The sequence below is a fragment of the Thalassophryne amazonica genome, chromosome 3, assembly GCF_902500255.1.
Source record: "Thalassophryne amazonica chromosome 3, fThaAma1.1, whole genome shotgun sequence".
Lineage (NCBI taxonomy): Eukaryota > Metazoa > Chordata > Actinopteri > Batrachoidiformes > Batrachoididae > Thalassophryne > Thalassophryne amazonica.
In genome coordinates, this window is record NC_047105.1 from 85,446,242 (window position 1) to 85,513,786 (window position 67,545).

Consider the following 67,545-nt stretch of genomic DNA (forward strand, 5'->3'; position numbering starts at 1 on the left):
GAGGGCCTCATCTGATGCCATCAAAGTTTACTGCTTGGTTACAACATATAGTTTATACTACACAGCCTGTATTTCTGTATGAACCTGTGGTAATGCATATTCCTATTAGGCTGCCAACAGCCTGCGAAACGTTTATGGAACATGGACAATTTTTCAACATTCCCCAAACTTTGCAATAACCTGGTTTTGACTCACTTGCATTTCTGATGTAGATGATTACCTACAACACACAGCTTAGTTATTTGTGGTATGTTTGTCACAAATAAATGCGGGCTTTTTGTAGCATGTGAGAAAATGTTTAGGCTCTTGGATTGATGTGGACATGGAGAAGGTTTATATTACTTCCACCAACCACCAGAGGACGGTAGAGGTTATGAGTTTGCCACTGCCTACACGTTTGCCCAGTCACCTGAAGGAATTACATATTCTCTATTGATTTGATTTGAGTCTCTCCCAAGGATTTATCTGCTGTTTCTAGGGAATTTGTTTTCTTTAAAACTGATTACAACCAGGGCCCATTTTTGTATCTCACATATTTAATGAGCAAATTTGCATATTGCACATACCTTAACATATTTTATCTTTTTATACTGATTATTTCTTTTCAGGTGGACTCAATTCCACATATTCATTGTAAATTAAGTTGTCAAAAATATCATTTAAATGCCTTGTGAGTGATGTAAGATAATCTAATTTGCATATTCAAGATGGCCACCAACCACCAATAGAGTAATGAGAAAATTCTGAGTCTACTGTAGGAAAACGTTTCAGGCAGGCGTGTGTCTAGAATGACTTTTCTGAGTATTTTGATTTAATATTGAACACGCATTGGCTGATGCTGCCAAAATGTTGAGATGATGTCTCAAAGTAGTGATTAAATATTGGTTAGAATCAGGTGTTGGCTTTAAACATTGTCCATTAGTCTCTTTCTAGATTTTCCTTACATTGTGTATTGCTGAGCTGAAATGTTTGTGGCGTTAGTTCCTGTGATTGTTTTGTCTTTAGAACTTCTGCATGTCCACATAAATCTATGAGCCTGAACATTTTCTCACATTCTACGAAAAGTTGCCATTTATTTGGGATAAACATACCATAAATAATTGTGTATTGCAACCAGTCATCTACATTGGGATATTGAGGACATTTGTGTTATTTCATTTTTAAACTCATGTAAATCTATTATGCACTTAAGCTGACTGTAGAATCATATATTGTTTTTCCATTTTTCCAAAAAAAAAAAAAAAAGATCACTTTTATCAACACAATTATTTTAAAGCAGTTTTCCTTAGCATTTACAAAGCTTTGCAATTGGTACTCCTGGTATGGTGTCACGAAAGACACACATAGGAAAAATTTCTCCTTTTTCCACCAACAAAATCCTGTTCCAGCAGAATAATATGATTTCTGCACAGTCACTATTTTAATGCACTGAATATTTTAAACTATACAAAATAGGTTCAACTTTATATTTTGTATTTTAACTATAAAGAAAGACACAAAAGTCACAATTTTCAGAAGTTGTTATTCCTGTTTATTATTTTTTTTTTTGAGTTGGTTTTTAAAATAGCTTGGGCTTTTGCACATTTTCTTTTTAAATTGAAGATCCAAACAGTTAATCCTTCAAAGATGTGGCTCAGAATGAGATTAGCTGCATGACAATCAGCTTGTTCTTCTGTAAAGATCATTTTGATCATGGTTATTTCAAATGATTGTTATGTAATGATCAAGCCACAGCTGTTTGAATCGTTGTGGGTTACTCTGCCTACATTTTTGAGATGGACCCAGACTTGATTCCAAATTAGCTTGAAGCAGCCAGCTCATCCAGGGCATCCTGAAGCCTGCCAAGAACACAAACCAAAGATTTTAACATTAAAAAATGTTGATATTTTTCATCTGGAACTTACTTGTGAACTTCAGGATGTGAAAAACCACAAAACCCATCGTAATAATGACATACTTTCACCTCTCTGCTACTCTGTGCAATGCTTACTTGAAGTCTCCACCATCCAGGAGGCTTTTGTAGGTGGATATTTCTGCCTCAAGTTTGGTCTTCAAGTTGAGCAGTGTCTGGTATTCTTGGGCCTGCTGCTGAATGTTGGCACGCAAGTTAGTCAGCTCCTCCTCCAGATGGACAATAATGTTGTTGTACTTCTCCATTTCCATGTTGTTACGTAGCTGTGTGTTATGTAAGGTATCCTCCAAGGAGGCTTTCTGATAAAGGGTTAAAAGAGGCACAACAGTCAGCCGAGAAATTATCAGATAAGTTGCTTTCGGAATATGGAAGACGTTTAAGCCTTCGGCAGTTATTCATGACAGAATTATGTTATCATTGCTTACTAGGTTTTGTTGGGATGCAAGTTCAATTTCCAGGGTCTGTATCTGCCGAGCTAAGTCACTCAGCTCCACCTGGGCTCCCTGCAGAGCTTCTGTGTTTTGTGATACCTGCACCTGAACGTCTGCAATCTGATGATGACATGCAGAAATTCTGTTAGCATGGAAAATAACAAACAAACAAAAGAAAAACAAAACAAAAAATAAAAGGAGTCATATATGAGGGCAACAGAATTTTTTTAAGCCTGACCACGAAAAGTAGGGTGTGGTTCTCCATCTTTTGCATTTTGAGAAACCAGCAATTCTCAGTATTGCACCCACACAATTCTCAAGAAATGTTTGTTTCTCAGAATGCAAAAGATGGAGAACTACATCCTGCTTTTTCTGGGTCAGGCTCAAAACATCTCAGTCTCCCCTTGTACTTTGTTTAATTTAGTCATTACATTTTCAGTTAGCTTTATATTCATTTAGGTTCAGATTCTGATTTTTTTTTTTTTCTGGGCTGTTAACTTCAGTTTTTTAATGCCCAGTTAACTAGCTTTCCAGATAATTAGCTTTCACTTTGCTTTTTACCCAGTTAATTATATGTTAACTATATATTCATTTTAGCCTGACTTAGCTTACAGTTAACTTTATATTCTGTCAACTTTATGTTGTTATTTCTACAGTTGTTTCGCTTTCATTTCGTTTCAGTAAGCTTTACATTCAGTTATATTTCAGTAGGTTTTATAGATAGATTTTGTCTAGCTTTGTATTCTGTTAATTTAATGCAAAGCATTAGTTAGCTTTCAGGTAGCTTTCATTTGTGCAATGGTAAGAATATTTCAGTGAAGTTTCACGTTTTTTTTCATGCTCCCATGACGAAATGAGTCAAATTTTCGTGATTTTTTTTTTTTAAACTCACAATTCTGAATCCTACTCCTACCCCCAACCCTAACCTTAACCATAACCTAATCTTACTCTTTCCCTCGACCCTAACCATAACTACCCCGACTCCTCCCCGCTTCTCTTTTTATTTTGTGTAGCCATCACGGAATGAATTAGAATGAATTCGTGCTGCTGTGACGAAAAAGAGGCGCTTTTCATCACAATATCACCAACCAATACATTAATGTATATTTCGTGCTGCTGAATCATGACTTGCCGTGAGACTGGGTTGAATATTTCATGAGGTGAAAGATGAATTGTTACATTCAACGAGCCGTGAAAAAACATTATTTGTATAATAGCTTGTTTACATCCAAATAACTTTGTATTGTGTTTGTTTTATATTCAGGTAACTTTATAATCCATTAACTAGTTTTTAAAGCAATTTGCTTTACATTTACTGTGAAGTTAATTTAATATTCATCTTGGTGCAACAATAGTTAAGTCACTTGCCTCACAGCAGAAAGGTTGTGGGTTTGATTTCATGAAAGCCCAATTCCTTTCTTTGTGGAGTTGTGGAGTTTTGCTCAGTTTATGGGTTTTCCCCCCACAGTTCTAAAATGAGCAATGTCAGGCCTAAAATTTGTTTTATATCAAGAAAATTTCTGAGTCTGCAGTGATAGAATTGCCAGACCTGTCAGATGTTTAAATTTAAATTCCAACCATATTTGTAGTATTTGGCATTTGTGTATTTTGTGCAATATAAGATCTTTAATTGCAGTTCTACATCATATATTTCATCACACTTGCACTACCTGATTTTCATGCCATCGTTTCAGGTCCTCTGCATTCTTCATGGCAATTTTCTCATAGTTGGCCCTCACATCCTCTATGATCTGAGACAGATCCTGACCTTTGGGAGCATCAACATCCACCTGCACACCTGATTGGGCGATCTGGTTTCTCAGCTCCATCACTTCCTGCAGCATGTAATGAAATGCTCAGTAACCCATTTACAGTTCTGTTAAAATGAGTGAAGACATGATGAGTGTCTGGAAGTATTGTAACCTCACATTGTCATGGTTCTTCTTGAGGAACACTAGTTCTTCTCTAGCAGTTTCAACCTCATTCTCCATGTTTATCCTGTTCATGTTGGTGTCATCAATGACTTTCTTGAGTCCAGCGATGTCAGCCTCCACAGACTGGCGGATTGCCATCTCATTCTCATACCTGCAAAGAGTCAACAGAGGCCATTGCTGTTACAGATACAGTCAGTGTGTATTCACTGTGTAGTGTGTGAAAGGTGACAAAATGCAAAACAGCTTGAATAACACGCCACATGCAAAGGCTGAATATGTAAAGGAACACACATTACTCTGAAAACTACATACTTTACTTTGAAGTCATCAGCAGCGAGACGGGCGTTGTCGATCTGGAGGGCAAAACGAGCATTTTCTCCAATCTTGTCAAAAATCTGGACAGATGAAAGGGGATTCATGTTAACAACAACAACAAAAATTGACAGTTGTTATCTTTTGGTTCCAATAAAACTGAACTTTCAAATCTCATTTCCCTGTAATTTTTCCTGTTACAAAACCTGTAATTGTTGTAATCAGGTGTTTTTTTTTTAAATACTAAACACTAATCACTGTTCAGCTGAAATATAAGACTGGTCAGTTTTGCAGTGTTGTGCTATTTCTCCAGACCCACTGAGCACAACCGAGACCACAGCATGGCTGAATCCACAGTAATGCACTGAAACAAATGTTACCACAAAACTGCAGAACAAGAAAAGAGGATGTTTCAGTGCCAAAGCAGAATCTGTTTTCTTTTAGTGCTCTTGGAAACATGGGTTTCTTGTCTGAATCAGAGCACTTTTGTCTTTTTCTCTTCTTTCCACCCACTGTTATGCATTCTCTCTCTCTCTCTCTCTCTCTCTTTGAATGTGATTGTAGGATAAGATACTGTAGAATTTTACTGATCTGACAAGAGATTGATTGTGTAAGATTTATGATCTGAGGATCCACTTCAGTTCCAAATGCAGAAGGATGGAATGCAAAATATGTTTTAATATAACCAAGCTAATTTTTTAAATAAAAATCCAGAGGTCAGAAAACTGGATATAACTGTGTTTGGTCAAACATTGTTCATATTTAGACTCCAGTGCATTGTGTGCAAGATAACCCAAGAGAGAGACAGGAGCCAAATGCATAAACAATAAAATCCAGTGAAACACACATTATATTTTTTTGCCACCACAAGTGTGATGTGAAGCAATTGCAGTTTTATTTGTTGTTCAGTGAGGATTTGAATTAAATTTTCACATCTATCCTTTTTCCTCCGTGTTGGGACAAAGTCAGTATTCTGGAAAAGAATGTGACATTTGATTCCACTGACTGGAGCTGATTGTTGTACAGGCAATGCACGCGCACGTGCGTGTGCATGCGCACACACACACACACACACACACACACACACACGAGCCCTGCTGCAAGTGCAAGATCCTTTGTGAATGCTGCCACACATCTGGTTCATATTGCAGCCTTCCTACACAGAATCACCACTTCCTCACTGAAGTGTTTGGAAATGCCTGTTGAAGGTTGTTTGCATTCTTTTCAGTCTGGATCTCGTGATCATGATGATGATGCCCTTGTGTTGTTGATTCATTTGCGGAAGTTCTGTCTAGTTTGTGGTTGGAGTTGGAGTTTTGGTTGGGTGGGGTTAAGGCCCATGCCACCACACCCTTCATTCTTTTGGGTGAAATTTGATAACCAACAAAAGAAAAGCTGTCCCACTCGGATTCCTTTGTACCTCGTCGTTTGTCTGCTCCCTAGTTTTGCAACATGTTTAACATGTTCTGCCTCACTCTGCACTTCCACATTTCTGTTTGAATGAACATTTGATTCATTTTTTGATACTTGCCTGCTGGCGTAGGTCGTCTATGATGGGCTCATACTTGCTGTAGTCTCTCATGTCAGGACCTCCCTTCTCCAGGACTTCTCTGATCTTCAACTCCAGCTCCTTGTTGGCTTGTTCCAGGTTCCTCACCGTCTCAATGTAGTTGGCCAGGCGGTCATTCAGGTTTTGCATGGCTCCCTTCTCATTGCCCAGGATCCCACCGCCGGTTCCACTGCTACTCATAGATACTGTAGCACCTGCGTTACCACCACCAAACCTGGCACCCACACCTCCACCCACTGCACTGCTCAGCTTGAAGGCTGATGCTGACATGATTGGAGCACCATAACGCATACCGGCTGTAGAGATGGAGGAGACACGGGCGCCTTGTCCACCAGCACCTGCATAAGTGCTGAAAGCTCGGTGCACGGGTTGAGAGCGAGTGTACGAGATGCGTGTAGAAGATGTCTGCTGCCCGCTGGCTGGTCTGTAGCTCATTTTGGAGAAGACTCGGAGGCACGGCAGAAGATGAAGAGAAAAATGAGATGTGGAGGCTCACTGCTGGCTGGTCGAGAAAGTGACGCTGGCAGACGGAAGTGGGGAACTTATACTCCTCCTAAACCTCCCTCCATGAATAATCACAGCTGGTCTCTCAGACCCTGCCCACTTCATCACCCCACACTTCTCTTCCTGTTCTCATCTCTGCTCTCTCTCTCTCTCGTGTTCATTCACCCGCATGTTAAGTTCTGTTCTGCAGGGGTTGTCCAAACACAAATGAAGCACATTAGGTTGTACAAACACGGACATTTGATCAGCTGCAGCAGTAGCTTTATTTTACCAAGCAGAAATTACAGGAAGGATAGAGAAAAGACTAAGTCCACATGTACATTAGTATTTTCCACCTTTTATTAAAATAAATACAACCCCAATTCCACTGAAGTTGTGACTTTGTGTGAAATGTAAATTAAAAACAGAATATAATGATTTGCAAATCCTCTTCAACCTATATTCAATTGAATACACAACAAAGACAAGATATTTAATGTTCAAACTGATACTTTTTTGTTTTTGTATAAATGTCTGATCATTTTGAAATGGATGCCTGCAACACATTTCACAAAAGCTGGGACTGGGGCAACAAAAGACTGGGAAAGTTGATGAATTCTCAAAGAACACATGTTTGCAATGGCGGTCCTAGAGTGATTTACTCCCCGGGCGAAACCCCCTGTGTGCCCCCCCGCGCACACTAACATGGCCACCACCTCCGCCCCACCACCCATGAAAACACTAACTTCGTCCAGAACACCCACAATCCCACAAATTAACTCACAACAGCTATTTTCAAGAACAAATTTCCGGTTTTAATGACTACTGCAATAACAAACACAAAGAAATTGGCACAGTCTAATGTGTCATCATCCATGGACATATCTGCATTGATCATCTCAAAAGTTTGCAGGAGGGCATCATAATTGTTTGCCACAGTGCTCACTATCCGTGATGTGAAATTCCATAGAGTAGGAGCATTTCTGGGCAACCTTGAGCAGCCTGCAGACTCAAGAAAAGATTTTGAGAAAAATGTGGCAAACTCAGAGAGTGATGCAAAAAATATTCTGCACTCAGATAAGCATTTAGTCCCCTGAGACAGAACCAGATTCAGTCTGTGTGCATAGCAATGCACACATTGCACTGGGGGCTATTGCTTTAACTTTGGCCTGCAAACCATTGCGAGCTGAAGCCATGACAGCAGCCATGGCTTCTTCGTAAGGAAGACTATCAAATGGCTTCGCCAAAATCCGGTCCACAACATTCAAATTGTCTGCCATTATGTGCAGCTTGCTACCTAGCTAGCTCGCTAGCTGGGACTGGCGCGAGGCTAGTGTGAAGTGTGTCCGTCTGTGAGTGCTTTGTGACGGTGGAGGAGCTCAGCAGCACCCGCTGCTCGGTAGGGACAGAAACTGCGACAGAAGTCAGAAAGAGTGATAGAAGTCAGTCTCCAAACACAAGCAGCTACAAAAAAAAACAAAAAAAAAAAAACACCAGAAATAGAAGCTCGATTTGTCGCTAGTCGTTTTTAACAAAGAAAATGCCACTAAGAGGATTAGAAAAGTCTCCGGTTCAACTCAGAAAAGAATGAAAATGCTCCCACGGATGTTTACACCAAAAGATCGCTGATTCGCTCATTTCGCTGTCAATTAAAAAGGGATTCAGCCTCAGACAGATCATCCAATCATCATGTAGAAGCTGAGCGTCTGGGCCAGCCGAGGCCAGCCCACTGCCCCATAGACCCCCAGACATGCTGAGCGTCCGATGGGCGGGACAAAGCCCAGCATTTATCCAATGACTCGTCTCGTTTCGCTGCATGCTTTCTGTCGCTACACTGTTTAAAGCACTGTGAAGCTGCGGGAATGAGTGAGAGGGAAGCTGTGTCGTTATCAGTGATAAGAAGCTGATTCTGAACAAAAGTTGAGCGCGTTGTAACCACGAACCCCCCTGTCAGGACAACCCCCCCACCCCGGTTTTTTTTTTTTTTTTTTTTTTTTTGGACAGGTTTTTTTTTTTCCTGCACGGAAAATCTAATCTAATTTAATCTACTGGTTAGTGATATTATGACGAAAAGCGCCATATTTTTGTCAAGGCAGCACAAAATCATTCTAATACATTCCGTGATGGCTGCATGAAATTAAAGTGAAATGGGGGGGGGGAGGGAGGGGGAGGTTATGGTTAGGATTAGGGGAAGGAGTAGGGTTAGTAATAGTGAGTTAAAAAAAAAAAAAACCCGTCAGGAAAATTTGAATCATTTCGTGACAGGAGCACAAAAAAAAAAAAAAAAAAAAAAAAAAGGCGAGACTGGGCTGGTGATGCCACCATCAATGCTGAAAGGTACATCCAGGTTTTGGCTCAACACATGTTGCCATCCAAGCAACGTCTTTTTCAGGGACGTCCCTGCTTATTTCAGCAAGACAATGCCAAGCCACATTCTGCACGTGTTACAACAGCGTGGCTTCATAGTAAAAGAGTGCGGGTACTAGACTGGCCTGCCTGCAGTCCAGACCTGTCGCCCATTGAAAATGTGTGGTGCATTATGAAGTGCAAAATACGACAACAGAGACCCCAGAATGTTGAACAACTGAAGTCGTACATCAAACAAGATTGGGAAAGAATTCCACCTACAAAGCTTCAACAATTAGTGTCCTCAGTTCCCAAACGCTTATTGAGTGTTGTTAGAAGGAAAGGTGATGTAACACAGTGGTAAACATACCACTGTCCCAGCTTTTTTGAAACATGTTGCAGGCATCCATTTCAAAATGAGCAAATATTTGCACGGCATTAAATATCTTGTCTTTGTGGTGTATTCAACTGAATATAAGTTGAAGAAGATTTACAAATCATTGTATTTTGTTTTTATTTTTTCATTTTACACAACACCCCGACTTTGGGGTTGTAAATAAATAAATAAATAAATAAATGTGTCCACACAAGTACTGTCTTAAAAAATATCTCCATCTGCATGAAAACGCAAGTACTGCCAAAAGCATGCCAAAGCAACAGGTGGTGATGTAACTCTAACTGTATAGCCAGATTGGATTAGAAGCCTGAAAAAAGAAATAAACAGCTCACTTGTCCTTGTCTACATGTAAACACAGAAACAAGAGTCTCTGAAAAGCTTCCCCTGGAAGGAGTTTTGTAAAAGCCCAGTTTTCAGTGACCAAAAACATGCATGTGTGTGGAAGAAAGGCACAGAAAATGTATGTTTTCCAAAATATCCATGTACATGTGGAAAGGGCCTCAGTGATAAACATATGGCTGTATGCCTCATAGCCTTTATTTGGAATACAGTTAAAAGTGCAGCATATATATAAAATTAATGTTTACTTCCTTCCTTCCTTCAAAATTCATAAAACCTGGGCACAACTGTATCGGTAATGTCTGCATTTGCTGCATAGTTTCCCGGTATGTAGACAACCAGACCCCAATATAAACATATTTGGTTGAGTTTGATATCTAAGCTAAACAGAAAGAGTGATAGCAGCTGCAAAACTGCACAATAGTCCATTTTTGGGAACAGAATTTGCTACCCCCAACAACTGACAGAGAAGGACAGAGGTCCGTGATAACACTTGTCATTTTTGTTACGTGCTCAAAAACATGATAAAATTCTCTCAAGATATGAGGCAGTATTGTTGCAATCTATGCTGCACAGTCTACAGAGCATAAATGCATTTTGGGGTGCATCCATTGATATGTGTGATGATTCAGTCGGTGTGAGCACCTATGCACCATGCACATAAGATGCAGCTGGTTCAGCTAGCCTTTGAGACAGACCTCACACACAAATTCTTGAATGATTGGAAGGACAAGGTCCTTAGGCGTGTCCACACCGTGACATGTCATATGCAGCACTTTTAAAATTAAGATAAAAACTGTGCACTTTGACTCAAACTGAAAATTCTGTGTGTGCTCTGTTTGCTGTGAGCTGATAGTAACATCAAATAAGTGAGTTTTTAATTTGTTTGTTTAGGTCAGCAGTCTAGATTCTCATTTCAAACTGTGTTTAAAGTCCAGACCCCCTGTAAGAATTCCTTCCCTTCAGTCATCCACCTGATGTCCAGACAGTCTGTGCCAGCCAACTCAAGAAAACCAGGGTAAAAATATGGTACAAAACAGACTTATTAAAGTTTTGTATTTTTCCATGTAATTTGATTTCATTGTTCAGTTTTGTTTTTATTTCATTGCATTATGATCCACTAATACATAGTCTTCTGAATAGATGTCAGTAAGTAAGTAAATTTTATTTCTATAGCACCTTTCACAGATAAGACATCACAAAGTGCTTCTTGCTTTTGGCTGCTCCAATTTTTGTTCAGGATCGCCACAGTGGATACAGCCAGATCTGCATTGGTATTTGGCACAAGTTTTACATCGGATGCCCTTCCTGACGCAACTCCAGTTTTACCTGGAGAAACACACACACACAGCTTCTGGTGTTCTGAAGAGGTCTCCTATCCAAGTACTAACCAGATCCTGCACTGCTTAGCTTCTGAGATATGACAGGTTCAGGCTTACACGGAGTAGATCAGCTGCTCACAAAGCAAACAAGTAAAATACATAAAATACAGAGAAAAAATACACTTAAAATACATACATACATAAAAAATGTAATACACAAAAGTGTAATACATACATAAAATACATTTAAAACAATGATATTAAAACAGGAAAACACAATAAAAAGAATAAAACAATAAAAACACTTCTCTAACTAAAAGCCAGTTTAAAAAGAAAAGACTTTTAAATACATCAAGAGTGTCTGGACAGGGAAAGAAAGAGGTAGAGCGTTCTGCAGCCTAGGTGGTACTACTTCAAAACAGCAATCACCTCACATCTTAAAATGGGTTTATGGGATCACAAGTAACGTCTGACCTGCTGATCTCAGACTGCGGGTCATAACATGAAACTGCATGGAAGAAGTAGAAATTGGCCGAAAAAAATGCGAACAAAAGAATGAAATGTGGAACCGCGAAACATTCCACCTACTGTCGGGAGGGACACGTGGTCGAACAGGCACGCACGATACTACGGCAACAGTTTGATGCACACGTGCATGTGCAGGAACACAGTGCGAGCACCTGGAACGTGTGGCACCACATCGCGCCGCTGTTGTGGGGGAAAAAACCACACACGCCAAAAAAAACCCAAAACACCACAATTTCTAATATTTAATCCCTTTTATCGAGTGGACAATACAAATATTATCCTTCTGTTCCACTGTATATGAACCATGGTCATAGACATACATTCATGAAATGACATGAATGAAGCAGTGCGCTCTTATCATGTCCACATCTGCTGGCCCGGCATGTCCAGCGAGTGGCGCATGGAAGGACACCGCATCACGTGGGTGTCGTGAAATTCAGATTGCCACCTGACCTGGCACAGCCTGCCGATGTGCGCGCTGTGCGGTCACTACAACCCATTGCAAAGGCGATATATGTTTTTTTATGTATTTCCACGTGAGGACAACAACCACACTCATGCGCCTCACGGTGGAGAGTTGTAAGGCCATGTCCTTCATAACACGGTGCGTGTTCTCCAGCTGTGACTTGCAGGTCCACAGATCTCAACAGCTGCAGCTTGCATGGACACGCCCACCTTTTCGATCAGTGCACAGAACAAAGTTTCACTCTTTGTTTGTTCTGTGATTTTTTATTTTAGTTATTTGTTATTTAATTGTATATGTACTTATTGTAGTATTTATTTATATACTTGTTCTGGCTGTGTTCTCTGTGTTTTTAATTTAACATGTCACGTGTGCAGTATGCACTGAGCCGTCATTTCCAGCTGTCAGTGAGTGGCTGGCCGGTGATCATCTGAGAGGCGCCTTGCTGTGCTGTATGCACTCAGAGGTGGCTGGCTGGTCCCCATGTGATCTTGTTTGTACATAATTATAAGCATGTCATGCAAGTGTGCCCCGCATGCTGCACGTGTTGGGGGGGGAGCCCGACACACATGCACGCATATGTCGGGGGGAGCAGGAGAACGCAGCACAAACGCATGCCACATGTGTTGGGGGGCCGACACACTGGCACACCACATGTGTTGGGGAGCACACTTGCTTGACATACGTGTTGCTTGGTAATGCACACTCATGTGGCACTTAGAGAATTGTACCTGTGTTCTTCGTCCATAACAGACGCCTGCCCATACCATAACCCCACCGCCACCATGGGCCACTCGATCCACAACATTGACATCAGAAAACCGCTCACCCACACGACGCCACACACGCTGTCTGCCATCTGCCCTGAACAGTGTGAACCGGGATTCATCCGTGAAGAGAACACCTCTCCAACGTGCCAAACGCCAGCGAATGTGAGCATTTGCCCACTCAAGTCGGTTACGACGACGAACTGGAGTCAGGTCGAGACCCCGATGAGGACGACGAGCATGCAGATGAGCTTTCCTGAGACGGTTTCTGACAGTTTGTGCAGAAATTCTTTGGTTATGCAAACCGATTGTTTCAGCAGCTGTCCGAGTGGCTGGTCTCAGACGATCTTGGACGTGAACATGCTGGATGTGGAGGTCCTGGGCTGGTGTGGTTACACGTGGTCTGCGGTTGTGAGGCTGGTTGGATGTACTGACACCCTCTCTACTTTTAAGATTAGGCTTAAAACTTTCCTTTTTGCTAAAGCTTATAGTTAGGGCTGGATCAGGTGACCCTGAACCATCCCTTAGTTATGCTGCTATAGACTTAGACTGCTGGGGGGTTCCCATGATGCACTGAGTGTTTCTTTCTCTTTTTGCTCTGTATGCACCACTCTGTATTTAATCATTAGTGATTGATCTCTACTCCCCTCCACAGCATGTCTTTTTCCTGGTTCTCTCCCTCAGCCCCAACCAGTCCCAGCAGAAGACTGCCCCTCCCTGAGCCTGGTTCTGCTGGAGGTTTCTTCCTGTTAAAAGGGAGTTTTTCCTTCCCACTGTTGCCAAGTGCTTGCTCACAGGGGGTCGTTTTGACCGTTGGGGTTTTTCCGTAATTATTGTATGGCCTTGCCTTACAATATAAAGCGCCTTGGGGCAACTGTTTGGTGTGATTTGGCGCTATATAAATAAAATTGATTTGATTTGATGTACTGCCAGATTCTCTGAAATGCCTTTGGAGACGGCTTATGGTAGAGAAATGAACATTCAATACACGAGCAACAGCTCTGGTTGACATTCCTGCTGTCAGCATGCCAATTGCATGCTCCCTCAAATCTTGTGACATCTGTGGCATTGTGCTGTGTGATAAAACTGCACCTTTCAGAGTGGCCTTTTATTGTGGGCAGTCTAAGGCACACCTGTGCACTAATCATGGTGTCTAATCAGCATCTTGATATGGCACACCTGTGAGGTGGGATGGATTATCTCAGCAAAGGAGAAGTGCTCACTATCACAGATTTAGACTGGTTTGTGAACAATATTTGAGGGAAATGGTGATATTGTGTATGTGGAAAAAGTTTTAAACCAAAAGTGTTGCGTTTATATTTTTGTTGAGTGTATAATGCTAAAATACCCTCGGCTGTATGAGCATAAAAATAGGAAGCAGAATGTGACCTTTGACCTCTTAAAATAGGTCAGGGTTAGCCATCTTTGAACTTATCTAATGTCTGTGCCCCAAGAATGTTCCCTGTGAATTTGAAGACCCTGGCAGTAATAGGACTGGACTTGTGCTGTACACAGACAGATAGATGGACACAAAACCTTGCTAATACCCGATGGCCATATTTTTGTTACGGCTAACCCAATAAGTAATTTGGACCCAAAATCCTGGGAACAGAATGTGAAAACAAGAACAGTTTATTGAACGGAACAGCCAGAATATTGCAATAAATTTCCGGAGGAGGCACCACAGCAGGGAGGCACAAGCTGAACCAGAATGGGAGGATGGTGGCAGATCAGGACCAGTGGCCATGATGGAGATGAAGACAGACAGGATGCTAGAAGCAGAGAATACAGAATAATATCAGAGTTGTAGGAAAAACACAGAGGCAAAAACACTGAACAAAGAACCAGAGATAAACAGAGGCCAGGTACCACAAAGCTGAGCTGAGTTTGTGGCGGCACCGGATTATAAGTACTGAAGCAGGTGATTACAGGCAGGTGTGCCAAATCAACTCCGTGACACAATGCCTGGAGGAACAGGATGGGAGAGGAAAGAGAGCAGACTAAGGTGGCACAACAATTGTGGCCTTGGGTAATACGAGTGAAGCACCACGCAGCAGCACAAAGCTCACTCATGCTACAGGGATTCCCAAACAGGAAGAGCCAAATTTTGAGTCCACAGTGAAACAGGAAATGTCAAATGTCAAACACTTCCTGAATTGACAGACAAGATTCCATGGAATCTCATGGGAACTCAGTGGCAAGTTCACACTGAAACAGGAAGTGCCAAATTTTGAGTCCACAGTGAAACAGGAAATATCAAATGTTGAACAGTTCCTGGCATGGGTGGAACTAGAGCGGAGACCAGGGCTGCACTGGACTCCCCTGAAATCTGATTGGACACAGATGAATGACATGTCACGGCACCACACATCTGGTTGAAAAGAGCTGCATTTTGAAATCAGTGAGTCACATTGACTGCTAGGTTCCTCCTGTCCAGTAGTTGGTGCTGTGTACCACAAAAAGTTCTAATCCACCTTAGTAGATGAAGAAAAATGTTTGCCTCAGATTTGAACTGAACACGTTTGAACCATGGAGCAATAATGACACCAAAGTTATATTGGTGAGTAAATGACCGTATTTTATGCCAGAAATAAGGTCCAGGTTGTTAAAAGTGGCATTTCTCCTTTAATTCGGGTTGTCTTATATATACACACGTGTTTTTCCAGTGATCTTTAAACGAGCAGGCAGCTTTTGATTAAATAACCTCTTAATTTTGCTCCCTGAAGGACTTACAGTATTTTTAATCATTCATGTGATATATTTTTAAAAACCCCTAAAAAGCTAAAAGTCAACAACCAGAGCTTGATTGTTTCATTCCAACTCCATTGTGGTGGTGTACAGAGGCAAGATTACCAGATACTTATGGACCCGACCGTATGTACCATGCTTTCAGTTTTTTTGTTGGTTTCCAGGGTTATACAAAATATCACCATGCTTTCAAACAAACAAACATGAGTGTGACGACGACTCTGTCATGAGCTCTGAGTCATGTGGGTTAAACTGTTGTTCCTCTTATTTTAATGCTCTCTTTTGTCAGATATTTCTACACTGTGTGCTGATGTTCTCCCTTCATAATACATGTACAATGCAAATACACCGTGAACGGCAAGAAAAATGCGTGGTGAAGTGTGAGAAAATGACATCTGATCAGGTGTTAAGGTGCCATAGGATCAGAGAAGAATAGAATGAGGTTATATGGCAGTTGAGGAGGGTGATTCATTTGGTTTTGTTATCCAGTTCCCCCCTGAGGCTCACTATAACTATCTGCTCTGTTAACCCTAGATTACAAATAAACAATAAAAAATCCAAGTGTATGCTGCAGCAGTTTTATGTTGCAGCCACACAGACTTAAATAATGAAGTGAGCTTAATTCCATCATTTAATAAGTTAAAAAAAAAATCCTGATCATATGCTCTTTTTTGAATCACTGCTTCACCAAGGATCAATGAAAGAAGAGCACTTCTCATATTCAGAATATCTATAATCACGGTAGTAATCCTCTTCAAAGGCCTGACACAAAAGTCTTCAAAGGTCATTGTTTGAAATGCTGAATAGAGCTGATCTGTGCAGATACTCACCTGCAGTATAATGAGCGCAGCTTTTCTTTCTATTTGATTGTATTATTGTCTTATCAGGTTACCTTTGTTCTTTGCAGTTCATCTATTTGAGATCCTTTGGCTTTATTTGACATGTGATGCCTCAGGTTAATATAATCAGGCATTTTGCCTCTTAAAGCATAATTGTAATCTTGATTTTCAATTCAAGTATTTCAGCTTTGCTGGGAACATCTTTGTATTAGCATCATGACAACTTTTTCCCTATTTTATTCTGATTTTTACAATAAAAGCTGTTGTTATTTAATATGTATATGTCACAGATATGAATGAGCGAAGCTCTTCAGCATTTCACCATGTCACTAAGGTCCTTCAGACTGTTTTCTCAGCAAATGCTTCATGGCTAAAACCTTTTAGTTTCTGGGGAGGCAATTCTCTAAAACTTGATAATATCTGTAAATAATAGTTTTACTGCCAGTTTTCTTCAGACAAATCGGGATGGAAACATGAACATCTCCAAATCATTGAATATGTCTTGGACTTGGGCAGCACGGTGGCTTAGTGGTTAGCACTGTTGCCTCACAGCGAGAAGGTCATGGGTTCACTTCCCGTGGCCTTTCTGTGTGGAGTTTGCATGTTCTCCCCGTGTTTGCGTGGGTTTCCTCCGGGTGCTCCGGTTTCCTCCCACATCCAAAGACATGCGGGTTAGGTGGATTGGAATCTTTGAAAAATTGTCCTTAGGTGTGCGTGTGGGTGTGTCTGTGTTTGTTTGTCTATTTGTGGCCCTGCGACAGACTGGCGTCCTGTCCTGGGTGTACCCCGCCTCACACCCTATGACTGCTGGGATAGGCTCCAGCCCCCCGCGACCCTTAATTGGACTAAGTGGTAGAAGATGGATGTCTTGGACTTTATTTACATCAATTATGAAGAAATACAAAAGTTTCTTTCACCAAAACATCAAATCTGGGATTTCATCTCTTTCTGTCAAATTGTAGCTGAACTTTTCGGTCTTCTTTTTAAAGAAAAGCCTCCTCTACACCACTTCATCAGGAAGCTGGATTTTATATTTTTAATTAAGTTATATCAAGTTGTAGAAATCTGCTTTCAGTTTGAGTTTAAGGAAGATAACGTTATCTGAAGTTATGTCACTTGTGTGTCACTCAAACAGCAAAATTAAGAGGTTATTTAAGGAGCAGCCAGTCTGTTCTGTGTGAGCCTGATCCAGTCAGATCTCAGAAGCTAAAGCTGGGCAGACATTGTACAATATTTTCAATCGTTGTACTCGGCTCCAGCTCAAACTGTACGACAAAACCGCAGGGTGTAAAAGTTCAAAGTGCATGATTTATGTTCTCCCACTATACAGCCCGATGCTCTGACGCAATCTAACTGTTCACATTGTATGTTCAAAAACCACACATCCGACTCATGTTTCCAGAAGCAAAATGTAAACAGAAGCTTTTTTCTTTTTTTTTCAAACTTTATTTTCATTTCTTAATTTTACAAAAACTCTTGATGGGACACATCAAAAGTTTAACAAAACAACAACAACAACAAAAAAACCAATACAAGACTTTACATGAGTTGAAGAATAAGGGGGAAAAGAAACAGAAGGTGCTCTCCCAAAGAGATGATCACTGTTTATGCTCTCTCCAATTCCGCATTGGTGTTTGCACATGCGCAGTGTGAGAGGTTGGACACTTCAGCAGCGGGATACCCTCACAACGGCCGATCAGAATATTAAACAGGTTTGATTTTCATCCGACCATACGATTACCGATTGGGAGGTGGTTGTGAGATGTTAAATGCAGCTCGTTACTCCATGTATACTACACAATGCAGGACGCACTATTAAGCTGAAACTTGGTGCGATCCCAAAAAATTCTTGCATGAGTGAAAAATCGCAGTGTAAGCCCAGCTTAAGCAGTGTGGGGTCTGGTTAATACTTGGATAGGAGACCTCTTCTGGACACCAGGGGCTGTGTGCGACCCTCCAGGTAAAACTTGAGTTGCACCAGGAAGGGTGTAGAAATTGCGCCAAATACCAATGCGGATCTTGCTGTATCTGCTGTGGTGACCCCAAACAAAATGGGATCAGCCGAAAAAAGCACAACACGTGGATGTTTAAGGAACAAGAGCAATCCAAGCTTTCTGACGTCCGCCAAATCGGATCACATCAAAATTCGCTTGAGTCTTCCATGGCTTAAAATCTATCTGTGGTGCAAATTGGTGAAAATCAGTGAAGTAGTCTTGATGTAATCCTTCAAAGCTTATAAAAAGTGAAATTGTGCTCCAGAATCTGGATTCGGATCACCTCCAAAATTCAGTGGAGTCTCCCATGCCCTAATATCTATCTGTGGTGCAAATTTGGTGAGAATCTGTGAAGTAGTTTTGACGAATCTTTCAAAGCCTATAAAAAGTGAAATCTTATCTGGATCCGGATCTGGATCACCTCCAAAATTCAGTGGATTTTTCCATGGCTTCAAATCTGTGGTGCAAATTTGGCGATAATCCGTGAAGGTAGTGACGTAATCCTGCTAAAAGTCAGATAGACAGACAAATAAATAAATACCAATGATTTTATTGCATCCTTGGCGGACATAATTAAAGTGTTTTTTTTTTTTTTAAATACACAATTCTTCCATTTTCAGAAGCAATGCACAATTGGACAAGCAAAATATCAATATTATATGGAATGCAGCCAGTTTTCTTTAGAGCAGTCGAGATGCATTCATTAACATTTCCAACTCACTAGTTATGTCTTGTGCTTTATTCACATCAGCCATTAAGAAATACAAACTATATCAGACTAGGGATGGGTATTGATAAGATTTTATCGATATTGATGCCATTATCGATTTTGCTTGTCAATCCGATTGCTTATCGATTCCCTTATCGATACCTCTTGTGAATTTTGTAATAAAAGTAGACTTTACAGGTTTTCTATTATTTCATTGAGTCTTAAAGTAAATAAATATGAAATTGGTCACTGTATCCTTGATCTCTGGACATAAATAAAAATAAACAAAACAGTGTTTCGCTTTGAGGTTATTAATTCTGACTGGATTCTATCGTTCTAACTTGACTCGGCAGAGAGCCGCGCAGCGTTTGGAGCTGTGTGAATAGAATGGAGGACGATTCTCATTTCTTTCTCACAAGACAGGAGTCCCAGTTAGTGACTTTAATCCGCACAAAAGTGAATCACGATTTCACATATTCAGGGATGAAAGTGGTGAAAAACAAAAAAAGCTGAAACCCAAAATTACCAAACAAAGTGTCATTAAACTTAAATAAGACAAGGATGAAGTGGAGGTGTAAGAATCACTAGGTGTTCACAGGAAACACTTATTTATTTCTGTATGTATGTATGTATTTATTTATGTATGTATTATGTATGTTCATTTTTAGTTGGTTTTATATTTTCTGTTGTGTTTTTATTCAGGTTCTTTTTGTCTCTTTCTCTAAAATTGTATATAATCATTAGATTAGTTATTATTATTATTGTGCTTGCTATTATTATTAATATATAAACAAAATAAATTTAAAAAATATTACAATTTGTAATACATTTGACTCTTTTACGACAACAAACGCTTGACAGCTGCAACTCCTTAATGCTAACTTTAACATCGAAATTCCATAGGCATGCTAACGTGTTAGCATCTGTCCCATTTTTAAGTTATAAAATACATCTATCAACTGTTTCAGAAAACCATAACAGGTCGGTTTAACATAAAAAAAGGTAAATAATACTCACAGCCATATGCTCTTTAGAGTTTTAGTGGGGGAAAGCAAAAGAAAAAAAAATTAATCAACGAAGCAATGATCGAAGCACTGCTTCGATCTGCGAATCACTTCTTCGATTGGTTCAAGGTTCAAAGCAAAGCCACGCTGCAGAAAAGTTGAGCGGGTCTGTAATCACTGTGGAGAAATTATAATTTTCCTGACAAACACCCCCAAAACCAACGGCCACTCTGAAGGACCGATAAGGGAATTGTTAAGTAAAAGGTTATTGATGTCGGTGGATCGAATCATTTCTTAACGAAAGAACCGGTTCTTGATAACCATACTTTTATCAGACTGCATGGTGAGATTGTCTGGAGTAGTTCTCAAAAAATAAGTGACTGTGCAAGAAGGAGACTCATGAGGGAAGCCAACAAGACATGCATGACAACTTTAAAGGAGTTAATGGCTTCTGTGCCTGAAGAAACTGTGCAAAGTGGAACTTTTGTTTGTCATATCAACCAATTTCAGTGATGTGGAAATGTTCATGTATCATCCCTTGACTTGTTTAAAGACAACTCTCAGTAAAAACCGATTATTTGTATTATATTTAGGGTTGTTCAGTTACTCATGAACTCTAAAAATGGAGGTACTGTGCATAAAAATGTCTGAAATTGCTACATGGACAATGCAATTTTTTTTTCATCCCTTGAAATAATGTTGAAAAGTCTACACCACAAGTACATCTTGATTGTTTCATTTCAACTCCATTGTGATGTGTGTACTGGAGAGAAAACTATAAAATTGTGTGAATTGTAACTTGCGTTTGTTTCTTTTTTTCCTGCATGCACTCAGTAATTGTACACCTCTTCCTCACACGTGGCAGGACAAAAAGCAGAAATGTGTTTCAGCATAAAGTCTGTGAGTCACAGTAACACACAGCAGGAATGTGCAGTTTATGTGCTTCACATATCCGGCACAGCTGTTAGAAAACTAAAACTCTCAACATGATTCGGCCTTGAATGAACTATTTTCCTTTCCTCTTTCTCTGTGCCTTTTTCCCCATTCAGCCTGAACGTCACTGACAGTTCTGTTGCTCTCACAGTTACGGTCAAATATATACTTACATAGATGGACATGACGTTGTGTGGCATAGATACAGTGCATCTGCACTCTAAAGAAGGAACAGCTGGTGTCAAGGAGAAAAACTGATGTAACAATTTGAAGAGATTTTTAAAAAGATATTTCAACTTAGTTATTCAACTTTCAACTAGTTAATGCTACAAGAGTTCTCTAGTTAACTTTAAATGACTTTAGTTAAGTTGACAAAACTTTGAGACAGCGGTTCATTCTTTAGAGTGTGTAGTAGAGAAGCTTGAATCTTCGACTGGACTGGGTTGCTTGATGCAAGGATGTTTCGCTTCAAATCACAGAAGCTTTCTCAGCTAAATTCTTGCTCTGGTAGTCTGACTTCTGTGTTGACTCTTGTAGAGAAGATAACAAAAGCCAGCAAAGGCTAGAGTTTTAAATCTAACCAGAACCCCCTCGTACCGAGAGGCAGACTGCAAATTGGCTAGTGACTAACAATAGCTCTAATTAGAACCTATTGTGCTCTAGTAGCACCCTCCTAATGACAGGGGCAGCTGTCCCTCCTAACGATGGGACTGACGCCTCTCCTGACGACTCTCCAGATGACGTGAATGACTCATTGCCATGAACAAAAGACTGAAACTGCTTTGACCTGAGTACCCCATTATAACAGGGGACAAAGCATGTCTCAGACCCCCTCCCTGGTTAAGGCTGGGTTTCAACTGTTTTCACATACAATGCTTCCTTCACTCCCCTCTCAAACCATTTCTTTTCTCTGGCTAAGATTTTAACTTCCTTGTCCTCAAACGTGTGGTTAGTGTCTTTAAGGTGGTGATGAACTGCAGACTGAGGTCCACCGGTGCCCTCTCTGTGGTGCTGGTATAGTCTTTTGTGCAACAGCTGCTTAGTCTCACCTATTTAGTGTTCGTTACAGTTTTCCTGACGTGATAGAATGCACTACATTGCTCTGTTTGTAACTAGGGATCCTGTCCTTAGGGCAAACTAATTTCTGTCTCAAGGTGTTAAGTTTAAAGTAAACTGGGATTTTGTGCTGTATGAAGATCCTCTGTAGTTTTTTCCCCTGCTCCTGCTAAATAAGGGAGAGACACTCCTCTTCTTCTTGGCTCCGTTTCCTGTCTGTCTGGTCTCTTTGTTCTTTGGGACTTCTGCACTTTGTCCAGGGACCATCATGGGTACCCACATACTGTGAGGGCTTTCCGTACATGTTGTTGTTCTTTAGCCCTTCCCTCTGTAGTTGTGGGCACCTGTAGGGCTCTGTGTTGAAGAGTCCTGATCACCTCGAGCTTGTGTTCAAGGGGGTGGTTTGAGCCAAAGAGCAGATATTGGTCAGTGTGAGTGGGTTTTCTGTAAACTCCTGTCTGGAGCTGCCTGTTCTCTCCAATCATAACATCACATCCAAGAAGGCTAAATGGTTGTTTCTGGCATCCTCAAGTGTGAACTTGATATTGGAGTCCATTGAATTGATGTGCTCTGTAAAGGCCTCCACTTCCTGTTTCTTGATTTTAACCCATGTGTCATTGACATATCTGAACCAGTGACTGGGACAGATGCCTGTGAATGATGCCAAGGCTCTCTTCTCCACTAGCTCCATGTACAGATTGGCCACAATGGGGGATACGGGAGACTCCATCGCACAACCATGGATCTGCCTGTAGTAATTCCCCCTAAACAGGAAATACGTGGCATTAAGACAGATCTCCAAGAGTTGGCAGATGTGGTCTGGTGTAAGTATGATCCTTTCAATTAGAGACGCGTCCTCCTTTAGAGTGTGGAAAGTATTCACAGTGCTGCACATTTTTTTTTTAAATGTTACAGCCTTATTCCAAAATGGAATGAAATTCCATGTTTTTTCCCTCAGAATTCTACACACAGTACCCATAATGACAATGTGAATAGATTTTTGCATATCTATTAAAAACAAACAAACAAAGAAATCTCATGTACATAAGTATTCACAGCCTTTGCCAGGATGCTCAAAACTGAGATCAGGTGCATCCTGTTTCCACTGTTCATCCTTGAGATGTTTCTACAGCTTAATTGGGGTCCACTTGGAGTAAATTCAGTTGATTGAACATGATTTGGAAAGGCACACACCTGTCTACACATAAGGTCCCACAGTTGACAGTGCATGTCAGAGTACCAACCAAGCATGAAGTTAAAGGAATTATCTTTAGATCTCTGAGACAGGATTGTCTGGAGGCTCAACTCTGGGGAAAGGTACAGAAACATGTCTGCTGCTTTCAATCAATCAATCAATCAATTTTTTTTATATAGCGCCAAATCACAACAAACAGTTGCCCCAAGGCGCTTATATTGTAAGGCAAGGCCATACAATAATTATGTAAAACCCCAACGGCCAAAACGACCCCTGTGAGCAAGCACTTGGCTACAGTGGGAAGGAAAAACTCCCTTTTAACAGGAAGAAACCTCCAGCAGAACCAGGCTCAGGGAGGGGCCTTTGAAGGTCCCAATGAGCACAGTAGCCTCCATCATCTGTAAATGGAAGAAGTTTTCTTCTAGAGCTGGCCTGCCCATCTAAACTGAGCGATGGGGAGAAGGGCCATAGTCAGGGAGGTGACCGAGAACCCGATGAGGAGAACATTCCAGAAGGACAACCATCTCTGCAGCAATCCGCCAATCGGGACCTGTATGGTAGAGTGGCCAGATGGAAGACACTCCTTAGTAAAAGGCACATGGCAGCCCACCTGCCAACCTGGAGTTCGCCAAAAGGCACTGGAAGAACTCTCAGACCATGAGAAACAAAATTCTCTGGTCTGATGAGACAAATTGAACTCTTTGGCATGAATACCAGGTGTGATGTTTGGAGGAAACCAGGCACTGCTCATCACCTAGCCAATACCATCCCTACAGTGAAGCATGGTGGTGGGCAGCATCATGCTGTGGGGATGTTTTCAGTAGCAGGAACTGGGAGACTAGTCAAGATTGAGGGAACGTGAATGCAGCAATGTACAGAGAGACCCTGGATGAAAACCTGCTCCAGAGCACTCTTGACCTCAGACTGGGGTGACGGTTCATCTTTCAGCAGGACAATGACCCTAACACACAACAAGATATCAAAGGAGTGGATTCAGGACACTCTGTGAATGTCCTTGAGTGGCCCAGCCAGAGCTCAGACCTGAATCCTATTGAACATCTCTGGAGAGATCTGAAAATGGCTGTGCACTGACACTCCCCATCCAACCTGATGGAGCTTGAGAGGTGCTGCAGAGGAATGGACAAAACTGCCCAAAGATAAGTGCACCAAGCTTGTGACATCATATTCAAGAAGACTTGAGGCTGTAATTGCTGCCAAAGATGCATCAACAAAGTATTGAGCATGTGGTTTCTTTCATTTTCTTTTATTATGTTTTTTTTTTTTAGTAGAATTTTCTGAAATAAGCTGTAACATAACAAAATGGTGAAAAGTGAAGCGCTGTGATACTTTCTGGGTGCACCTTAGATGACCAATGTTTGTATGTTCAGCAGTGTGGAAGTGTCTTCAGCACTGTAGTCTTTGTGTATAAATGGAGTCATATTTTTTCTTGATTACTAAAGACTAAAATTGAAATGTCCAGGTGTTATTAACAGGCGCATTCCCTTTCAGTGGCCACCAGACCAAGGCTTTGCAACTAAAAGAAAATGACAACAAGCTCATTTCAAGCTACTTGTAACTTCAAACCATATGCTGAGAGAGACAGAAATCTGCTTTGGCTAAATTAGTACAAAACTGGATTGCATGGGCTTGTGAACATGTTTGAGTTGTAGAATGTAAAAGCTGTAAAACAATCAGAAAATATATGTTTATTTCTCTAATTTCATACATTTCTGCCTCTTTCAATCAGAATTCACTAACCATCCAACAGGGGGCAGACACATCTAAGGGAACTAGTTGCTGTTTTGATTGATCTGCTGGATTTAAGATCACCAGATGTGAAAAGGCTTGTCCTCGTTATATGGACTTTTAATTTTGCAGCCCGCTCGGCTTTGGTGCCTGATCCTGCTCAGAATCTAAGCAGCGTAGGACCTGATTACTATGTGGATGGGAGACCTCTTATAAGAACACCAGCAGCTGTGTGTGTTTAATCCAGTAAATCTGGAGTTGCGACACTTAGGGCATCCAGTGTAAACTTGGTGCCAAATCCTAAGATGGATCTTTACTGGCTCTGTTGCAGTGATGCTGAGCAAAAAGCAGAGGCAGCCGAAAGACAAACAACAACATATGGGCTTTTTGATGAGTTGCAGGGGTCTCATTTATCCGTTCACTCTGTATTTTACAGCGTGCATGCCTCAGCTTTTCCAAAGCCTATCAGTCATAATACTGACATAAAAATTGATCTAAAATGCTGGTGGATTTTTTTTTTTAAATTTAATTAGTCAAACAGTGCCACCTTGCTGGATCAGAGTTTGGTTACCAAGATATAGACCAACGGTTGATTCCTGGTGCTTCAGGCTTCCTGTTCATCTACATCGTCCCACTTCACCCAGCTGTAAATGGGCACTGGACTGGACTGAACTGAACCTGTGATGGACTGGTGTCACGGGGAGTTCTCAGCTCTTATCTGCTTCACATTACAGTATCTGTGAATAAGAACCAGCCTTGCCCTCACTAACCCCTTGACCTAATTAATAAGCCAGTCAGGTCACTGCTAATATGGTGATCAACCCCACAAAATGTGCCAAATTTGGTTAGTTTAGGTCCAAGGCAAAACATTTAAACATATGGTGCTCTTGACTATATCCCTACTGATACTTTGTTTGTGGGATAAAACAAAAGTCCCTTTTCTCCATGACTGCAAAAAATTTGATCAGCACTTTGTTAACCCTATGCTTACCTCTCCACCAAATTTGATTAAAATGAGTTTCAATAATTTTGAGATATCCTGCTGACAAACAAACAAGAAGCCTTCAGGTGGTATATCCCCTCCTCAGCTCTTTTACCCAGCTGTGGGTAAAATTCTGCATGGGATGAACTCATGACCTAAACTGTAAGGTTAAGACAGGAAGCCTTGGAGTCAGCTCTAGGTTGTGTCAAACATTTGTGTGCTTAGCTCAATTCATGTAATATATGAGCTAAAATATGATTTTATGTTCATGTTCAGTTCTGGTCTCGAGTTAATTTGGTTTTGTGATTACCTTCCACCTATTATTATTATTACGTGTTGCCCGTGGGGATCAATGGGCTCTAGATTGGGTAGTGTTTTTATATAGGTAGCTGACATTTTTCAAGTGTGGTAATAAATTATACAAAGTTTCTATAATGATTTGGAATGGTGTGTGAGTCCAGAATGTAAGTATCAATGTCCATTATAAACTGTTGTTATGTAATATCCATAATTTCTCTAAAATTATTAGTCCTATCAATGTTCCATTTTGGCAGCGTTGGTCCTTGACCCAAAATACATAAGCATACCAAATGGCAAATGTTTCCCAATTTCTCCATGTTTGAAGGTACACACACACACACTCATGCACGCACATATGCACGTATACACATACACAGAAGCCACTTCGCTTTTAATCTATAGATGATTTACTGTCCCCTGTTGGAATGACATGTGAGACCAGAATTTAATTATCAATGTTCATTGTTCACTGTTGTTACCTGATATCCATAATTTCTCCAAAAATATTAGTCCTATTGACTTTCCGTTTATGCAGTGGTTATCATTGACCAAAATTAATAAGCATACCAAACAGCAAATATCAGCGCTCCCCAGTTTCTCCATTTTCAAAGCTACATACACGCACACAGACATGCACAGAGGCCACTTGGCTTTTAATATAGACTCACACACACACTCATCTTCAGCCGCTTAGTCCATTTAAGAGCTGCGGGGGCTGGAGCCAATCCCAGCAGTCATAGCTTAACTAGAGACGTCTTGTGGCATTAACTCAGTTGAAAGTTGAAATAACTAAAAAAAAAAAAAAAAAAAGGCAGCAGTTCCTTTTTTGGAGTGTATGAGTGCTTACTGTGCTTTCAACTTCTGGTTTTATTTGTGGACAACCATTCTGCTGCTTCCTGTCAGAACATTGTTGCTGGTTGGACTGATGTCTCATGTTCCACCAGATCTCTGTATGAGTAAGTGACCTGTTGTCTGACAAAACTAAGGACTGCCAAAGTTTGTGGACAGTTTTTGAGTGCTTTGACGCTCCCTACTGGAACTGTTGCAATAAAAACGTTTTACCTCCCACTGTTGTGGTTCTCTACATTGGGTCATATGTCTGTACCATTACAGATACATACCATATACACAGTAGCAGTTTTTAGTACGGCCATAGAGGCTGCTGCTGGGGTGCCATTTTTGGCGGGGCGGCACTGTGGGCACAAGCACTGAACAAAAAACAAAATAATAATATAATCTCCACCGCAAATAGTTTTCTTGTCAGTGTGTGTGGAAATGGCAAATTGTCGCCCCCCTACCGTGCTTGCTGTCAGAGTTCACAAAACAGTGAGAAGGTGAAAGAAATGGGGAGGGGTGCACGGTGGACATAAAGGCAGGGGGGGCTAAAGTCACTTACACCTTGACTTTCTTCCAAATAACACACATCTCATTGATGATAATATAAAAACAGGTCTATAATTCCTGCACGTTTTTCTGAATTGTGTGAAATGTTCTGCAGCACACGGAGAGGATTCGGCTGCATCCGGAGCAAGAACTTAGTTGTAAGAACGGGTTTGAATGTCACCGGAGAGAACAAACTGCCCACTTGTGGAAAAAAGTTTGCAAAAAGGACAGCCTGCCTATTTGTAAAGGGCTTAGAACTTATGCTGTGTTCACATTACGAACTGAAGTGACTGAATCTCACCCTTTTTTGTGCCAGCAAGAGTGTGTGTTTTTACAAAAATTTTCCAGCAGCTGGCAACTCTTTTTGTTGTCATGTACACTGAAAAATAGTAACAATAACAATAATAATAACAATGTTTAAAATGGGGCTTATCTTCATAACTAACTGGTTTATTTGAGGGAGAAAAAAAAACATTTGATTTTATTGGCATGGGAATGCTAGTAACATTTCAGTTGAGAATTTCTTTTGACCTACAAATGAAGAGCAAAAATTAGGGAGAAAAAAAGGCAAAAGTGACATTATCAAATTTCTGTCAAACCTAAAACTTTAGCAGGTTAGTTCATGCTACGTATTTACACATTTAGCCTAATATTTACAAACATCAAGCTAAATATTTGGCTAAATGTTGAGATGAATGTGCACCTTAATAAAAGAGCTAATTGTTCCTCCCTGAAAGACAGATTTAAATAAATCGTCTAATGACAGACATTTAGCATGTAAAGGTGTGTTTATTCAAATTTGCAACCCATGGATGTTTTGAGCTGTTTTGTAGCCTGCAGCCTTTTGATATTAATTTCAATTGAAGGGGCACTTGTAAAATAATAATAAAATAATAATTTTCAAAAATGGCTGTTTGTGCAATATTTTGTGGTGGGGGGGGGGGGGCTTGGAGGGAGTCTTGCCTGGGGAGTTTCAGTGTAGAACCGCCACTGCATATACAGACATTTTATAACATGTAAAACGAGCAGTTTAGACAGACAGTAAATTCATTCTTAATGTAACCAGCATAGCATAAACCCTCTTTCAGTTCTCTCATGAAATTTCATTTTTGTAAAACTGATCATCGCCATGTAGATTTTATAGTAAACTGTACAACACACAATAATGTCTACCCTCAGAAATCCAGCGGTGTCTCCACCATTCATCAGTCCATCTGCCCAATCTGTGACTCTGGAGTGATTCCTAGAATGTGGGCTGCCGCCCCCTGGTGGGCTGTGAAGGTACTGCTTATGGACTGTGAGAAGTCCATCCATCTAATCCCAGTGTTTGCCAATTCTGGTCCTCAGGACCTAAAATATTGCACATTTTCCATTTGACCCTGAACTAATCAGAGTAGATCAGCTCAGTTAGGAGTATCCTGTTGCTCAGCCACCTGTTGATTAGCTGAACACATCTGACTGACCTCATCTGATGAGTTGAGGGACAAATGGAAAATGTGCAGAATGTCAGGTCCTGGGCATCAGGATGGGGAAACAAGCATCTTTCCATTTTCCAAACCCACTTATTCCAAATAAGGGACCCCGGGGGTGGGGGGTTGCTGGAGGCAATCCCAATCCCAGTGGTCATTGGGCAAAAGGCATGGTCCATGGTCAAACTCTCACTTACACCTTACACCTTATTACATTTTCCATTTAACTGACAAGGTTCAAAACATCAACTCTGGCACCAGGATATAAGTGGTGGATAAGGGCAGACCTTGACAAACAGCCAAGGTTCAGCACAGCCATCACCAACACAACACTGTGCTGGGGTCAGCAACCGAAAAATGTGTCTTCATAGTCGAGTTGGGAAGAGGACCTCCAGGGAGCACATGAAAGGAAAAAGCTGCATGTTGCTGATCTTGTGGCTGAGTGCCAAGAGAAAAGCAACAAATCCAGGCTGTCAAACAAACATTTCATGAGAGACTTTGGCAAAGTCTCAAAAGCCTTAAAAGATTTTCTTATAGAAGGAAAAAAGGAGGTCTGTGGTTATGGCTGCTTAGAAAAGACAAAAGCTGTGGAAACCAAGAAGACCTGCAATGGAATCAACAATCTCAAGCTGCAGGGATGGGCAAGAACATACAACTGACCACTGCCTCTCTGCAGTTGTCCTAGCTGAAGACCCTGCTAATATCAAGGTGCCGGTGGAAGTGCGACATGCAGAAACACCCTGTGGGTGTTAACATCAGCCTGGTATTAATCTCAGGCATGTCCAACCTCATTTCACAACATACTGATTGCAAGGATTAAACTGTAACTTTTCAGTAAGTTAGTATCAGTCACCAGAGGCTTCAGGGATGAGGGATTGAAACCAAAATTGACTTGTTTGTGCATTTGATTTCAGTAGTGCAATTTGGAAGCATTACACCAAATAAATCTCAGCTCCTCCAGCCGAACAGTAACATCCTGGAGCCTATCCCAGCAGTTATAGGGTGTGAGTCCGCGTAAAGGCTGGATAGGACAGTAGTATATCACAGAGCCACAAATAAGCACACAAACACACTTACACACACCTACGTTCAATTCTGAGCCACCAGTTCATCTAACCTGCATGTCTGTGGAAGTGGGAGGGGAGCAGCTGTAACTTCATGGCAGAGTTGAAGGGTATGAGTCATTTCAAGATATGGAGTGGTAACAGCAAGAGCAAGCCAGAAATTCTTAATATAGCCCTGTTGACTGCAGATATCTAGGAAATGTGCTTTTCTGAGTATAGTGATGTCACTTCATGATGTTTTAGTTCTGTTATCATGACATCAGTTACAGCATGTAATGACACTATCAGTATAACCTTGGATCACCTTTGTACTCCAACTGGATGTGATATATATCCTGTAAAATGTCTGGGCAATTATGGTGTAATTTCATGATGTCTTAGCACAGGGGTGGGCAATCATGTGCCATGAAGGGCCAAGACACTGCAGGTTTCCCTTTCTACAAATCATCTCAGCAGGTGAACATCATTCATGATCAGATGTTTATGTTCAAGGAAGAAGATCATCAGCAAGCTCACTTGCTGAGGTGATTGGTTGCAAGGAAAACTGCCACTAACTTGGCCCTCGTTGACTACCCCAGTCTTAGTAACATCTTCATGAGGTGATTACCTTAATGCCGTGTGCTGACAAGTGATTCAATGATAAAATACAGTGCACCCGGAAAGTATTCACAGTGCTTCACTTTTTTTTTACATTTTATTATGTTACAGCCTTATTCCAAAATGGAGTAAATTAATTTTTCCCCTCAAAATTCTACTCACAACACCCCATAATGACAACATGAAAAACATTTTTTTTGCAAATTTATTAAAAATAAAAAACTAAAAAATCACATGTACGAGGTCTGTTAGAAAAGTATCCGACCTTTTTATTTTTGCAAAAACTATATGGATTTGAATCACGTGTGATTGCATCAGCCAAGCTTGAACTTTCGTGCGCATGCGTGAGTTTTTTCACGCCTGTCGGTTGCGTCATTCGCCTGTGAGCACGCTTTGTGGGAGGAGTGGTCCAGCCCCCTCGGCAGATTTTTATTGTCAGGAAAATGGCTGAGCGACTGCCGCTTTGCTGCATCAAACTTTTTTCAGAAACTGTGAGAGACAGACAGGTGGAAACCATTCGGAAAATTCAGATGGCTTTCAGTGAAGATCTTATGGGCATCACACAGATTAAAGAGCATTACAACCGGATTAAAGACGGCCCACAGCGGCTGAGGGCACACCACGCTTCGAGCGGCCATCGACAGGCTGAAATGACCAGATCATTTCCAAAGTGAAGGCTGTGTTGATCCGGGACGTCGTACGACTACCAGAGAAATGGCAAGAGAGGTGGACATAGCACTTTTTCGGCACATTACACTGTTACAGGACATTTTGTAATGAAAGACGTGCGGCGGAATTCGCGCATCAGGATGGAGCCGCGTAATGGCACAGAACAAAAAGCACCTCCGTGTTGGAAGTCTCACGGGACATGCCCAGCTCTTCCACCATTCGGAAGATTCAGACGGCTTTGGGTAGCTTTTCAGTCGAGTGAGTATCCAAGAAATTGTCGAAGATCTGGGCATGTCACATGTCCTGTGAGACCAACACGGAGGTGCTTTCGTTCAAAAACATATTCATGTTATGAGTTTATAAAAAAAAAAAACTTATTCTATAAATAGTTCCTTTACTACTGTGATCAAAAACATATTCATGTTCTGAGAAAAAAAATGAGGTGGGCTTCATAGATAATTGGCAAAGCTTCTGGGGAAAACCTGGTCTTGTTAGGAGAGACGGCACCCATCCCACTTTGGATGGAGCAGCTCTCATTTCTAGAAATCTGGCCAATTTTCTTAAATCCTCCAAACCGTGACTATCCAGGGTTGGGACCAGGAAGCAGAGTTGTAGTCTTACACACCTCTCTGCAGCTTCTCTCCCCCTGTCATCCCTCATTACCCCATCCCCGTAGAGACGGTGCCTGCTCCCAGACTACCAATAACCAGCAAAAATCTATTTAAGCATAAAAATTCAAAAAGAAAAAATAATATAGCACCTTCAACTGCACCACAGACTAAAACAGTTAAATGTGGTCTATTAAACATTAGGTCTCTCTCTTCTAAGTCCCTGTTGGTAAATGATATAATAATTGATCAACATATTGATTTATTCTGCCTTACAGAAACCTGGTTACAGCAGGATGAATATGTTAGTTTAAATTAGTCAACACCCCCGAGTCACACTAACTGTCAGAATGCTCGTAGCACGGGCCGAGGCGGAGGATTAGCAGCAATCTTCCATTCCATCTTATTAATTAATCAAAAACCCAGACAGAGCTTTAATTCATTTGAAAGCTTGACTCTTAGTCTTGTCCATCCAAATTGGAAGTCCCAAAAAACAGTTTTATTTGTTATTATCTATCGTCCACCTGGTCGTTACTGTGAGTTTCTCTGTGAATTTTCAGACCTTTTGTCTGACTTAGTGCTTAGCTCAGATAAGATAATTATAGTGGGCGATTTTAACATCCACACAGATGCTGAGAATGACAGCCTCAACACTGCATTTAATCTATTATTAGACTCTATTGGCTTTGCTCAAAAAGTAAATGAGTCCACCCACCACTTTAATCATATCTTAGATCTTGTTCTGACTTATGGTATGGAAATAGAAGACTTAACAGTATTCCCTGAAAACTCCCTTCTGTCTGATAATTTCTTAATAACATTTACATTTACTCTGATGGACTACCCAGCAGTGGGGAATAAGTTTCATTACACTAGACGTCTTTCAGAAAGCGCTGTAACTAGGTTTAAGGATATGATTCCTTCTTTATGTTCTCTAATGCCATATACCAACACAGTGCAGAGTAGCTACCTAAACTCTGTAAGTGAGATAGAGTATCTCGTCAATAGTTTTACATCCTCATTGAAGACAACTTTGGATGCTGTAGCTCCTCTAAAAAAGAGAGCTTTAAATCAGAAGTGCCTGACTCCGTGGTATAACTCACAACTCGTAGCTTAAAGCAGATAACCCGTAAGTTGGAGAGGAAATGGCGTCTCACTAACTTAGAAGATCTTCACTTAGCCTGGAAAAAGAGTCTGTTGCTCTATAAAAAAGCCCTCCGTAAAGCTAGGACATCTTACTACTCATCACTAATTGAAGAAAATAAGAACAACCCCAGGTTTCTTTTCAGCACTGTAGCCAGGCTGACAAAGAGTCAGAGCTCTATTGAGCTGAGTATTCCATTAACTTTAACTAGTAATGACTTCATGACTTTCTTTGCTAACAAAATTTTAACTATTAGAGAAAAAATTACTCATAACCATCCCAAAGACGTATCGTTATCTTTGGCTGCTTTCAGTGATGCCGGTATTTGGTTAGACTCTTTCTCTCCGATTGTTCTGTCTGAGTTATTTTCATTAGTTACTTCATCCAAACCATCAACATGTTTATTAGACCCCATTCCTACCAGGCTGCTCAAGGAAGCCCTACCATTATTTAATGCTTCGATCTTAAATATGATCAATCTATCTTTGTTAGTTGGCTATGTACCACAGGCTTTTAAGGTGGCAGTAATTAAACCATTACTTAAAAAGCCATCACTTGACCCAGCTATCTTAGCTAATTATAGGCCAATCTCCAACCTTCCTTTTCTCTCAAAAATTCTTGAAAGGGTAGTTTAAAACAGCTAACTGATCATCTGCAGAGGAATGGTCTATTTGAAGAGTTTCAGTCAGGTTTTAGAATTCATCATAGTACAGAAACAGCATTAGTGAAGGTTACAAATGATCTTCTTATGGCCTCGGACAGTGGACTCATCTCTGTGCTTGTTCTGTTAGACCTCAGTGCTGCTTTTGATACTGTTGACCATAAAATTTTATTACAGAGATTAGAGCATGCCATAGGTATTAAAGGCACTGCGCTGCGGTGGTTTGAATCATATTTGTCTAATAGATTACAATTTGTTCATGTAAATGGGGAATCTTCTTCACAGACTAAAGTTAATTATGGAGTTCCACAAGGTTCTGTGCTAGGACCAATTTTATTCGCTTTATACATGCTTCCCTTAGGCAGTATTATTAGACGGTATTGCTTAAATTTTCATTGTTACGCAGATGATACCCAGCTTTATCTATCCATGAAGCCAGAGGACACACACCAATTAGCTAAACTGCAGGATTGTCTTACAGACATAAAGACATGGATGACCTCTAATTTCCTGCTTTTAAACTCAGATAAAACTGAAGTTATTGTACTTGGCCCCACAAATCTTAGAAACATGGTGTCTAACCAGATCCTTACTGTGGATGGCATTACCCTGACCTCTAGTAATACTGTGAGAAATCTTGGAGTCATTTTTGATCAGGATACGTCATTCAAAGCGCATATTAAACAAATATGTAGGACTGCTTTTTTGCATTTACGCAATATCTCTAAAATCAGAAAGGTCTTGTCTCAGAGTGATGCTGAAAAACTAGGGAGTACCTCGTAGTACCATATCACCCCAATAGAGCGCTTCGCTCTCAGACTGCAGGCTTACTTGTAGTTCCTAGGGTTTGTAAGAGTAGAATGGGAGGCAGAGCCTTCAGCTTTCAGGCTCCTCTCCTGTGGAACCAGCTCCCAATTCAGATCAGGGAGACAGACACCCTCTCTACTTTTAAGATTAGGCTTAAAACTTTCCTTTTTGCTAAAGCTTATAGTTAGGGCTGGATCAGGTGACCCTGAACCATCCCTTAGTTATGCTGCTATAGACGTAGACTGCTGGGGGGTTCCCATGATGCACTGTTTCTTTCTCTTTTTGCTCTGTATGCACCACTCTGCATTTAATCATTAGTGATCGATCTCTGCTCCCCTCCACAGCATGTCTTTTTCCTGGTTCTCTCCCTCAGCCCCAACCAGTCCCAGCAGAAGACTGCCCCTCCCTGAGCCTGGTTCTGCTGGAGGTTTCTTCCTGTTAAAAGGGAGTTTTTCCTTCCCACTGTAGCCAAGTGCTTGCTCACAGGGGGTCGTTTTGACCGTTGGGGTTTTACATAATTATTGTTTGGCCTTGCCTTACAATATAAAGCGCCTTGGGGCAACTGTTTGTTGTGATTTGGCGCTATATAAAAAAATTGATTGAATTGAATTGAGTTTATAAAAAAAAAACTTATTCTATAAATAGTTCCTTTACTATTGTGATTAAAAAAAACATTGAATCTCAGTTCTCAGGCTGTTCTGTAACTATTCATTCATAAACTTAAGAATATTCATGTTCTGAGTTAATAAAAACTTGTTCTGTAAATAGTTCTCTTACTTTTGTGATCAAAAACATTGATTTGAATCTCAATCTGTAAATCTCTTCTGTAAATAGTTTTCAAATAAACAATAAATATAGCAACTTCTGATCAATCCATATCAATTTCAGACTTGAAATAATGTACTGATTTAAGCCCCAGCCAGTTCGGGTTAAGCCACGCCCACTTCCGGTTTAGGCCAAGCCCACTACGAGTACAGATACAGATACAGATAATTTAGATGGTTGAACAGATACAGATACAGATAGTGGTGTACTCGCTCATCCCTTGTCTCTACAGAATCTGACTGTTTTATTGAAGCAGGGAGATCATTCCACAGAACAGGGGCACTATAAGAGAAAGCTCTGTGACCCGCAGACTTTTTACAACCCCTGGCAAAAATTATGGAATCACCGGCCTCGGAGGATGTTCATTCAGTTGTTTAATTTTGTAGAAAAAAAGCAGATCACAGGCATGACACAAAACTAAAGTCATTTCAAATGGCAACTTTCTGGCTTTAAGAAACACTATACGAAATCAAGAAAAAAAATGTGTGGCAGTCAGTAACGGTTACTTTTTAGACCAAGCAGAGGGAAAAAAATATGGACTCACTCAATTCTGAGGAATAAATTATGGAATCACCCTGTAAATTTTCATCCCCAAAACTAACACCTGCATCAAATCAGATCTGCTCATTAGTCTGCACCTAAAAAGGAGTGATCACACCTTGGAGAGCTGTTGCACCAAGTGGACTGACATGAATCATGGCTCCAACACGAGAGATGTCAGTTGAAACAAAGGAGAGGATGATCAAACTCTTAAAAGAGGGTAAATCATCACGCAATGTTGCAAAAGATGTTGGTTGTTCACAGTCAGCTGTGTCTAAACTCTGGACCAAATACAAACAACATGGGAAGGTTGTTAAAGGCAAACATACTGGTAGACCAAGGAAGCCATCAAAGCGTCAAGACAGAAAACTTAAAGCAATATGTCTCAAAAATCGAAAATGCACAACAAAACAAATGAGGAACAAATGAGAGGAAACTGGAGTCAATGTCTGTGACCGAACTGTAAGAAACCGCTTAAAGGAAATGGGATTTACATACAGAAAAGCTAAATGAAAGCCATCATTAACACCTAAACAGAAACAAACAAGGTTACAATGGGCTAAGGAAAAGCAATCGTGGACTGTGGATGACTGGATGAAAGTCATATTCAGTGATGAATCTCGAATCTGCATTGGGCAAGGTGATGATGCTGGAACTTTTGTTTGGTGCCGTTCCAATGAGATTTATAAAGATGACTGCCTGAAGAGAACATGTACATTTCCACAGTCATTGATGATATGGGGCTGCATGTCAGGTAAAGGCACTGGGAAGATGGCTGTCATTACATGACAAGTGACAAAGTTTTTTATTTGGCACACAAAATATTCAAATAGAAAAAAATGAACAATTCCACAAACAAACACAGACAAAACTAGTGAGTCCGAAAGGGTGTGGGCTGAAGCAAAGCTTATTAGCGCCCACCCCTGCCAGTACAAGTCCAACAATTCTAATCAGTCATATTTACATAAATACAAATTCACTACTACATGTCGTCACACAGACATACACATCAATATACTATTCACTTATAATTATATTTATATAGTACCAGATCACAAGAAAGTCGAATCAAGGCACTTTACGCCAGTAAGGACTAACCTTACCAACCCCCAGAGCAAGCACTAGGCAACTGTGGTGAGGAAAAACTCCCTATAAGGAAGAAACCTCAAGCAGACCAGGCTCTTGGGGGTGACCCTCTGCTTGGGCTGTGCCATATATACCTATATACATACGTATATACTTTACAAACATAAATATATACATATATATACATACATATACACAGTCACTTATATACATATACATATACACCTACCCATATCTATATATCTACATACGCATATACATACCCACACATTCAAATATACAATAAGTCCCACTTATAAATTGAACATTCCATATAAATCAAATTATATTTGCTTCTTTATGATACTTAGACATGATGGTCTTTTTGAGTAGTTTCTTAAATCTTACTAAGGTACTACTCATTCTAACCTCTGTTGAACATTTGTTCCATTTCCTCACCCCAACCACAGACACACAAAAACCCTTTACATTTGTTCTTACTGGTGGTTTCATAAAAATTGCACAACCTCTTAAACTATATCTGGATTCCCTCAATCGGAACAGACTCTGGACATGTCTCGGTAAGGCTTGGTTTTTCGCTCGAAATAAAGTTTGAATTGTAATGTAATCGATCAAATCTATGAATTTTAATAAATTTAAAGACACAAATAGAGAATGAGTTGGTTCACGATAATGTTTATTGCAGATGATTCGTATGGCTCATTTTTGCAAAAGGAATATTGGATTGGTATTTGATTTGTAAGTGTTTCCCCATGACTCAACACAATATGTCATATATGGTACCATCAGAGAATGATATAAAGTAAGTAACCCTTCTTGCGGCAGTAGGTCTTTGGCTTTATACAAAATGGCTATAGTTTTTGACAATTTTGATTTCACATAATTTATATGTGGTTTCCAGCTAAGTTTATTATCAATTATAACACCTAAAAATTTATTCTCTGTTACTAACTCAATTTCCTTATTGTTTATAGTTAAATTTTTATATTTGGGTGCCTTTTTATTTCCAAATATAATACATTTAGTTTTCCCAAGGTTGAGTGACAACTTATTAGCATCAAACCAAACCTTAAATTTTTCCAGTTCTTTCTCCACTATGTCCAGAAGCTGTTCAAGATTTTCACCGCTACAGAACACAGTTGTATCATCCGCAAAAAGGACACATCTCAGTGAACTCAACACCCAACTTATATCATTTATATAGATTATAAACAACAAAGGACCCAGCACTGAGCCCTGCAGCACCCCACATGTGACATCCCTGAGTTCAGAATTTGTATTATTGAATTGAACATACTGAAATCTGCCTTGTAAATAACTAGCTATCCATTCGTATGCCAGACCTCTGATTCCATATTTCTTCAGTTTAATTAATAGTATTCCATGGTTAATTGTGTCAAACGCTTTCTGTAAAAAAAACAAAAAAAAAAAACACCTATTGTGTATTGTTTATTGTCAATTGCAGTTGCTATACTTTCCACAAAGTCCATCAAAGCATGTGATGTAGTTCGAGACCTTCTGAATCCATATTGTTCTTCACAAATGATGTTATGCTTCAGTAAATAATCATTTAATCTTTTAGCAAATATTTTTTCCAAAATTTTGGAAAATTGTGGCAGGAGTGATATAGGTCTATAATTAGAAAATGTGTGTTTGTCACCAGTTTTAAACAGAGGAATTACTTTGACTATTTTCATTTGAGAAGGAAATTTACCAGTACTTAGTGACATATTGCAAATATAATTGAACGGTTTTACTATACAATCAATAACTTTTTTAATAAAGCCATATCCAAATTATTAAAATCAGTCGATTTCTTACTTTTTGAACCATGAACCAGATCAAGTATTTCCCTTTCATGAGTACCACCAATGAACATTGAAACATTTGTTAAACGTTGAATTATTTACCCAGAAGTTATTAGTTGATGAGTCAATTTTACTGGCAAGATTTTTACCCACATTAACGAAGTATTCATTAAAGTGTTCAGCAATAGACTTGTCGTTATCAATCGTGATGTAGTTGTTACTCTGAAAAAATGAAGGATAATCTGTAGTTACTCTATTCTTTTTTACTATTTCATTTAATATGTTCCATGTGTTTTTGATGTTATTTCTATTTTTGACAAGTAACTCATTATAATATATTTTTTTTACTGAGTCTCATGATATTGATTAACTTATTCTTATATGTTTTATACTTACTTTCAGCTTCCTTAGTTCGTAGTTTTATGAATTGTTTATATAGTACGTTTTTCTTTTTACATGCCCTCTGAAGTCCCTTAGTTATCCATGGTTTGTTGCTATATTGATTTCTATATATTTTGTCAACAAATGGACAGTGTTTATTATACAAACTGGAAAAAATGGAAATGAAAGCATCATATGACCTGTCAACATCATCAACAAAAACATCTGACCAATTCTGACTTGATAAATCCTCCCTTAAATTATCAGTTGTTTCAGGTGTTACTTTTCTACTCATGAATTTGATATTGCTTCGATACTTACAACAACCCTCCAATGCAAAGACTGAGAAAACTGGCAAGTGATCACTGATATCACTGACCAGTAGTCCCCCACTAAGATTACCGGATATAACGTTAGTTAAAATATTGTAAATGAGAGTTGTTGTATCCATAGTTATTCTGCTAGGATGAATGATGGTTGGAAACAGTCCTAAACAGTACAAGGTGTTTATAAATGAGGTAATTTGTGGATGATTGTGAGGGTTTAAAAAATCTATATTGAAATCTCCACAGACAAATAAATGCTTATTTCTGTTGATTTTGTTGTACATTCCTAAGATAATGTCTTCAAAGGTGTCAATATTTGTCCCAGGAGCTCTGTAAATGCAACTAACAACTATGTTTTTGGAGTTTATAGATGTCATTTCTATGGTAACACATTCCATGATGTTGTCCACTGTAAATGACATGTTGTTAATGAGTTTACAGTTATAATCTGACCTTACAAACAATGCAACGCCTCCGCCCCTTCTCGTCTGCCTATTAACCAGGAACAATTCATAACCATCAAGATATACCAAATCTTTATTATCCTCATTTAACCATGTTTCTGAAATTGCAATAACTGAAAAACGTTTTTTGGATGTTTTCAAACAATCATTAATAGTGGACAGATTACGAGAAAGACTTCTGCTGTTGAAATGTATAATTGAAAAATCTTCATCACTGATTTTATAATTTTTGAATTGTTCTTCTGTAAAATATTTGCACTGTCTCACAATATTCTCACTGAAAAAGGTATCAGGATCATTTTCAGATTCGAAGGGGTGGTTAGCAGAGTTATTATAATTAAATGTATCTAGACAGAGCTCCTGGGCAGAAATAAACGGATCATTATCCTTAGTCATTATGTCTCTCTTGTCTCCGTGTGTAGATGATGTGGATGAGTGGGTTGCTCCAGTCTGCATCATGGTGCTGTGATGTGTTTGAGTCCTCATACCTATTGTTCATATTTGTCCAGCTCCTCGATGTTCCTTATTGCCATGACTTTTGCTTGTTCTGGTGATCCGTTCAGTTTGATGAATATTTTACAGTTTGAAGTCCATGTGTGCTGGATTTTTCCCTGTTTCTTCAAGAAGCGTGCTTTCCTGGCGATGTCGGCGTTCCGTTTGGTGAGATGTTCATTGATGAATACGTTTGTCCCTTTCAGCTTTCTTCCTTGTTTTAACAGTGCTGTTTTGTGTTTTCTGTTGATGAATCTCATGATGACGGTTCGTTTATCACCGTCATTTCTCCGGGGCAGAGGGTGGCATGCTTCAATGTTATTTAAATCCATTTCTATACCTTTAGATAGGAGGAAATCAGCAACCTGTTTTTCCACAGAGCTGACCTCCTGTTCACTGGGCTCCCCTCCGCTCTCATCTGTTACCACCCGTGCGTAGGACCGTGGTTTGATATGAAGACCTGTGATGATGACGTCGTTGATTCTGGTGTACTGCTCCAATTCAGCCACTCTATTTTCCAGCTGCACCAGATGCCGGTCTTTCTCGGCGTTCTGGAGCCGTAATGCCTTCACCTCCTCCACCAGATCCATGATTGATTTCTGTTTCTGCTTCACAACAGAAATCTCCTCTGATAGAAAGTCCAGAGATTTTTTAATATCGTCACCTTCCTCCGCTGTCAGAACCTTCTTAGGCCCCATGGTCGGCTTATGGGCAGCTTGACGATTGCCGATGTTAACAGCCTGCGTTGTTTGTCACCGGGATGGATCTGCACTGCGCTGGTGCCGCGCGGCCTCGGTGTTTCCGCGCTGATGGATCCGCGGTGGCTGCACGAGGCCTCGGGGAAGCGGCACTCGTGACGCGCGGCTTTAATGACGCAGCGCGCGGCCTCAGTGAATTCACCACGTTGGGCCTCTGACGTTGTTGCTGTCCAGTCGCGGGGCTAAGTTGCCGGTTGAGGTGGTATTCCCACTGTCCGGGTTGGCAAACACCGGCGTGGCAGATGGCAACTACAAACACCACCTCTGAAAACTCAGGTACAAACTTTTTGCAGCTCGCTCTGACGACACGCAGCGCTCTCCCTGCTGAATGTGACCTTTGATACTAATCACAAAGGTATTATTTTTTATTTTTTGACATCATCATATTTTTTGTACATCATCAATAAATGCACTAGTTCACGTTGATATTTTGGACACTTTTCTTATCAATTGGAAGGATGTTTGGGGATGATGAAATCGTTTTTCAAGATGATAATGCATCTTGCCATAGAGCAAAAACTGTGAAAACATTCCTTGCAAAAACACACATAGGGTCAATGTCATGGCCTGCAAATAGTCCGGATCTTAATCCAATTGAAAATCTTTGGTGGAAGTTGAAGAAAATGGTCCATGACAAGGTTCCAACCTGCAAAGCTGATCTGGCAACAGCAATCAGAGAAAGTTGGAGCCAGATTGATGAAGAGTACTGTTTGTCATTCATTAAGTCCATGCAAGGGCGTAGGTTTGGTCTCAGCTTTGGTAGGGACAATACCACCACCTACCACCCCCCCGGCCCCCCTGCCCACCACCACCACCCCCTAACCCACTCATACCATTAGACGCACAAGTACAGCATAGTACATAACATATGACAACATAATGCTGAATAATTTAACACTTTATTTACATTATTAAGTGTGTAGGCAAACAAACAAATAGCTTAAATAACAAAATTGCACCCAAAATCACTAATCTATTCTATAGGCCTACACCTGAGAGAACAACACAACAAAAAAAAATACTTGTGGAGCTAACAAAAAAAAAAAAAAAAAAGTTTTTGCAACCAAGATGTATAATCTATTCTCTTCATCAATAATGCAGTTGTAGGTATCTGGCAACCTAATTTGCAAAAAAAAAAAGGCCTTTCCAATGATATATGGTGTATTACGGTAAACGTAAGCCTGTGATGTCATAACGCAGAGGAAAAACACAGAAGTTTCACACTAGTGCGCCGCTGATTCTCATTACCGTACGTTCTCATGTAAGCCCTCACTCTGAAAAATTTCAACACTGACAGCAAGCCAAGAACCCGTGCTTTCCAACAGTGTGCTATATGTTGCATATATTACGGTAAAGTGCTTTCGGTGACTTTTGAAACGAGGGAAAAGTATGAAAAAGAGCGCAAAAGTGACAGAAAAGTACAGAGACAGACAGCAAACATAAATGTAGTAATTTCTGAGGAAAAGGCAGGGTGTTAGTGTCATTTGTGAAGGTGTGTGTGCGTGTTTGTGTGGGTGTGCAGTTTATTTTAAGTGTGGCGCACAGCATTGTTCGCAAGCCCCCCCCACCCTTCTTGTTTTTCTGTACCAGAGCCACCCATCCTCTGCGCTCCGGGACCTCCCACTTTACAAATTAAGCACTGCCTGCCACCACGAGATGCGCTTTGTTTACGTCCATGTAAAACCCTGTCACTCTGGCACGTCGAAAACACAAAACGTGACGACTAAAATTATAGTATCGAGTTCGCAAAAAAATAGTGAATGATTTTGTTATATAAAAAAATGCTAAATATTGGTAGGGACTATTTTGCCATCCCAAAATATTGGTTGTGACTTGTCCCTATGGTCCATATGCAAACCTACGCCCCTGAGTCCATGCCTCAGAGACTGCAAGCTGTTATAAAAGCCAGAGGTGGTGCAACAAAATACTAGTGATGTGTTGGAGCGTTCTTTTGTTTTTCATGATTCCATAATTTTTTCCTCAGAATTGAGTGAGTCCATATTTTTTTCCCTCTGCTTGGTCTAAAAAAGTAACTGTTACTGACTGCCACAATTTTTTTCCTGATTTCTTATAGTGTTTCTTAAAGCCAGAAAGTTGCCATTTGAAATGACTTTAGTTTTGTGTCATGTCTGTGATCTGCTTTTTTTTTTACTACAGAATTAAATAACTGAATGAACATCCTCCGAGGCCGGTGATTCCATCATTTTTGCCAGGGGTTGTATTCACCCAGGGGGACAAAGTAGTCCTGCACCCTGGACCGGTACGTAGGGTTTAATTAGGTCAGCTAGGTAGGGAGGTGCCAGTCCGTGAACATTTTTGTAAGCTAGTAGCAGAACCTTAAAATCTGATGTCACAGGGACAGGAAGCCAGTGAAGAGATGCCAAAATGGGTGTAATGTGGTCAAATTTTCTGCTTCATATAAAAGTCTGGCAACAGCATTTTGGACCATTTGGAGACCCGTAATGCTGGACTGCAGTAAACCAGAAAATAGAACAGAACAGAATCATGTATTGTGTGTAGACATTTAAGGGAAAAATGAATTTCATCCATTTTGGAATAAGGTTTTAACATAAAAAAAATGTGGAAAAGGTGCTGTGAATACTTTGTGGATGCACTTTAAGCTTTGGATCACTACTTTAGCCCTATTGGTTGTGGAGATAGCTTCAAAAATGTGGGAGTTTTTTTTAAACTATATTTTTTATGGATTTGACCTTGACCTTTGAAAGTTAATCATTACAAGACAGTCAACAATGAATTCTTCTCTCAAATTTTGTGAAAATCTCTCACGTGTTTCCAAGTTACAGAGCCAGACAGACAGACAGACAGACACAAACATTACAATACCAACTGCACACTAATTATCTGATATGAATAAAGGATCATTATGCTACTTCATTCATCTCTGTCTCTCTCCCTCTCTCTCTCAAGCATGAATTTCCATGATGTAGCCACGAGAGGGCACAAGTGTCAACGTAAGCAAACCTGCTGTCAAGCTGAGTGGTGTTTCTCCTCCTGACCTGTTAAAGGGACCTACATTATGTGCACATTAAAAGTGTTGGAAATGCTCCATGTATCTGCACAGACACGTCTCTGTGGGCTCTTTGTTTGACCAGGAGGGAAGTATTTAGTGACTTGTTTCTGTGTAGGCTCTCAGTTGTCCAGGTGGTTTCCATAGTAGAGAAGCTTGAATCTTTGACTGGACTGGGTTGCTTGATGTGAGGACGTTTCGCTTCAAATCACAGAAACTTCCTCAGCCAAAATTCTTGCTCTGGTAGTCTGACTTCTGTCTTGACTCTTGTAGAGAAGAATAAACCAGAAGCCAACAAAAGCTGGAGTTTTTAACCTAACCAGACCTCTCCTACTGAGAGGCTGACTGCTATAGGCTAGTGACTAAACAATAGCTCTAATTAGCACCTATTGCGCACTCTCCTAATGATGGGATGGAAGCCTCCCCTGATGGCTCCCTTGACGACTCTCCTGATGACGTGAATAACTCATTACCATGAACAAAAGACTGAAACTGCTTTGACCTGAGTACCCCATTGTAAACAGGGGACAAAGCGTGTCTGAGACCCGCCCCCCGGTTAAGGCTGGGTTTCAACTGTTTTACAAAGAATGCTTCCTTGACACCTCTCTCAAACCATTTCTTCTCGCTGGCTAAGATTTTAACTTCCTTGTCCTCAAACGTGTGGTTAGTGTCTTTCAGGTGGAGATGAACTGCAGACTGAGGTCCACTGGCGACCTCTCTGCGGTGCTGGTATAGCCTCTTGTTTAAAGGTTGCTTAGTCTCACCTATGTAGTGTTCATTACAGTTTTCCTGACATCTGATATAATACACTACATTGCTCTGTTTGTAACTAGGGATCCTGTCCTTAGGGTGAACTAATTTCTGTCTCAAGGTGTTAACCGGTTTAAAGTAAACTAGGATTTTGTGCTGTCTGAAGATCCTCCCAGTTTACTTTAAACCGGTTAACACCTTGAGACAGAAATTAGTTCACCCTAAGGACAGGATCCCTAGTTACAAACAGAGCAATGTAGTGTATTATATCAGATGTCAGGAAAACTGTAATGAACACTATCAATCAATCAATCAATTTTTTTTTTATATAGCGCCAAATCACAACAAACAGTTGCCCCAAGGCGCTTTATATTGTAAGGCAAGGCCATACAATAATTATGTAAAACCCCAACGGTCAAAATGACCCCCTGTGAGCAAGCACTTGACTACAGTGGGAAGGAAAAACTCCATTTTAACAGGAAGAAACCTCCAGCAGAACCAGGCTCAGGGAGGGGCAGTCTTCTGCTGGGACTGGTTGGGGCTGAGGGAGAGAACCAGGAAAAAAAAACATGCTGTGGAGGGGAGCAGAGATCGATCACTAATGATTAAATGCAGAGTGGTGCATACAGAGCAAAAAGAGAAAGAAACAGTGCATCATGGGAACCCCCCAGCAGTCTACATCTATAGCAGCATAACTAAGGGATGGTTCAGGGTCACCTGATCCAGCCCTAACTATAAGCTTTAGCAAAAAGGAAAGTTTTAAGCCTAATCTTAAAAGTAGAGAGGGTGTCTGTCTCCCTGATCTGAATTGGGAGCTGGTTCCACAGGAGAGGAGCCTGAAAGCTGAAGGCTCTGCCTCCCATTCTACTCTTACAAACCCTAGGAACTACAAGTAAGCCTGCAGTCTGAGAGCGAAGCGCTCTATTGGGGTGATATGGTACTACAAGGTCCCTAAGATAAGATGGGACCTGATTATTCAAAACCTTATAAGTAAGAAGAAGAATTTTAAATTCTATTCTAGAATTAACAGGAAGCCAATGAAGAGAGGCCAATATGGGTGAGATATGCTCTCTCCTTCTAGTCCCCGTTAGTACTCTAGCTGCAGCATTTTGAATTAACTGAAGGCTTTTTAGGGAACTTTTAGGACAACCTGATAATAATGAATTACAATAGTCCAGCCTAGAGGAAATAAATGCATGAATTAGTTTTTCAGCATCACTCTGAGACAAGACCTTTCTAATTTTAGAGATATTGCGTAAATGCAAAAAAGCAGTCCTACATATTTGTTTAATATGCGCTTTGAATGACATATCCTGATCAAAAATGACTCCAAGATTTCTCACAGTATTACTAGAGGTCAGGGTAATGCCATCCAGAGTAAGGATCTGGTTAGACACCATGTTTCTAAGATTTGTGGGGCCAAGTACAATAACTTCAGTTTTATCTGAGTTTAAAAGCAGGAAATTAGAGGTCATCCATGTCTTTATGTCTGTAAGACAATCCTGCAGTTTAGCTAATTGGTGTGTGTCCTCTGGCTTCATGGATAGATAAAGCTGGGTATCATCTGCGTAACAATGAAAATTTAAGCAATACCGTCTAATAATACTGCCTAAGGGAAGCATGTATAAAGTGAATAAAATTGGTCCTAGCACAGAACCTTGTGAAACTCCATAATTAACTTTAGTCTGTGAAGAAGATTCCCCATTTACATGAACAAATTGTAATCTATTAGACAAATATGATTCAAACCACTGCAGCGCAGTGCCTTTAATACCTATGGCATGCTCTAATCTCTGTAATAAAATTTTATGGTCAACAGTATCAAAAGCAGCACTGAGGTCTAACAGAACAACGACAGATGAGTCCACTGTCCGAGGCCATAAGAAGATCATTTGTAACCTTCACTAATGCTGTTTCTGTACTATGATGAATTCTAAAACCTGACTGAAACTCTTCAAATAGACCATTCCTCTGCAGATGATCAGTTAGCTGTTTTACCACTACCCTTTCAAGAATTTTTGAGAAAAAAGGAAGGTTGGAGATTGGCCTATAATTAGCTAAGATAGCTGGGTCAAGTGATGGCTTTTTAAGTAATGGTTTAATTACTGCCACCTTAAAAGCCTGTGGTACATAGCCAACTAACAAAGATAGATTGATCATATTTAAGATCGAAGCATTAAATACTACATAGGTGAGACTAAGCAACCTTTAAACAAGAGGCTATACCAGCACCGCAGAGAGGTCGCCAGTGGACCTCAGTCTGCAGTTCATCTTCACCTGAAAGACACTAACTGTTATGTGTCGACGCGGGTTGAGGAGCGGACCTGCGTCTGACGGAACCCAGCGCCAAAACAACCAGAAAGCGGTTCCAATAACAAAACAATTTATTTTCCCCCTTCTGTGCAATACAAAGTGTACAAACGTAAATGCGTCTGTCTGGCGGAGTGAAGGACGGCGCGCTCTCCAGCGCCCAAAAGGATCGAAGCCCGGTGCTTCTGGACCCACGTTCACCGCCAAACACCCCCCAGGTGGACACGACAAACCGACTCTGCGAAGGATAGAAAAGGTGAGGTAAGTCAGCAGCTACAACTAATATCCTTCAAAGGCACACACTATCAGCAACACATTCAGGTCTGAATTTAAGCTTTATGTAAATGAGCAGCTTCTCACAACAGGTGGAGGATCATCTGTCCGCACACCACGGCAGTGAGAAGCAAGCTGCACAACTCTCATCAATATTCACATATACTGCGTAACAAAATACCAAATTACTGTTAACAATTATTCAGATAATCAAATCACCTCTGATGTGTGCTGACAGCATGTGTCCCTCACCCGTCCTCCTTCACAGGCACGATGTATCAAACCCAGGCGCGGTCCTCAGCGTCTCACAAACGAACATCACAAGGTCGAGTTCCCGGCAATTCTGCTTGAATCACACATGGCTTAAATGCAGAACGCCATCTCATTATCTGCTTCAGCTGAAAGTCTTTAAGGTTGCACGTGAGCACCATCCACAGGTGCTGCACATTACGTTGATGAGGGTGAAGGACTCTTCTGCCAGCACCTTCTCCACAGACAATAAATCAGTTTGCATACCACCTGGAGAGCAAAGAAAAGAAAAGAACACCCAAATGTCCAGCCAAACCCCCCAACACACAACACTAACCACACGTTTGAGGACAAGGAAGTTAAAATCTTAGCCAGCGAGAAGAAATGGTTTGAGAGAGGTATCAAGGAAGCATTCTTTGTAAAACAGTTGAAACCCAGCCTTAACCGGGGGGCGGGTCTCAGACACGCTTTGTCCCCTGTTTACAATGGGGTACTCAGGTCAAAGCAGTTTCAGTCTTTTGTTCATGGTAATGAGTCGTTCACGTCATCAGGAGAGTCGTCAAGGGAGCCATCAGGGGAGGCTTCCATCCCATCATTAGGAGAGTGTACAATAGGTGCTAATTAGAGCTATTGTTTAGTCACTAGCCTATAGCAGTCAGCCTCTCGGTAGGAGGGGTCTGGTTAGGTTAAAAACTGCAGCTTTTGTTGGCTTCTGGTTTATTCTTCTCTACAAGAGTCAAGACAGAAGTCAGACTACCAGAGCAAGAATTTTAGCTGAGGAAGCTTCTGTGATTTGAAGCGAAACGTCCTCACGTCAAACAACCCATTCTAGTCGAAGATTCAAGCTTCTCTACTATTTAGTGACTTGTATAACTGATGTCAATGATAACCTTGAAGGCAAAGTAGCAGGACCCTCCTACAAACTCCCAAAGTCCACAGTCCAGACCAAAGGTGCTCCAGTGTCACATCACAGTTAAGACATGGTGGTGCATTTGTTTTTATAATCATGTCTTGTCAATACATTGTTTCATTTTTTTAATCAAAATTTGAGTGAAAATCATGCTGTATTTTTTCATTATGCATATTGTTCATAGGCCGGTTGTCTTTTTTTGAAGTTCAGTATTGCACTGTGGCTCACAGCTGAGCTTTGTGCCCGTTTGCTTGTCTGTCGTGAGCAAATCACGAGGCTGTCAGTCCTGAAATATTTAATCTGGTCATTGCTAATTGATTTAGCGTGTCATACAGGAGCACATCTTCTTGACAACCCCTCCTTTTTTGACTTGTAGCGAGTAGGTGTCTCTCTCAGCACATTCCAGACTTAATGTGTCAATTGCCAACTTTGTGCAAAATGAAGCGTCACCAGAGGCTTAAAGGTTTTCAGGCCAGAGGCGTTGCAATCGTAAATTACTTTTTTCATGCAAATGGATAACATATTAACATCCAGAAAAATGAGGAAAACAGGATTACTCATGGTTCAGCCATCAAAGGGGGCCAATAAATACAAATACCCTTCTGTTGATGTGAGGATATATGACAAAGTGCTAGAACTGCACACATGTAGTTGCTGCCAGTTAGCACAGTAGCTCTATTGTGAAGAGTAAAAGGTCTCTGTTTGGGGATAGCCAAACAACACATGTAAAATTTGATTGGTCCAAAACCTTAAAATCTCTTTTAATAGGTTACAGTGTTCTTTCCATAACAGTTGGCCCATTGCTTTTTCACACTAGTCCTCACACAGCAGAATAACTTGAGATTTGCATCTTTTCATTGGCTGGAAAAAGGGTGGTGTATTCAAACCCATATAAAACCTTAAAAGCACAAGGAAACTGGGGTGTGGTAGAAATGATGGCTGAGGAGTGAGGGGGTTATTCTGGTACAAATTAGGCAACAGCTATCAAACCTCCGAGAAAAGCTCATGAGTCATAAATCTGGAGAGTGACAAATGAATCATGATTTCCACAGTGTGTGAGAAAGGTTGAGGTTCCTGTTTTAAATAAAATTGTCATGAACTGATAAAGCTTTACCAGAGATGTTTGGGCTTTGATATGTGTAGCCATGGAAATATACAAATCGATCTACTTGCTGCCTCCAGCTACTGTAGCTAGCAACTTGCTAGCTAGCTAACACCTGACTCCTGAATTGTGTTCAGTTTTACTGTATCATCTGTGTGTGTTTGTCCCCCTCCTGTCCAAAGAGCACCCCAGAATTGAGCCAAACATGGCACACATAATTTTTAACATACAGGGAGTGCCAGAAGCTATTGAGCACTTTAGTAGTACTAATAGTAGCAGTTAAGGGGAGAGACACCTTTGTGCTGCATCATCAGCAAGTGTGCTAAAAGTGTGCTCTCTTTTTTCCTTTGAACTGTTTACCTCTTCATTTTTGCAAGTAACAGTAGCAGTAACAGAGTAGTTGTAGCAGTAGTAGTACTAGTAGTAGTAGCAGTAGTAGTAATAGCAGCTGTCTCTTCTTGAGGCACCTTTAGTTGGACCCTGACAGTTCTCTGGAATCCGGCATAGGTGAGAGGTGATAGTTTTGCTGGTGAAGATGAAGTTTTCATTTCAGTCTCTGAATCAAACCCACCCTGGTGCAGGTAATTGGCTAGTTTATGATACGATGGTTTAAGACCAAATTGGGGCTCAGAAAATTCAAATAGGTGAAGAGAAACTCTTTACTTTTCACCTGCCTGATATGGAATGAATTTTGCATCTGTAATCTGATCTGCGTACTTGTAGATGGGTCACAGATTTTAAGGAAAACCAACATAAAGTGTCTTGATTTTATTGCACCATGCCATAACTGCTTCATTGTGTCTTGCAAATTTATTGTACAAAGTGGTTATTTGTATGTAAGTCTCTTTGGCTGCTCCCTTGTTTTCACTCAGGGTCACCAAACTTTGGCACGTTTTTTTTTTTTTTGCCAGAGAAATGTGGCAAGGGTGGAATTTGAACCAGGAACCTTCCATATTGAAATCAAACGGGTTAACCACTTGGCCACCGCCCCTGCTGCCATTTGTATAATAGAATTTGGAATTGTTAATACCGCTACACTATAGCTGTATTAACAATTGTATGTAGCGAAGCCCCTGCCATGGACTGGCATCCTGTCCAGGGTCTGCCTTGCCTCTTGCCCAATGACTGCTGGGATAGGCTCCAGCAAACACATGACCCTTGAATGACAAGGGTCATGTGAATGAATGGGATTGATGATGAGGTGCTGTGTCTTAAGTGGTATAGTGTTGGACGTTTGCACCAGTGTCACAGGTTCAAAACCCAGTCATATTAATTAATTAATTAATTAACTTTTTTACACTTCAAGTGTTAAGTGGGAGGAAGCTAGTGCACCCAGAGGGAACCTACGCAAACAGGGGGAGAACATGCATACTCCACACATAAAGATCCAGGTAAGATTCAAACCTGGAACCTTGTCTTTGTGAGACAACAGTGGTAACCACTAAACCACTGTACTACCCATTTTATAAATCTGAAAAGGTAAATAATAATAAGAATAATAATAATAAAAATCATCTCAGTGTCTCTGCAGAATTAAATACATTTAAATACAAGTATATGGAAGTGGCTACTGCCACAGTACTTGAATGAACATATGAATGAATTTATTCAGCACACAGGTCAAGAACAACAAAAATCATACAACGAAAGAGAGGAATAAAATACTCCAACAATGCACTCGTGCTCGAAAGGGTGTAGGCAGAAGAAAAAGCTTGTAAATGCCTACTCTTTAATCAAAATTAAAAATTATACATATGTATATAAAATTATACATATACCCATCATAACTGCTACAAAGTGTACACTGATCCATGAATTTAAATTTCAAAAAAACAAACACGCAAGCAGCAGTGCACAACAGAATCAGTCACGAATGTCACCTTTTGTCTATAGACAACACCAATCAGATGCCACCATTTCCTCTGTGCCAATGAGTGACTCTGTTAAATAAGTTGTTCTGCCCATTCTGTCTGTTATTGACTTCTTACCCATGTAGGTTGACTAGGTTGAGAACGGAGAATGGAAAAATAGGTTCCATTTTTTACATTCATTCATAAATCCATTTCAGATTATTAGTTCACAAATAATGTGTATATTAATGTAAAAACATATATTATTGAAAACCACCACTCACATAGATACACAGGGATATGTGTGTGTATGGCTTGGTTTCCTGATCACAGAGAAAGAAGGGTGTCAGCTCCAACACCCGTCTTCCATTCAGCACTTTGTACATTGACAGTAAATTTACTGAAACCACAGATTATCATGTCTTGTCCACACTGAAAAGGAACTTTCCCTAAATGATCTTTTTCTTTGTCATTTTCAAAAAGTGTAATTAAATAGATAAAAAAATGCACACCAAGAAAAGTGTTCCATAAACAGGTCACTGTTTCAAGATATATATGAAAATCACTGAAAACGACTGAAAATAGTGTAGTATATATGCCAGGCCTGTATGTAGTGATGCAATGCTCCCACAATAAATGGAGAAAAAGATGTAGCATATGCACATGAAGCTTGTGCACTATATACATACTTCTGCTTGGAGTCACACTGGATTATGAAGTGAGCTCAGTAGCTTCTGTAGCACTAACGGTATACAAATAATAATCATAAAGAATGTTTATGAGTTCAATGGTACAAATATTTCATGAGGTGAAAGCTGGAACATACCATTCACTGAGGAGAAGCCGAGTTGAATGGTATGTTCCAGCTTTCACACCATTAAATATTCGTTCTATTGAAAGAATTTAAGAACATTAATTATTTGTTTTATATAATGGCTAAAATAGATCCTTGTGACATGTAGTCCAGTGATGCTGTGCACTGACTTCGGACTTCCATTAAAAAAAGACTTTGTGTAGTTCCTCAGTCCAGCCAAAAATCATGTTAGCTTTTCAGCTGAACAGCTCTTCATGCATCCCCACAGTTTATAGTGGAGTGGATTTTATGTGTGTGTGTTACAAGACTTAGCAGCGCCAGTTAGCTCAAACAAATCATGTCTCCTCAGAGTGCTCCGTCCCCCCTCCCCCCGGCATGGGTGCACACAAACGCCACCGAGGCGGCGCTTGTGCGCGCATGTACTACCAAAAAATGACTGTGTACATCCTCAGTGAATTTTGCACTCTAAATGGAACCAAACTGCACTCTAAATGCAATGCAACACAAATGGGACGAATTAATCCATGTCATGTGACATACAAAGCACCAATCAAATGATAAGGATCCAGTCAGCCGTTATATAACTGGGGTTAGAGAGGTGGGGCTATGACATCATCATTTCACAAAAGTTGTGTATTGGTTGTAGACATGAAATGCAACGGTGGTGTTTTGATTTATCCACTCTAGGACTCTAGGTATTCAGAAAGTAGTATTTTTGGGCACCAAAAAAAAAAAAACAGTTTTATGTAGATAAAACACCAATACAATGCAAAGCTTTTGCAAATACGCCTAATCTTTGTGTGGACAGGCCCTAGGCATCAGCTTTTTGACATTAAGCAAAACAACAGGTTTTTTTTGGGGGGTGGTAGCATATCTACTCAATTGTGTTATACTTCCAACTACAGTGTAACATGTTGCAGTAAACTGGTATGGAAATCTTGTCCTGTGACCACTATGAGACATGGATTTACTGCCTTCAAACACATAAACCCTATCAAACTGGTCACTCACAACTTTCATTTCAATATATCAAGTCCATGAGAAGTGCAGTAAAATGGAGGAGTAGGTCATAAAATTATGTGGCTATTCATTATAGCCAAGGTATGACTTTATACTTTAATGCTGTGTATTCAAGCAACATGCATAACTCGCCAAAAATGATTTAAAGCAGGAGTCACCAACTCTGCTCCTGGAGCTCACCGGCACTACGTGTTTTCCAACTGTCCCTGACTTATCAGCTATAGCTGCAGATGGATGCAGATACACATGGAAAAGGGGTCCCATATACAAAGGCTGTGTACACACAAAAACGTGGCGTACGTCTGTCTCCACGCTAATGTTCAGATGTATCAAAAGTGAAATGACTGGAAATGTGTGGTGCACCACACCAAGTTCATGGCTGGCATACACACGTTTCTATAGCTATTGGTCCACTGCCGACATGTAAAGGTGATGCTGAGACTGTTAATATTGTGAAAACATGAATTCATCACAGTGATGTGCACATCAGAAACACACTTATGAACAATTAACACACCCACATGTTTGCAATTACATTGGTGGATATAAAGCATGTGCAAAGTGATGTATAAAATGGAATTAACAGTGGCAGCGTTAGTGCTGTTAGAGGACCTTGCAAATGGTGCAATCCAAGGTGAGCGTGTATTCAGGGAACGTGAGGATTTACTTGCAAATGACAATAATTGGCTCATAAGCCGATTTAATTTACCAGGGAATTCTTACTGGAGTTGTGCACAGAACTGCGGCAGGTCCTAAAGTGCAATACGACAAAGAGCCAGGGGTTGTCTGTGCCTGCATGAGTGCTGACCACGCTGGGCTTCTTGGCAACAGGGGCATTCCAGCAGGAGCTGGCCGATCGGTTTGGAGTGTGCCAGTCAACCTTGAGCTGAGCCATGCCAGCTGTGTGGAATGCATTCATCCAAATGTCATCCAGGTATGTCACATCCCAACATTAAAGCAGCGAGAGCCGTTGTAGCAGACCGAACACCCCCCCCCCCCGCCCCCCCAAAAAATTGGTCCGCCCTGGCTTCACTGTGCATGTGCCATTTGGGACCACAACAGCATGTCTGAGACTGACTCTCTACACCCAAAGGGATCCAAGACACCCAAGTGCTTGCTCACAGGGGGTCGTTTTGACCGTTGGGGTTTTTCTGTAATTATTGTATGGCTTTGCCTTACAATATAAAGCGCCTTGGGGCAACTGTTTGTTGTGATTTGGCGCTATATAAATAAAATTGATTTGATTTGATAATCTTGCCCAGGGCACCGAAATGGCTAGAGCCTTTGTTGCCAACCACTCTAAAAATTGGTCCACCCTGCCTTCACTGCTCATGCATCATTTGGGACCACAGCAGCACGTCTGAGTCTGACTCTCTACAACCAAAGCGATCAATGGGAATAATGTGATTATTAACCATCACATGACAAAGTAAAACCTCTTAAATCATTTTAAAGTCAGTTTGAAGCAGAAACGAGGTGATAATCGGTGAGTTGCTACTGACGAATCCTTGGTGACGCTCAGACATGACACTGCTGACCTCCGAAATGACGCATGCGCAGTGAAGGCAGGGCAGACCGATTTTTAGGGGGAACCATTCGGTCGGTGACACCGGTTCTCCTAATGTAACTGGAGCTATTGACTGCACACGCTTTTTTTTCATGCTCCGTCATGAAATGAGTGATGTTTCCGTGACCCAGTTTTTTATATTTTACTATTTCTAACCCGGGCAGCACGGTGAGTTAGTGGTTAACACTGTTGCCTCACATCAAGAAGGTCATGGGTTTGATTCCTGCCTGTGTGGAGTTTACGTGTTCTCCCCATGTTTGTGTGGGTTCTCTCCGGGTGCTCCGGCTTCCTCCCATATCCAAAGACATGCAGGTTAGGTGGATTGGAAACTTTAAATTGTCTGTAGGTGTGAATGTTTTGTCTATATGTGGCTCAGCGACAGACTGGTGTTCTGTCCTGGCTGTACCCTGCCTCATGCTCTGTGACTGCTGGGATAGGCTCCTCCCCACGACCCTTAATTGGACTAAGCAGTTGAAAATGAGTGTGTGTATTTCTAACCCTAACCCTAACCCCTTCTCCTAACCGTAAAACAACTGTCTCTTTTTTGAGTGGTGGGGATGGCAGCCAATCAGAGTAAAGCTGCACTGTGACGTCACATGGCTGGTCTCTCCAAAATCTCTTCATTTTGTGTATTCATATACATGCTTCTCATATATTATGTAAAAGTTCGAGAGAAATAAACACTTCTAAAACTGAAAACACATCGCTTTGCGGCCTTTTGGCTCATATCAAGTGTAGTAAAACTGAAAACACTGTTTTTGGAACCTAATAACACCTCTGAAGTGATTTAAAAGACATTTAGTGAACATTAGCATGCATGCTAGTGTTCGCTAACTCAGTTAACTTCTGTTCTTGTTAAAAGCTCAGTGTTACCAGCTGAGCCTGTTCCTCTGTTTAAGAAGACAGGATCTATTGTGTGGGGCATTGGAGGAGGTTTGTGCAGTTTTATTTGTGTTATTATTTCAGTTTTGTCTGCAACAGTTTTGTCTGATTCAGTGCACTGAATCAGGTTATGAACTGCGGACTGAAAGATGTAGAGGAAGGCGTGTGTGAGCTGGCCACAGTTGAGTTCTGCTCTGTTAAAATGAGAAATAAAGTTTATGTTCAGTGCGTTAATATGCATGCTCAGCCTCTGTACCATGGTACCGAAACCATTGTGCAGGGGAAGGAATTAACTTCATGTACATGCATTCGCTGTTTTGCAGTTGTGAATTTTGTGCCGTCTCATGGTCTGTGACTCATGCGAGAGGTCAGTTTCAGCATAGTTCCAGTTCAGGGCACAATGTAAACACACCTCGTGAAGTGTGGACAACTAGACAACACTGGGGCACAGCAGAAGTCCATCACAGGTGCTATACCTCCTCCAGATAACCCCCCTCAACTTGGGAGAACGTGTCATCATCATAATTGCCCGTGAACTCGCTGGATCAACGCCATCAACATCTTTGCTAGCCATTGTTTACATGTGCTGTCAGACGCTGGAACTCTGCTGGCGCTGTGGTACATTCTGGGAAGTACAGGGGGCCGCCAGAGGGATTATGGGCAACGTTAAAATACTCAATTGCATTATATTTATTTTTAGTTATTGTTTTATTTTGTTTTTTTTCTTGATGGTGAAATTAGAGCTTCTTAACAAGCCCCTGTTTGTCTCTCTGTGTTCAGTATTTGTCAATAAATGCCTGTGTAAAGTTGTCATGTCGCACACACTATCAAAGAGAGAAACGAAATGATCCGCACAGCCACAGTGCTCAATACAAAAAATTTTATTTAACAAAAAATAAACGTAACACACACATTATTAGCCACAGCACACCTCATTTGTTTTTAACTTAAGTGTGTGTGCCCTGCTTCCATTTCATATTTATTCCAGTTGACAGGGTACCAAATAAAATATCCCTGCATATCTCCACTTCATTTACTTCATTTACTCCACTTCATCTGTAGCTCACACTTGGTAAAATTCCTTTTCTTACCATGATTATTCTAGACAGAGAGAGGAATCCCAGGTCCCACGGCCTATTTAAGTACATTTGCATATTTAAATAGGGGCGTGGACAGGGAGGAATTTGGACTTCCACATTGATTGGGATGTACAAAAGGAACATGCTTGGATCCACGTGTACGCACACTGTGATACATCTGGGCATTTGTTTTTCTGTACGGCAGTTTCTGAGTTTTAGCATACATCATGTTTCAGTCGGAAATCCACCCAAGTCTTTGTACATGAGGCCCCAAGTGATCTCCAGGTCCAGTGTTGGTGATCTGTTTTTGTAAAGCATTAAAAAGTATTTTGTTTTGAGGGGTTACTGCCACAGCAAAATAGTATATCTATCTGTCTGTCTATCTGTTTATTCACTTACTGCATTTTACAGGTACATGCCTTGACTTTCCCAAAGTGTAAGATATATATCGGGTTTCTAAATGTCATTGCTTCTCCACTGAGTGAGCTTGGCTGAGCCAATGCTAACATGCCACAAATGCCACATTTTTTTTTTCCAGATACCATGAGTAGGAAATATAAGCTAACATAAATGTTACACAAACAGTCGGAACAAACCTGCTGTGAAATGTTTTCTGCAGACTTCAACGTCTGTGCTCATGCCTTGTTTTTAAGATATTGTATGTTATTGTTTATGGTACAAAGTTGAGTATTTCTGCATTTGCTGAACTTGTTGGAAATGCGAAGAAAATATCTCATCTTTTGCAAAGCTTCTGTAAAGTATTGCAAAAGTGGCATCATAGCATGAAAAAACCTGTTTGATAAGCTTCTGAAGGTAGACAGCAAGGAGTTGTCCAGTTTTTGGAGTATTTGCGTGGAGACTATAATACAATCATTGTGTTCTGTCCAACAGACCTTCTGTTCTGGAAGCATTTATTTCTTTCCCTACTTTTTACTCCTAACCTTCCCTCATCTCACTCCCCCCTCGCCCTTCACACTCCTGCTGAGGAGAGCAGCCAACCACACCTCCCCAGGTCCCTCCCCTGCTCCAATAAATACCATCTGCATCCAGGGTGGCTCTATCTGCCTGACAGAGTCCATCAGCCTCCACCTACAGCACCTCAGAGTGACAGACCCCCGCCGTCAGCATGTCTGTTAAGGCTGTGAAAACCGCTACCTTCTCCACAGTGCCAACCTCTCCCAGGGGACCAAGCCGGGGCTTCAGCAGCCGCTCTTTCTCTGGCTACAGTGGACGAAGTCTTGGTGGTGGCAGGCAGGGTTACACTGCTCGCACCTCTTATGGGGGTGTGGGCAGCAGTGGAGGTGCTGTTGGTGCTGGGGGGATTCAGGTGTTAGGAGGGTACGTTGCTGGAGGGTCTAGCCAAAGAGGAGGTGTAGTAGAGCCTGGCAATGTGGGGTTTGGTGGAGGTATGGGTGAAGGCATGGTCAGTGATGTGGTGGCCCCCATCACAGCAGTGACGGTGAACAAGAGCCTGCTGACCCCCTTGAACCTTGAGATTGACCCAACCATCCAGGCCATCCGTACAGAGGAGAAAGAGCAGATCAAGGCGCTGAACAACCGCTTTGCTTCCTTCATCGACAAGGTCAGTTCACATATTACTGAATATTAAATAAATGTCACTTTCCCGGCAGGAACTTGTCTCTAAGGTCTACTGTCAGTATTAAATAAGGACAATTCAAATCAAAGTGATTTAAATAATTGGATTACAGTCACTGTGAAAATATCATGATAAAAAATGTTGCCTGCTGCATGTTTTTTTTCATCTTAAGATTATTAATTGCATAAATTTAGATTAAAAGTTTGCTTTACGTTGGTCAACTTTAAGATGGTCAAACTTATCACAGACATTTGAACAAAATTTTTAATTAAAAATGGTGCGACTTATTTGGTTGAAAAGATTCAAAATGTCTGTCAAAAAGTTTTCCTAAGTTTATTCTTTTTTACGGTGTATGTGCAATATCCCCAACCCGATCTCATGTCAAGTTCATGATGGCATCACGAACAGTGATTTAATCTGTTAGTCTATGATACCTTCACGAAGTATTGTAGAATTACGTGATGGTATCACGAAAAAATTGGGGTGACAGCCGGCGGGGAGCTGGGGGGGGGGCATTTGGGGTTAAAGTTAGGGTTAAAAGTGACGGGTGACCATGTCACAAAAATATAATAAATTTTGTGACAATTTTGGGAAGCACGACAAAAAAAAAAGAAAGAAAAAAACCTCTGAGAATGGGCTGGTATCACATACCTGCAGGCCATTCCACTCTATTAACATCTCAGAACTTAAGCAGGCTTGGTCTTGTTTAATACTTGTCTGGGAGATCTCTGAGGAAAACCAGGAGCTGTGCTTGTGTTTCTCCACATCAGGAATTGCACCCGGTGTAAAACCAAATCCTGATGTGGATCCACAATAGACCACTGTAAGTGTATCTCACTGGGCGTCACTGGTGGAGAGTAGTTGGAGATGCGAATTAACAGCCAAACACGCCATTAGTTAGCAGTTGGTATCTTACTGAAGTGATACAAGCAACACATGGAGCATAAAATGCTCAGCTGGTATTAACCTGCTATTATCCTGTCATTATCCAAATGAATTGAAGCTATGGACACTTCCACAACTGTATCCAGTTAAATAAAATACAATAATAAACCCTAATAAAGTAATAATAAAGTGCATCTGGAAAGTATTCGCAGCGCTTCACTCTTCCACATTTTGTTATGTTACAGCCTTATTCCAAAATGGATGGAATTAATTTTCTTCTCAAAATGTTACACACAATACCCCATAATGACAATGTGAAAAAAGCTTTTTTTTTCTTTTTTTTTTTAGATTTTTGCTAATTTATTGTCTCGAGGCAGAAATCTAGGGAAGGGTACAGAAACATTTCTGTTGCTTTGAAGGTCCCAATGAGCACAGTGGTCTCCATTAACCATAAATGGAAGAAGTTCGGATCCACCAATACTCCTAGAGTTGGTCGTCCATCTTGTAGAGAGAAGAGAACCTATCAGAAGGACAACCATCTCTTGGTAAACTCAAGGTGGACTGCTGTGTGTCTTTTACTAAGGAGTGACTTCCGTCTGGCCACTCTACCATACAGGCCTGATTGGTGGATTGCTGCAAAGGCACCTGAAGGACTCTCACACCACGAGAACATTGAACTCTTTGGCAAGAACTCCATGCATCATGTTTGGAGGAAACCAGGCACCATCCCTACAGTGAAGCATGGTGGTGGCAGCATCATGCTGTGGGGATGTTTTTCAGTGGCAAGAACTGGAGACTAGTCAGGATTGAGGCGAAGATGAATGCAGCAATTTATAGAGGCATCCTGGATGAAAATCTGCTCCAGAGCGCGCTTGACCTCAGACTGGGGCGATGGCTCATGTTTCAGCAGGACAATGACCCAAAGCAAACAAACTAGATATCAAAGGAGTGTCTTCAGGACAACTCTGTGAATGTCCTTGAGTGTCCCAGCCAGAGCCCAGACCTGAATCCAATTGAACATCTCTGGAGAGATCGGGAAATTGCTGTGCACCGACGCTCCCCATCCAACCTGATGGAGCTTGAGAGATGCTGCAAAGAGGAATGGGCAAAACTGCCCAAAGATTGGTGCACCAAGCCTGTGGCATCATATTCAAGAAGACTGTAACTGCTGCCAAAGGTGCAACAGGACAGTATTGAGGAAAGGGTGTGAATACTTATGTATGCATGATTTCCGTTTGTTTTTTATATAAATTTGCAAAAATTTCAACAAAACTTTTTTTTCATGTTGTCGTTATGGGGTGTTGTGAGTAGAATTTTGAGGGAAAAATGAATTAGCTCCATTTTGGAATAAGGCTGCAACATAACAAAATGTGGAAAAAAAGTGAAGTGCTGTGAATCCTTTCTGGATGCACTGTAAATAAAAATAACAAAGCCTTTCTTCATCAGTGAGTAAAAAAAATACAACAGGAAGAAAACTGTGAACAGGGCAATCACCCACTTGTGCAATGATTTCCCGCATGAAATATGCAGTGTCTAGCGGTCCATGCTATCAAAGTGTTCCTGGCTGCTGCCGTCACGCATGTATGGTGCACGACATCCTCCTGTGGACAGATGCCCTCCTCAGTTCACAGGAATGGCCAGTATTCATCCAGTGCTGTGTTGAAGGCCGCTTCTGCACTGACCATGCGTGAATGTGTCCCATGACCCCTGGCATGAGACTTTTCCCCATTGTGGTCCTAATTTTGACCGCCCCCCCCCCCCCCCAAAAAAAAAACCATCAACAGATAATCTCAGCTATCATGGACAGGTGTGTCCAGCCCGCTGACCATGCATGCATGTGGGTCAGCAGTTGAACCGCAGCTGCTGGACTCCCTTGGCCGCTTCCAGAAGTGCAGTCTTTCTCCAATCATCTCCGCTATTTTGACATGCTCCCAGGGCAGCTCGTAGGTTTCTCCCACAATGAATGCCAAATCCTCAGTTTTGTCTCCACTCACTCACAATGTGAGTCAACTCCTCACAATTCTTACATGTTACGAGCAGTGCTGCCACTTACTTTGAAAAAGTAATCCAATTACTGATGACTCCTTGAAAAAGTAACTGATTACTCAATTTTAAAAGTAACTAAGTTAGATTGCTAGTTACTTTATTAGTTACTCTCAGCAGCTGCCAACAACAGCCTCTGCCACGTCAACATGAAAATAATCTGTTTTGCCAAAACTCACTTTATAGTCACCCTTTCTTGACTTCAATGAACATAAATACTTGTTTTATAAAAAATAAAAAAAATAAAGACATCTTTCTTGACCTCATATTTAACTATTGACAGCACTGTAACTATAAAACTTACAATTTCTATCCTACATTGTTTAGAAATGTAACAATTTATCAGGCTTGGTTAACTGAGATGGCTGGACACAAATGCAGAACTCGAACAAAAGGCTCTTTGTGTAAAAATAGTTTACTGAAACAGCAAACGGGGTCCGGTACACAAAAAGGCAGTCCCACAAGAGCAGAAGTACAAGAAACATCAGGCTAAGGCGTGGTTGGTAATACAGGCAGGTGGTCAAAACACACGAGAAGCAAGCAGGTTGAGAATACATAAAACAGCTGGAGAGAAGGCACAAGGTGCATCAATCTGGCGAGGAGCACAGCAAACTGTGGATCTTAAATACACCCAGTTGATGAGCTGCAAATCGAGAACAGGTGTGCGTAGAAAGCACCAGAACGAGGGTGTGGCCAGAGAGAGAGAGAGAAAAGCCCATCACCAAGAACCAAGAGACAGACAAGAGACACAAGGACATACAAACCCAAGCAGGAAAAACCCAACAGGAGAATAAACACAAAGGAAAGCAACAGAACCATAATAAAACAAACCAAAGCATGAAAATACAACCAGGCAAAAACTCACATCCTGCCACTATTAAATTCTTTCTAACATTTAAATTCTTTCTAAATATTTTAGTTGTTAAAATTATTATTATTAGTAGTAATAGTATGAAAAATGTCTTCAAAAGTGGACCTTTAATCTAGGGCTGTTGTGGGGAGCCACGTCTCCCCCCCCCCCCCCGCCCTGTTCCCTTCCCACATGCATTTGCCCCTGACTTGCTGTTTGAGCTGAAGAATAGATAATGTTTATTATGCAGGAAACACGACCAGATTGACAGGTAATAAGGTTTCATCCGTGTTTTTTACATCATGTTGTCCTCAGAAAAAGGCTTGGGTGCATTTGGGTGAGAAAAAAAGCGTTTGTATTGCTGTTTTTAACAAGGACACGCACAGAATGGCACAGAGTTTTAAAGGAAAAAAGCGTAAAAATGTCTTTGTAAAATGATAACTCCGAGCATCACTGCGCTTTGAAAGAGAACTGTTTTTCAACTCCGAGCTGCTGCACCGTGGATGCGGCTCTGTGCTCACAGCTTGCTGAAAGTGGGCAGTTCAGACCGCCACCTGCATCTCATTGGGCCACCTGTTTTCAAGCTGTGATCGACCCACAATACAAAAATAATAGTAACGCACAGTGACTCTGAAGTAACTTTAATCTGATTACTGATTTGGAAAGATTAACGCGTTAGATTACTCGTTACTTAAAAAAGCAGTCAGATTACAGTAACGCATTACTAAGTGTAGCGGGATGAAAGTCCCGGGTCCCAATTGAAAAGACGTTCCCGCTAGCTTGCCTAACGGGGAGTTCCCCTTTGGCTGACCTGGTAGAGGAACGGCCTTTTGTGCGAGCTGCGTGGGTTCGATCCCCACCGTCATCCCGGCCACGAAGGTCCTGCTGCTTCAATCTGGCATCACGAACAGGATGTGGTGCATGTATGCTAACATGCACCTGTGACTTCGGGACGAAGTCAAAAATGGTGGGGAGATGTGTAGCGGGATGAAAGTCCCGGGTCCCAATTGAAAAGACGTTCCCGCTAGCTTGGCTAACGGGGAGTTCCCCTTTGGCTGACCTGGTAGAGGAACGGTCTTTTGTGCGAGCCGCGTGGGTTCGATCCCCACCGTCGTCCCGGCCACGAAGGTCCTGCTGCTTCATAAGTAACGGATTACCGGCATCACTGGTTATGCATCACAGAACTACAGTGTCTTGGCAACCAGTTTTTATTGTTCAGGAATTTTTCTTTGGGATGTGTAAAAGCTTCTTGTACTCACAGCCTTGTAAACAGGCGAGAGGACCAATAGAGTAACAACATCACTTTATATTGAAATGTGACACTGTTGGATCAAAGTGAATGATTCATAATTCATAGTTTGAGTTAAGTTTTGAGCACAATGTATCCATCATTTATGTGTGACCCAGTGGTAGCTCTTTATCATTCCTTTTCTTGGCTCATCATTATTCTTCTACATTTATCTCTCTCCAGGTTTGCTTTTTAGAGCAGCAGAACAAAATACTCGAGACCAAGTGGAAACTAATTCAGGAACAGACCACATCTCGCTCCAACACAGATGCCATGCTTGAAGCCTACATAGCCAACCTGCGTAAACAACTTGATCATCTGGGAAATGAAAAAGTCAAAGTGGAGACTGATCTGCATCAGATGACTGGCTTGGTTGAGGACTTCAAAAACAAGTACGTACAGTTTACGTTGGACTTTAGTATTTTCTTGCAGCACTGTTAACAGTAAGGTAAAAACTGTTCCCTTTTACATAGTGGTGTGCTTTCAGCACTCTGGCAAACAGGGAGAAAGTAGGTTGTTCTTTTTCTTTAAAGGGGAACATTACATAGTGAGAAATGCAATACTTTCCTATAAGAAACATACCAAAGAGCTGATATTCCACACTTGTTACAGTAGTCCCGCAAGTACATACCTTTATCTGACATTTGAACTTTGCGCTCTCCTAAGCGCCCGCGGGCCGCCATCTTTGTAGAATATCCGCTCGGCGCTGACGTCATTGATGAAAGACTGTACATACGTACCAATGTCCACTGTTGGAATTACAATTTTGTACATGGCCCATGTCAAACAAGCATTACTTCCATACATTAATTGAAGTCTCCATTGCTGTGCTGCAAAACACAGGGCATGACGCGGGGTGTTTGTAGCCAATTAAAGAGTGAAGCTTGAATCCAAGGTCTGTTTTCACGCCAAGTTCGCGCCAGGTGCCAAGTTTCTGTCTCAGCATCTTTGCCATCCCAGACTTGAATCCAGTTGTCCATGCTCCTGGCTGAAATAGATTCCGGATCTACCGGAGGAGACTCGTTTATAGCGAATGCAGTGGCACCCCACTCCCCACTTTCTTTGATCTGCTCATTCCTGTTTGTGGCATCCCACCCACTATGTTCACAGCTGGATGCTGTTCTTTGTTCCACCAGATGCCAGGCACTCTGTGCTGCATGCTTCATATATAAAATAATTATTTTGTGGCAGATTAATCATTTTTTTCTGCAAATTGGTCATTGAAAACGGCTCCAATCACTTCCTGAATCACAGAAGAGGCTGCAGCCAGAGCTGTTCATGTGCGTGCACACGTGTGCACCTAACAAGCTGCAGAAAATATTTTGAGCCGTCTAAAAAGGTAATTATTTGTCTTGTCCACATCGTCATGGCTTGATAAAACAGTTACGTGTTCTTTCCTTCTGGTCTGCAGCTGTTAAAGGATTAATTTTTATAACAGATTTAACTTCTTGTTATAATCCTTCAGACAAGCTGCGCTCTATGCGATCCACTGACGTCACCACTCGCTCTATTCACTTCTTGTTTACTCCACTTGACAAGCTGCACGTCATGTACCTCAAACAAGAGAGATGACCCTCTGCCCCATGACCTTTCCCACTTCCTTATTTGGTCACGCCAGCTCATGTGCAGTCTTTCGTCAATGACGTCAGCGCCGAGCGGATATTCTACAAAGATGGCAGTCTGCGGGTGCTCTGGAAAGCGTGAAGTTCAAATGTCCGATAAAGGTATGTACTTGTGGTACTAGTGTAAAAAGTGTGGAATATCAGCTCTTTGGTATGTTTCTTAGAGGAAAATACTGCATTTCTCACTGTGTAATATTTCCCTTTAAGGTGCGAGTTTTTGCAAGCCAACATAAAATATTGTACAAACCAGATTTGAAAGTCATCTGCCTTTATGTGGAAGTTAATAATAACATGGTTTGCTCTGTGCATTCCTTTGTACCAGGTAAAAGACAGGTCCCTATATCTGCAGGGTCTTTGGGCCCAAATGAACCAAATGTAACATGGGTAATCCAATTGGAGGAAATGATCTCTGTAGTAACAGTGACCTGACCTGCATATTAATTAGGTCATGGGGGTCAAAAACATTTTATGCATTGAGACTTGTGCTAAGCACATGAAATTTGAACCCAACCTACAAATGACTCCAAGGCACCCACGAGATACCAGATGACCCCCCGTCTGTCATGAGGTCATCAAAAGCAGAATTTCACCCAGCGTGGGGTCGGGATTTTCCAGTTCATGGCTTCTGGATAGAGTGGTGACAGCATGCCATTGATTGCAGAATATTGTTTTGACCTAATCTGATATCAATGCTTTCATCTTAAAATTTCAGGTATGAAGATGAGGTCAACAAGCGCAACGAGTGTGAAAATCACTTTGTCTTTGTGAAGAAGGTCTTGTTTTTATAACATTCTCATTCCTGTAATCACAAAAATGAATCTATACAAAGGTCATTTGTTTGGTCAAGGCTCAGTAGAAGAAAGAATTCATCAGTTCTGACTCTTCTCATGCAGGACACAGATGCAGCCTACATCCTCAACGTGGAGCTGGAGGCCAAACTGGATGCACTTTCTGATGAGATTGAGTTCTTGAAACAGTTCTATGATGCAGTAAAAAAAATTTGAATTTCAAAAAGGATTTTTATTTTTTAACTTTTAACCAAAGCATAACTCTAAACTTATTTTATCATATATACAGGAACTCAGTGAACTACAGGGCCAGATCAAGGCAACATCTGTTGTGGTGGAGATGGATAACAGTCGTTACCTTGATATGAACGCCATTGTTGCTGAAGTACGGGTCCAGTATGAAGACATTGCTAACCGCAGCAGAGCCGAAGCTGAGCAGTGGTACCAGATTAAGGTGAAACAGCAACAATGAAAACCTCAGTCATTATAAAAAGTCTACATGTCACTGGGATTTCACACGTTTTAATTTCTTTATGTCATTTCAAAATAAATAAATAAATAAAATCAAAACCAAATCTCCACAACATGATATAAATTGAATAAAAATATCAAACCCAAAATAACAAGTTGCATAACTAATGGTCCTTTTTAATATAACACAGTTAAATCATCAATTTTACAGCACAGCCATTTCTGTTCAGACAAGTCAGGAGATGGATTACATGAACATTACCAAATAATTGAATATCTACCATCGACATTAATGCTTGTCCGATTGTCCAGGACAAGTGTAAAATGTGATCGGACAAGCAATAGCTCTAAATGGTTGTGCGACCAGACAAGTTGTTTTCTTATTTATATCACGTCTTGTCTCGCACCTCGCGAGAAAGCGTCTTCGTTTTTTACCGCCACTCTCCACGCAGTGGACGATCAGATATGACAGGGTTCTCCCCAGACAATGGAACAACGGTGCCGCGCCATCAGTGTTCTGACTCTGCCCTGCTATCAGGTAGTTTTTAAAAATACAACCAGGCTGTTTGTGCTGAACTGCCTGCTCGTCCCGCCCCCACCGGCAGAGAGCCGAGCAGCGCTGCAGCTCAGAAAGCACAGTGGAAAAAAAAAAACTCTGTCAAAGTCTTCAGGTAAAAAGAGCGCCTTCTGCTTGCACAGCTCCAGAAATTCATTTATAGGCTTTATTTTACAGTTGAAAGCCTTCATATTTCCAAAGTTTGCTCAAATACTTTGT

The 67,545-nt window shown here is 40.9% G+C and overlaps 2 protein-coding genes across 2 annotated transcripts in view; one reads left to right on the top strand and one right to left on the bottom strand.

Moving 5' to 3' along the window:
- Positions 1–1,766: 1,766 nt before the first annotated feature.
- On the bottom strand, positions 1,767–6,739 carry LOC117507205 (keratin, type I cytoskeletal 18-like). Its single transcript, XM_034167020.1, has 7 exons — positions 6,121–6,739; positions 4,590–4,672; positions 4,272–4,428; positions 4,014–4,178; positions 2,338–2,463; positions 1,991–2,211; positions 1,767–1,838 (listed from the first exon to the last, which is right to left on the bottom strand). The coding sequence occupies exons 1-7, from the start codon at positions 6,592–6,594 to the stop codon at positions 1,799–1,801; spliced, it is 1,266 nt and encodes a 421-aa protein (XP_034022911.1). The 5' UTR covers positions 6,595–6,739; the 3' UTR covers positions 1,767–1,798.
- A 51,569-nt stretch (positions 6,740–58,308) lies between these two features.
- LOC117507206 (keratin, type II cytoskeletal 8-like) overlaps positions 58,309–67,545 on the top strand; it is a 15,378-nt gene continuing 6,141 nt past the window's right edge. Inside the window, exons 1-5 of the mRNA XM_034167021.1 lie at positions 58,309–58,808; positions 64,073–64,281; positions 66,224–66,284; positions 66,405–66,500; positions 66,589–66,753. Coding sequence (XP_034022912.1) covers positions 58,353–58,808; positions 64,073–64,281; positions 66,224–66,284; positions 66,405–66,500; positions 66,589–66,753 — 987 coding nt within the window. The 5' untranslated portion in view covers positions 58,309–58,352. The remainder of the gene's footprint in view (positions 58,809–64,072; positions 64,282–66,223; positions 66,285–66,404; positions 66,501–66,588; positions 66,754–67,545) is intronic.

Excerpts from the sequence above, each read along its gene's own strand:
- LOC117507205 (XM_034167020.1), bottom strand. The coding sequence starts at position 6,594 with ATGAGCTACAGACCAGCCAGCGGGCAGCAGACATCTTCTACACGCATC. Across the intron at positions 4,673-6,120 it reads TAGACGACCTACGCCAGCAG|ATTTTTGACAAGATTGGAGA; the intron begins GCAAGTATCAAA and ends TCATCTGTCCAG. Across the intron at positions 4,429-4,589 it reads GCTGATGACTTCAAAGTAAA|GTATGAGAATGAGATGGCAA; the intron begins GTATGTAGTTTT and ends GACTCTTTGCAG.